Source organism: Hordeum vulgare, chromosome 1H (assembly GCF_904849725.1).
Source record: "Hordeum vulgare subsp. vulgare chromosome 1H, MorexV3_pseudomolecules_assembly, whole genome shotgun sequence".
Classification (NCBI taxonomy): Eukaryota; Viridiplantae; Streptophyta; class Magnoliopsida; order Poales; family Poaceae; genus Hordeum; species Hordeum vulgare.
Genome location: NC_058518.1, coordinates 260,450,346 through 260,522,434, shown reverse-complemented (window position 1 = coordinate 260,522,434; position 72,089 = coordinate 260,450,346). Strand labels below are relative to the sequence as shown.

Sequence of the window (72,089 nt, the reverse complement as noted above, 5' to 3'; positions counted from 1 at the left end):
GATTCCGCTAGGATTGGCAAACTAGAGGATGTTATAACCAACTTGGGTTCCGCTTTTGCCGCTGTGCAGAATACTCCAAATTTTTCCCACAACAAAATCACCAAGTCTATTTTTGTTCCTAAAAGTAGTGGTGAATCTTCTAGCAAGAAAGATGAAAACCTTAAGATGATAAGTGATCACGCTACTTATGGTTTGAGCACCAAAGACGACGATACGTGATTCTATCGCTTCTATGCCTAGCTAAGGGCGTTAAACAATAGCGCTTGTTGGGAGGCAACCCAACGACTTTATATTTTTATTTCTGTTTTGTTGCGTCTAAACCATCACAATTCTGTTATGATTGTTTTTTTTGTGTTTGATCCAAGCAAAACCTTTGTGACTAGTCTTGGTAATGGTTGTTTGATCCTGCTGGAAAATCACAGAAACTTTTCGCTCACGAGATGATTTTTCATTTTTATTCAGAAATAGATTTTGAGTTTATTCTTTTTGCTGCTGATTGATATGCTTTTTTACCAGGCCATCGTAATTTTTTATATTTTGTGAGGTACCATAAGTATACGAAGTATACAGATTGCTACAGACTGGTCTGTTTTTGACAGATTCTATTTTTGTTGAGTTGGTTGCTTGTTTTGATGAAACTATGATTAGTATCGGGGGGTACTAGCCATGGAAAAGTGAGAATACAGTAGCTCAACACCAATATAGATGGAATTTAAGTTTGTTACAGCACCAAAAGAAGTGGTAGTTTGTTTTCTTGTACTAATGTTATCACAAGTTTCTGTTTAAGTTTTGTGTTGTGAAGTTTTCAAGTTCTGGGTGATGTTCTCATGGACAAAGAGATAAGGAGTGGAAAGAGCTCAAGCTTGGGGATGCTCAAGGCATACCAAGCCAAATTCAAGGACACCAAAAATCCTAAGCTTGGGGATTCCCCGGGAAGGCATCCCCTCTTTCGTTTTCAATCCATCGGTAACATTACTTGGAGCTATATTTTTATTCACCACATGATATGTGTTTTGCTTGGAGCGTCTTGTATCGTAGGAGTATTTTCTTTTTGTTGTGTCACAATCATCCTTGCTGCACACCTTTTTGAGAGAGAGAGACATGCACTCATCATGATTTTTGCTAGAATGCTCTTAGTGCTTCACTTATATCTTTTGAGCTAGATACTTTTGCTCTGTGTGCTTCACTTATATCTTTTAGAGCACGGCGGTGTGTGATTTGGTAGTTGGATTATGCTATGAAAGTAGTCCCAAATGTGATAGGTACCCAAAGAGGATGCAAAAAACCTCCATCTTCATGTGCATTGAGTAGAAAGAGAAGTTTGGATTCCTCTCAATTAGTTTTGAGACGTGGATTCGGTAATATTGAGAGTTATGTTAGTAGGGTGTTGTGAATCTACAGATACTTGTGTTAGAGTTAGTGATTCCCGTAGCATGCACGTATGGTGAACTGCTATGTTAGGAAGCCGTAGCATAATTGATCTATTGATTGTCATCCTTTGTGTTGAGGTCGGGATCGCGCGATAGTTTACACCTACCAACCCTTCCCCTCGGAGTATGCGTTTAGCACTTTGTTTCGATTACTAATAAAAAATTTCGCAACAAGTATGTGAGTTCTTCATGACTAATGTGAGCCCATGGTATAGATGCACTTTCACCTTCCACCATTGCTAGCCTCTATAGTGCCGCGCAATTCTCACCGGTACACAAACCCACCAAATTCCTCCTCAAAACAGCCACCATATCTACCTACTATGGCATTTTTATAGCCATTTCGAGATATATTGCCATGCAACTCCCACCGTTCCATCTCATGACTTGTGCCGTCACTCTCATATTGCCATTGCATGATCGTAAGATACTAGCGAGATGTTTCAACGTCATACGCCATGCTAGATCGTTGCACATCCTGGTACACTGTCGGAGGCATTTCCAATGGAGTCATCATTGTGATCTTTGTGCTGTGAGTTAATAAAAGTGTGATGATCATCATTATTAGAGCATTGTCCCATGTGAGGAAATAAAAAAAGGAGGCCAAAGAGCCCAAAAACAAAAAGAAAAAGAAAAAAAAAGAAAAAAAAGAGGCCTAAGACCCCAAATGAAAAAAAACAAAAAGAGAGAAGGGATGCTACTATATTTTTCCACACTTGTGCTTCATAATAGCACCATGTTCTTCATGATTGGGAGCTTCTTGCTTTGTCACTACCATATGCTAGTGGGAATCCCCATTATATAACTTGGCTTGTATATTCCAATGATGGGCTTCCTCAAAATTGCCCTAGGTCTTCGTGAGCAAGCAAGTTGGATGCACACCCACTAGTTTTCCTTTTGTGCTTTCACATACTTATAGCTCTAGTGCATCTCTTGTATGGAAATCCCTACTCATTCACATTGATATCTATTAATGGGCATCTCCATAGCCTATTGATACGCCGAGTCAGTGTGACCATCTCCTTCTTTTTGTCTCACAACCACCACCACACTCTATTCCACCTATAGTGCTATATTCATGGCTCGCGCTCATGTATTGCGTGATAGTTATAAAAAGTTTGAGAAAGTAAGAGTGCGAAAACAATTACTTGGCCAATACCGGGGTTGTGCATGATTTACATTAGTTGTGTGAGGATGATGGAGCATAGCCAGACTATATGATTTTGTAGGGATAACTTTCTTTGGCCTTGTTATTTTGAAAGTTCATGATTACTTTGCTAGTTTGCTTGAAGTATTACTGTTTTCATGTCAATAGCAAACTATTGTTTTGAATCTTACGGATCTGAACATTCATGTCACATGAAAGAAGTTGCAAAGGACAACTATGCTAGGTAGCATTCCACATAAAAAATTCATTCTTTATCACTTCCCTACTCGAGGACGAGTAGGAGTTAAGCTTGGGGATGCTTGATACGTCTCCAACGTATCTATAATTTTTGATGGTTTCATGCTATTATCTTGTCAAACTTTGGATGTTTTGCATGCCTTTTATATATATTTTTGGAACTAACTTATTAACTCAGTGCCAAGTGCCAGTTCCTGTTTTTTCCATGTTTTTGACCCCTTTCAGAGGAGATTTTGAAACGGAGTCCAAACGGAAGAAAATCCCCGAAAATATTTTTTCTGGAACGGAAGAAAATCGGGGAGCTTGGGAGCCAAGGCAGGGGAGTCCCAGGGCCCCCCACAAGCCCCCACCCCGCGGCCAGGGGGGAGGCCGCGCCATCCAGGCTTGTCGGCCCCCTAAGCGTCCCCTGACCTAGGGGTTGCGCCAATAAATTCCCTAAAAATCCCAAAAAAATCAGGAGATCATCGCAATCACTTTTCCGCCGGCGCAAGCTTCTGTCTCCGCAAGATCCGATCTGGGGCACGTTCTGGTGCCCTGCCAGAGGGGAGATTCAGACACGGAGGGCTTGTCCATAAACACCATGACCTCTCCGATGATGCGTGAGTAGTTCACCATAGACCTACGGGTCCATAGCTAGTAACTAGATGACCTCTTCTCTCTCTTGGATCTTCAATACAAAGTTCTCCATGATCTTCATGGAGATCTATCCGATGTAATCTTCTTTTGTGGTGTGTTTGTCGAGATCCGATGAATTGTGGATTTATGATCAGATTATCTATGAATCTTATTTGAGTTTCTTCTGATCTCTCTTATGCATGATTTCATATCCTTGTAATTCTCTTCGAGTTGTGGGTTTTGTTTGGCCAACTAGATCTATGATTCTTGCAATGGGAGAAGTGCTTGGTTTTGGGTTCATACCGTGCGGTGACCTCACTCAGTGACAGAAGGAGTAGCGAGGCACGCATCATGTTGTTGCCATCAAGGGTAAAAAATATGGGGTTTTCATCATTGGTTTGAGATTATCCCTCTACATCATGTCATCTTGCTTAAGGCGTTACTCTGTTTGTCATGAACTCAATACACTAGATGCATACTGGATAGCGGTCGATGTGTGGAGTAATAGTAGTAGATGCAGAAAGTATCGGTCTACTTGTCTCGGATGTGGTGCCTATATGTATGATCATTGCCTTAGATATCGTCATGACTTTGCGCTGTTCTATCAATTGCTCGACAGTAATTTGTTCACCCACCGTGATATTTGCTATTATGAGAGAAGCCTCTAGTGAACACTATGGCCCCCAGGGTCTACTCCACACCATATTTTCAGCCTTACACTTTTTACTTCGTTGCACTTTCCGTCGTCAGATCTCACTTTGCAAACAATCTTGAAGGGATTGACAACCCCTTTGAAGCGTTGGGTGCAAGCTTGTTTGTGTTTGCGCAGGTACTTTGGACTTGACGAGGCCCTCCTTCTGGATCGATACCTTGGTTCTCAAACTGAGGGAAATACTTACTGCTCCTGTGCTGCATCACCCTTTCCTCCTCAAGGGAAAAACCGACGCAAACCAGAGAAGTAACAAGAAGAATTCCTAGGCGCCAGGGAAGGAATTTTGTTGCCGCAGCACACACCTCGCGGTAGGGCGGTGGCAAGGCTGAGGCCTGTCGGATCCCACCTCTCTCTCTCTCTCTCTCTCTCGATCTCCTCTCTCTATCTCTCCCTCTCCCTCTCCCTCTCTCTCCCTCTCTCTCCCTCTCTCTCTCCCTCTCCCTCTCCCTCTCTCTCTCTCCCTCTCTCTCCCTCTCTCTCTCTCTATCTATCTATCTATCTATCTATCTATCTATCTATCTCTCAGACTCACCCACACACTCACTCTATCACTCTATTTGCGCGCGTGCATGCAGTTCACACCGCTGACTCACTAGATCTATGGAACTATAGAAGGTTTCGGAGTAATTCTTTTCAAGGTCCAATTCCAGCTACTCTTTCCAATCTTGGCCAATTGGCAAGCCTGTAAGTACCCATTGCCGGCAATAAGAGCTAAATGTCATTCTTAAATGTGAAGGTTGCAGCAAACAAAATTAATTAATCTAATTTTTTGGTGCAGACAAATTGGTGATATATTAAATGGGAGCTCTTCTTCACTTGCATTCATCTATAATCTCACATCTTTGAACACCTTGTATGTCATTCAGTTAATAGCTACAAGCCTACAACATGTAATTTTTTGCGGGATTTTGAGGAACTTTAGGATATCTGATAAGCTTTTATCAATAGACTTTTCGAAATTCATGAGTTTAAATTTATTCTAAGCATTTTATTCCAACGATAAACTACACCCAAGTGACTTTCTTACAAAACACTGCATCACTATAGATTATACACTAGCTGATGACATGTTCTCTTTCTGGATTTTTATTTTTATTATTATTATTATTATTATTATTATTATTATTATTATTATTATTATTATTATTATTATTATTATTATTATTATAGGGATTAGAGTTTCAATAATATCACATGACAACTACCACAAACCTTGTTGAATCTGAACTCACTCGCCTTCTTGTATGGACTATCTTGACTTGCAAAGTGTATTTGTACAAAAGAAAGACTTTCATCATTTTGCTAATCTTTATAAATTTTGTTGTGACTATATTTCTTGGGAATAATATCCTTTCAGGAAACCTTCCAAGCTCAATAGGATCATTGCTTAAAAATTTGTATGTAGTATGGTTCAATTTATTTACACAATAAAAGCAAGGCGGTGCTTATGTAATTTCTAGCTTACAGATAGTTTAGCCATTCAAAAAACTTATGCCTAAATGCTTGTGCTGCTGTTGCTATATATAACTTGTCTTACTTCATGTCCAACCATATGGCGGTGCTGTCAGTTTTAATCTCGATCATCGGCTTGACTGTGTACATATTGATTTTATCCAATCCAATAGCATGGGCCCGTTATTGTGCATGAACCCTGATGCATAATGGTTGAACAAACTGACGAAACTTTCTCAGATGTCTGGTCTTGTTGTACTAATGTTCTTTACACTTTTCTGGACTATAATATTATTCAATACTAATAGTAACACAGTCTTTCTGCTCCTTGTCTGGTTCAAAAGGTTGTGTCCTATGAATTTACAATCTTAACATGCATTCCTGGAGTCATTATGTACAAAGGAGTTAAAGTGCAGGTATTCTTTTACTTTCAAAGAAAGCTACAAGTTGGCGATTGTTGCCAGAGAATGTTTTTCTTTGTTTGCAATAGTCACTACTTATTCAACTTCTAGATCTTCTTGGAATTATTAAAGCTGTTAAAGATGGAAAGGGTAGAGGGAGGCAGGTAATATGTCCAACTTTTGCTCCATTTTTGTAGTGCAATTAATATTCATGACACATGGTCTCAACAAACATGTTACAATATATCATACATGAATAGTTACATTATTTACAAGGTCTCGTTGCATTGTTAGTTTAACATTTATGTGAACATTTAGAACCCATTTTTTGTGCGAATTATCTCAGCACACGCCTATTATAGAAATCATTTATGGCAGCAGTATGTAGAAAAATGCATTGCCACTCTCTCCTGATAATTTTTTTATATTTAGGGGGGAAATGGGTATAGTGCACTATATAAATCATGCTAATTGTCATTGTAGCAATTAATATTGCGCTTTGACTTTCAAGCTCATAATGTACATTATTATTACATATGGCTGGGAACTTACTTGGATATTCTTTTACATCTTGTGAGATCATAATAATAAATTTCCTTTGTGTCGTACCTTTTCAAAGCGAGTTAATTTGTGGATTATTAAGTTTGCTACATGCTTTGCTTACCATCTTCCGAAATAATTTCAGCCAAAATTCATGCTTTTCAATACTCTAGAAGACTAAATATTATTATACCACAAAAGGGTTTGCCCCTATGTTATAACTTGTGCACACTTTTTTATTATTCACGACACTCTATGCACACTATGCTCTAAGAATTTCCTGAATTATCCCTTGTTCTTATCTTTAATGATTGTTATGATTTTCAGGTTGAAAGGACATGGATGTAGCCTAGTGGGGGGTGAATAGGCGCTTTAAAATAATTACGGTTTACACTTGAACAAATGCGGAATAAAACTAACATTTAATTTGTCAAGCACAAAACCTACAACAACTAGGCTCACCTATGTGCACCAACAACTTATGCTAAGCAAGATAAACAACTAAGTGATAGCAAGATATATGACAATAAACAATATGGCTATCACAAAGTAAAGTGCATAAGTAAAGGGTTCGGGTAAGAGATAACCGAGGCATGCGGAGACGATGATGTATCCCGAAGTTCACACCCTTGCGGATGCTAATCTCCGTTGGAGCGGTGTGGAGGTACAATGCTCCCCAAGATGCCATAAGGCCACCGTAATCTCCTCACGCCCTCGCACAATGCAAGATGTCGTGATTCCACTAAGGGACCCTTGAGGGTGGTCACCGAACCCGTACAAATGGCAAACCTTGGGGGCGGTCACCGGTACCCGTACAAATTGCTCGGGGCAATCTCCACAACCTAATTGGAGACCCCGACGCTTGCCCGGAGCTTTACACCACAATGATTGAGCTCCGAGACACCACCAAGCTTCTAGGACGCCAAAGCATCCACGAAGAACAATATCTAGGGTACTAAGTACCAAAGGTAATAAGCTTCTCAAACTTCACTTCCACGTATCACCGTGGAGAACTTAAACCGATGCAACTCATGCAATGGCAAGAACACACAAAGTGGTCAAGTCCCTCACACTCAAATCCCTCCACAACAACAAAAGTTATGGAGAAATATGAGAGGAAGAACAAGGAGCTCACAAAGAACTCCAAGATCTAGATCCAAGGGGTTCCCCTCACATAGAGTAGAAAGTGATTGGTGGAGATGTGGATCTAGATCTCCTCTCTCTTTTCCCTCAAGAACTAGCAAGAATCATTGGAGGGATTGAGAGTTAGCAAGCTCTAAGAAGGTCAACAATGGGGGAAGAACACGAGCTCAACGGATCGATAAGGCCAAGGGGGAAGAAGACCCCCTTTTTATAGTGGGGGAAGGAATGAGACCTTTACCCCCCACTTACAGCCCGAGCCCAGCGGTACTACCGCTGGCTGCGACGGTACTACCGATGACCCTCCAGCGGTACTATTGTTGAGTCCATGGTAGCGCAAAGATACTAACGGGCCAACCACCGCCAAGAAAGTCTTTGCAAAAAGTCCGACGTAGTACACCCGGAAGGATGACGGTACTAAAGTCCTAGAGCGGTACTACCGCTGACCAGGGGCGGTACTACCGGTGGGCCAGCGGTACTACCGCCAGCTCTAGCGGCACTACCTCTAGGGCAAGCGGTACTATCGCTAGCACTAGCAGTACTACCGCTAGGGCCAGCGGTACTACCGCTAGGTCCACCAGTACTACCGGTCGCCAGTGAAACAACCATAACTTTCGCATACGAGCTCCGAATGGAGCAAACCCAAGCTTGTTGGATTCAGGACGACAAGAGCTATCCAAACAAATTGACCATAAGCTCTGAATCGAGAAAACTCAAGCTTGTTGGAAATCTTAAGACCATGCAGATATGAAAATGCCAATGATATAGAGATGTGAGACCTCTATGAATGAAGAACCGGCAAAAACTCCAACATCGAAAACATCATAGTAGATGCATATGGACTTTGTTTTCGATGAACTCGAGCTTGTCATGAAGATGACCATAAGCTCTAAAACTCACAAATAGAAACACCAAATAAGAACCAAGAAGTATGATGCAAGGATGGAAATGGTTTGAGCTCTCAACGAACGATACGATCAAGCTACTCACTTGAGAGCCCCCCTTGACAGAACTTCAATCTATCCTAAAATATAAAACCTATCAAGGGCAAACCTATACCTTGCACCTCGTCCTCTTGAGCTAGATGATGATGATCTTGGCTTCCTCAAGATGGACCACCTTTCTTGATTGCGTTGGCTTGATGAAGACTAGTTGATTGCTCCCCCATACTCACTATGGGTGAGCCAGTCTTCAACATATCTTCACAAGTCCATTGCCACCACAATGGATGGCAAGCTTCAAGCATGATATATTCGTGCTGATCCACTTGAACTTGCATACCGCAATCTTGATGACGATCACCACTTGACGTCATCCTTCATGGGTTGTATGAGATCTTCCTTTTGACGCAAGCCCATGGAAACAACCTAACCCCCACATAAAACTCTCACAAAAACCATGGGTTAGTACACAAACACGTAATGGACAATGCTTACCATACCATGGGATCACTTGATCCCTCTCGGTACATCTTGTACGCTTTGTGTGTTGATCATCTTGATTTACTCTTTGTCTGAGATCTTGATCAACCTTGTGTCTCTATGACCATTCTTTGCATAATCCCTTGAATACCATCTTGGTCATCATATAAACTCCTTGAACCCAACAGATGAACTTCAAGAAGTGTCTATGGACAAATCCTATAAATATAACTTAAGGCAGCCATTAGTCCATAGGAATTGTCATCAATTACCAAAACCACATATGGATATATATGCTCTAACACAGGTCATCAGCACAGCTAGGACATGTAATGGTATTCTGATTGTTCTTGACGCCATAAAACCCATAACTCACAAACGCCTCATTGAGAAGGAGCTTGAGGGATTTGGCATCCGATAAGTCTCTATGTTGATACCATCTTGAGCACTTGTTGTCCTTCTCTTCCGCACTGAAATTGTTTGTCAGCAACCTAAATGGTTTTGTTTAGCTTTGTTCTTGTGACTTCTGCAGTCAGGTTTAATATTCATTGAAATACATGTTTTTGTTCGAACTACATTTGAATTGTAGATCTGAAGTTTCATGTGCATACATCAACTGCTACAGAATTTTGTACGATAGTGAGGTTCGTTTTAGTTTTCTTTTTGAGAATGGTTAAGCTCAGTTCATATGCATCATTTGATGATATTTGTCACTCATTATTATTTTTCAAATAATGTTCATCATCTCCTTGTCGTCCCTTAACGTCGGGCTTGCAGCTTGTCGTGCCCACCCTGTTGTCTCTCCCACCCTACCGACTGATCGCACTTGGCCAAGACGAGGACGAAACCCCGGCCAATGTAGGAACGGGAGCAACGGTTTGTTCAGCGCGGATCCATGATAGTAGACTGATGCTTCCTCTATTCAATCAATATTTTTTAGTTTAGCGAATTTTTAAGGAGCCATTTGCATTCCCAATTGTAATATGTGGGAGATGGGTTTTTTAGTTCAGCTGATAAAAAGATAAATGCAATAATTTTCAAACTACATGATGCATGTTTCGTAGAAGATATAAGGGAGAAGTAATTGTACTTAAATTCAGACTTCTTACATCTTTGTCCCCCCATCTCCATCGTCCTCGACACCCACTAAATGGAATTGCTGATCCCCGTGAGGCCATAAGGTTCCCCTGTTACTCTAAAAAACTTAAAAAACTTCTATCCCTAATAAAAAATTCATTTGATTAGAGGTGGGTTGCACGTGCACTGTTGTTACTAGTCTAACACGTTATCACCCACGTTGCTCTGGATGATCGAGCCAATGGACGCCGAAGAACCTCCCCTCCGTGGAGGCGATGCAGCCTAGGCCTCTGGCCCATCGGTGTCATCTCCCAGTGCCCCGTCCTCTCTCTTGGCGACCTCGTCGCCGCCGCGGGGTCATCAAAAGGCGTCCGACGCCACGAGTGCACAGGAGATGTTGGCCCCGACTCTACTCCTCTCGTGACGGCACCACGCCGCCCCGCCCCACGCCGTGCGTAGCGCCCCGTGCCCGACCACCTAGCGCGCTCTTCGCTGAGCCAAGAGGCGGCCTCCGGTGCGTTCGTTCCCGCCCTCGCAGGGCTGGCCGCGCCGCGTCAAGCACCCCCGCCGCCCGGCCGCGCCCGCGCCACACCCGTGGCCGTGCCCCGCTCCCCGCGCGGTCCGCCTGGCCGCGCTCCGCTCGGCCACCCATCGTCGGTCCCCTGCGCCAAGCCGTGGTCATGCTCCCGCGCGCCGCCCAGCACCACGCCCGGGCGTGCCTGCACCGCGCTAGTGGGCGCCCTGCGTGCCCGTAGCCATAGCGCATGTGGTCGTCCGGCCTCGACTGGCCGCCGCACGGCTGTGCCCGTGGCTTCTCGCGGCTCCGAGCGCGGCGAGGCGACGAGGTCCCCAGCCTGGGGAGAGGCTGCCCCGACGCAAAACATTTTCCCTCGTACGGGGGAAATCCCAACCAGAGGAATGGATTGATGATTCCTATCCCCGTACTAGTGAAACTAGTAAGATGCTCGTGCATTGCTACGGATAAAAAAACAAATGAGTCAAATAATTGTTCTTATTTGAAAGTGTATATCCAACATGATGTATATTCATTAATACTTCCTCAGTTCCTTTATATAAGATGTACTTGTTTTTTTATAAAAATTCATAATATAAGGTGCATTTTTTTTAATTTCTCATCATTCTAAATCTTCATAGGACAAGCGCACCAGAACAACAACCACCACCGATGAAGCGATGCGTAGATCGAAAGGATCCAACCTGAAGACACATAAACATAGACGAACAAAGAACAGATCCGAGTAGATCCACCAAAGGCAAACACCGAGACACCCCTCCAAATGCTCTCTAAAGAGACGCGCCATCAGAACAAGGGTTAGGCAGGAAGCATCTTATTCTATCTTCAGCGAACCGCTGTCATCTCGCCTTCCTAAGCAGGACACATTCACAAACAAAATGAAAAGAAACATCTAAAGCGGAGCCCTCCCGCGAGAAAGTGCCAGGATCTACCGTCGTCCCATGGCCATCGGAGAATAGGCGAACCTCCAACGGTGCCGGCAGGAGACAAAGGAACCCTAGCTTTTCTAGAGGGCGTGGCGACTCTGCGTGTGTGTAGCATTGCATCTACTTTCCCTATAGGCGCAACCACCTTACGTCACTCGAATATATTTCCTCGCATCATATGTTATATTAGGTTTGTCCTAATTCCAACTTGGTAATGAAGTTCACACAAATCAACATCAATGATATCAGATCAATATCATCACGTGCATTAAGAAATAAGTTCTTACAATATAGTTTTATTTGGCATCGAGGAAGAGGGCCGTTCTGGCTTTACAAAGCATATGCTCCCGAATGAACAGTAAATTTAAAATAAATATTTTTTTTGTGGATGTCTATGTTAGTCTAACAAGCGTGCTTGACAGTTCTCATGCAAAAAAGGATACGGAGCTTTGTCGGAAAAAAAACAAAATTGAGCATACCATTTGGAGGTAACATTATATGTTTGATTTTATTTTCCTCAAACGTCAACATGCTTAATCTTTTCTCCTAAAAATTTGCAGATAGCATTTGGGTGTGACAATGAGGACATCCAGCTTTTTAAAAAATGGTTGACATTTGAATGAAACATATCTGATGGGCAGGAGCATCTGCTCTCAAGAGACGAGTTGAATTTCTGGATGATATTATTTTTCTAATAACTTACTCAAACTTAAACAAGTTTGGCTTGAGACAAAACCAATATGACTTATATTCTGCAAAGGATAATACCAAATATAACTTTACAAGCTTGATACTCCTTGCTTTTTTATATACTTTGGAATTTCTTTCTGAAGGTAATCTCAACTATTGTTATTTGGCGACACCAAATATAACTTCAGTTTTCTCTCTGCTCTTTCTTTACTTGGTTTTCTAAAAGTATGCCCTTTTGTGTATCTTCTTTAAACTCCTTTTTTGCCAGCTCTTGTATGGAATGGGCCTGCATAAATAAATGATGGTGTGCAAGTGCATTCAACTATCGATCTATCATCTTTCTAGAAATACTACTCACATACCCGTCTCAAGTAAAATGTATCAGACATGGTACACCATTCCATTGTTACAAATTAAGAAGACATCATCCTGAAAAAATAGTATTTACCAATTGTTCTATAACCGGTATAGTATACAGTAATTGACACAAGCCTACAAATACGACCACATAATGTTAACATGCAAATTATATTAGAGAAAACACCATATTTTCATAACCATAGCTAGGAAGTGTAATCACTACTAAAAAATTTAGCTCAGAACCATAATGCAGCAAGCCAGACAACCGTGTAATCCTGAAGCTGACCATCTGCACAAATTACCAGCGAACATAATTAATTGTAGGAATATAAGTGTAAGCATGTTATACACTCGAAAGCACGTCTATGTTGGTACATTTGCTGGGCTGCATGAAAAGGTTTCATGCTCAATCGTAGTTGACATGCAAGGTAACGAGAACACATATTAAAGTTTGCTTCTATTCTAGCATTGGACCGGCCCTTGTAGGTGGAATTCACTACCAGACAAATAAAGTGTACACTGATATTATCCCCAACTACAACATCCATTTTAGCAACAACAAAAAACAATGAATGACAACTTACCATTTCAACAAAATATTAAGTCTGATTTCAAACGGCTCAAATTATTAAGTGATATGCACTCCTGGCATGCTTCCTCTTGACGGTGTTGAAGTCCATTGGGTGCTCAATCGCATCATTGTAGTCCGGCAACTCTGGCCATCAAAACAACTTTGCAATCATCAACACTCAATACTACCCATGTTTACTATTAGCATCTCTAACGAACACTCAATACTACCCATGTTTACTATTAGCATCTCCAACGAGCCTGAAACAAGAACAAATACACCTATGTCCTCCAAATCCATCGGCTCAGCAAAAGCTCCGTACGTATCCTCCTGCAGAATCAAATGGTAGTAGAAGAAATTAATCGAGCTCATCAAATCATGAACATAATTCCACTTCACATAAATTGAACAGGATGTGAAAGCATGCACTTCTACAGTTTGTCAAGAATCACATCCAGCGCCAGTCAGCCGGGAACACGTATTGCCCTTGGCTCCTTGTCGTCCCTAAACCCACCGAAAAATAGAACAGGAGGAGAACGACAAAATAAAAAAACTGAGAAATTGAACCTTTCACCAGGAGCCGACTCACACGCGATCCAGGAGTGACCTGCACAGCTTCATCGGTCGCATGGAGCTTTGGCATCTTGTTGGCAGAAATCACAGTCATGGTGAACTGTGCACCTCGCTGGAAGCGAAACGCAAAGCCAACCTTCAAAATTTCATGATCTAACTTGTAGCCGATGCCATAGAAGTAACGCAACACAGTGCTGCTGGCTTTGCTTTCGACGATTGTACGCACAAGAATTGATATTTGCTCTGCACCGGCACCTCTCATGGCGCCACCAACATGTCTTATGGTCCTATACTTACAAACATTACCAGCTACAGATTAGTGTAAAAATCATGAGGAAGAGTAAATTTCAGCAGCTTTACACAATCAGTTACCAGGATGGTGTAGGCTGAGCTAAGTCACACAACAAACGAACCTCTGATGGGACAGCTCCTGTACGACTGAAAGATGTCAGCAGATATAATATAACAATTGCTTATTGCTAAAAAATGAACAGTTGCTTATAATCCTGAGAACAGAAAGACAAAAACTAACCTAGCATTGGCACACTTTTAAGACAGAGCTCATGCACCCTCACACGTTCCTTTGGGACACCAGAGAGGCCCTGGAGAAGAACCTCCAGAGCTTCAACATGCTGGATAGTACGTATCCTCCTGCAGAATCAAATGGTAGTAGAAGAAATTAATCGAGCTCATCAAATCATGAACATAATTCCACTTCACTTAAATTGTACAGGATGTGAAAGCCTTCTATAGTTTGTCAAGAATCGCATCCAGCGCCTGCCAGTCGGAATCACGCATTGTCCTTGGCTCCTTGCCATCCCTAAACCCACCGGAAAAATAGAACAGGAGGAGAACGGTAAAATAAAAAAACTGAGAAATTGAACCTTACACCAGGAGCCGACTCACACGCGATGCACTGGCAGCATCGCTCCTCAGAACAACCTGAAAAAAGAGCAGAACCTACTCCGGATTTCCATCGCAGAACCTACTCCGGATTACCACCGGCAACCTCCTCCGGCTAGTTGCTCCTCCCACGGTCCCACCGCCTCCTTCCATCCGTTGCCAGCAGCCGGTGCCCCTCCTTTCATTGCGCTACCATCCGTCCCTTGCCACTCGTCGGCCCTTCCATGGGAGAGAAGAACGTGAGGTGTGGCAGTTCATGCAGTCATGCTACAGGGAGAAGATGGGGTGTGGAGCGAGGGTAGAGAGATAGCATTACCCAGGATGTTGCTCGTCCCTACCATTGACGTGTCGCTCCTAATCTCATCCCTCCCTGCGTGGAGATCTGGACTCGATGAAGAAGAGATGGGATGCAAATGAACTCCTCCTAAACTCGATGAAGAAGAGATGAGATGCGAACGAGCAGATCCGCCACTCCAATAGAGGTTGGCTGCAGCTTGATGCCGCTCGTGGGAGGGAGGTGGTCGGCGGCGGTGATTTCTCTGTAGAGAGACGAGGAAACGAGCGAGGGATTTGGGGAAGGGGAATGGGACGTGGGACGTGCGTACGTGGGTTGTTTTTTTTACTTTTTTTTCTTTCGTGCGGCAACGGGTGGTGGATATCCGATTTTTCAGGCGCGAGAACTACATATGTATCGGTTTTCTCTGTGAACGGTTTTTTTTCTATATTTAATTGAATGGTTTATGGAGGGATGAAAAAAATCGATGGAACTGCTAGCGAGAAACTGCTAGCGAGGGGGAATCTTTCGTGGTCGAACCATCACGACGACGGCAGATTCTCCTTTAATAGTAGAGATGAAGGGCAATTTTATCTCTTCACAAATTTGCACTTTAGCCCTTGCGGCTTTGTCTATTTTGAATAGGCCAAAACTTGTGTTAATTGTGATTTTACGGTTAATTCTGGCAACAATTTTATTCCTGTTTTAGACCGTTCAATCTGGTACATATATTTGAGTACCATTTTTTTTTAGTACCAATATATTCCTGATCCTAAATTGGTGTTATATATTTCCACAATTAACACGTGTCGAGATTAATTACATCTATTTGCAATTGAGATCTTTAATCTCTTGCAAAGATAAATTCATTACTTCTGCAGTAATGTTTTTCTGTTGAGTATGATGTATTTCGGGATATTCCTATGATGTATCTATTTTCATGTTAAACAAATATCAAGATTAATACATCTATTTGCAATTGAGATTTTCAGTTTCTTGCAAATACAAATGTAAAATTTAAATTGATTTCTTCAAATTGATGCTTGGGATCACAAGGTAGTGCGTAGATCTATTGCTTCCTAGATTATCACCACTACTACTAAAGCCTACATTTCTTGTTTTAACATTATGATTGTTTTACAAAGTGCTCTCCTACACATTTTACTAAGTCATGACATAAGGCATTACGAGTGAGTATGTACCGATTTCATCAGATTATACTCCCTAGTGCTGCGAGATCTACTCCATTCTGGAAATTATCTTCAAGATGTCATACTTAGCAATTTGAGATTCACACAAATGGTTTCAAGCTAACTTCTTGGGCACAACCCATCCTCGCATTCCTTGTGAATGGCGAGCTCCCCCCCCCCCCCCCATGAAGTCATGGCCCAGCAAGTGTAGCGTCAGGCTTTTGCCTACACCATCATCAATCGCGAGCTCGTCAAGCGCAGCGTGTTCAACGTCTTCCAGCGCTGCGTTGAGGCGGACAAAGGGCGCAAAATACTTAAGGATATCCACCATGGTGAGTGCAGTCACCACACCGCCTCGCGGGCCCTGGTGGCCAAGGTGTTCTGCCACAACTTTTACTAGCCGACTATCGTGGAGGACGCCAAGGACCTGGTGGACAAGTGCAACGGCTGCTTGTTACGATGATTCTCGACTTCACTTTGAAATTCCTTGAACTTTTCAAACATTATACACTTGTGTTTCATCAAGTAAATATTCACATATCTACTCAAATCATGAGTGGGGGTAAGAAAGTAATGATATCCACCGCGTGTTTCAACACTCATTGGTCTGCACACATCAGTATGTATGATTTCAAACAAGTCACTTGCCTTCTCCATTGCCCCGGAAAATGGGGTTTTCATCGTCTTGCCCATGAGGCGTCGTTCGCATGTATCAAGCGATTCAAAATCGCGTGATTCCAAAAGTCCATCGGCATGGAGCTTCTTCATGAGGTTTACTCCAATATGACCTAAGCGGAAGTGATACAAGAAAGTGGTACTATCATTATTAACTTTGCAACTTTTGGCATCAATGTTATGAACATGTGTATCACTACGATCGAGATTCAACAAAAATAAACCATTCACATTGGGTGCATGACCATAAAATATATTACTTATATAAATATAATAACCTTTATTCTCTGATTTAAATGAATAACCGTCTCGCAATAAAAAAGATCCAGATATAATGTTCATGCTTAACGTAGGCACAAAATAACAATTATTTAGGTTTAAAACTAATTCCTATGGTAATCGAAGAGCGAGTGTGCCGACGACGATCACATCAACCTTGGAACCATTTCCGACGCACATCGTCACCTCGTCCTTTGTCGACCTCAGTTTATTCTGTAGTTCCTCCTTCGAGTTACAAATGTGAGCAACCGAACCGGTATCAAATACCGAGACACTACTAGAGAGCTAGTAAGGTACACATCAATAACATGTATATCAAATATACCTTTGTTGACGTTGTCAGCCTTCTTCTCATTCGGGTACTTGGGGCAATTACGCCTCGAGTGGCTAGTCCCCTTGTAGTAGAAGCACTAAGTCTCACTCTTGGGTCCAACCTTGGGTTTCTTCACGGGAGCGGCAACTGGCTTGCCATTCTTCTTGAAGTTTCCCTTCTTTCTCTTGCCTTTCTTGAAACTAGTGGTTTTATTCACCATCAAAACTTGATGTTCCTTTTTGATTTCTACTTCCATGTAGTTCAGTATCACGAATAGCTCAAACATTGACTTGTTCATCCATTGCATATTATAGCTCATCACAAAGCCCTTGTAGCTAGATGGTAGTGACTGGAGAACTTTGTCAGTGACCCTCTCACGCGGAAGCTCAACTCTCAACTGATTCAAGCAGTTGTAGTACCTAGACATTCTGAGTATGTGCTCACTAACAGAACTATTCTCCTCCATCTTGCAAGCGAAGAACTTAACGGAGGTCTCATACCTCTCAATTCGGGCATTAGCTTGGAATATTAATTCCAACTCGTGAAACATCTCATATGCTCCATGGCACTCAAAACGCTTTTGAAGTCCCGATTCTAAGCCGTACAACATGGCGCACTGAACTATTGAGTAGTCCACATAACACGCTTGCCAGATGTTCGCAACATCTGCAGACGACGCTGGCGGGGGTGGCGCACCTAGTGGTGCATCAAGGACATAAGTTTTTTGCGGAGCCATGAGGATAATCTTTAGATTACTAACCCAGTCTGCATAGTTACTTCCATCATCCTTTTGTTTAGCTTTCTCTAGGAACACCTTAAAATTCAGGGGAGGTACTGCGCGAGCCATTGATCTGCAACATAATTTGCAAACACAATTTTAGACTGTGTTCATCATAATTAGTTTAGTTAATCAAATTACTAATTAACTCCCACTTAAATCAACATCCCTCATGTTGTCTAAGTGTGACATGATCCAAATCCACCAATGCAAGTCCGATCATCACGTGAAATGAGGTGGTTTCAATGGTGAACATCCCCATGTTGATCATATCTACTATATGACTCATGTTCGGCGTTTCGGTCTTGTGTGTTCCAAGGTCATATCTATACATGCTAGGCCCCTCAAGTTTAACCCAAGTATTCCGCATGTGTAAAACTAGATTACACCCATTGCATGCGAACGAAGAGTCTATCACACCCGATCATCACGAGGTTCTTCGAAACGATGAACTTTCGCAACATTGCATACTTGGGGAGAACATAATTTTATCTTGAAATTTTAGTGAGGGATCATCTTATAATGCTACCGCCGTCCTAAGCAAAATAACATGCATAAAAGGATAAACATCACATGCAAATCATATAAGTGACATGATATGGCCATCATCATCATGTTCTTTTGATCTCCATCTCCAAAGCACCGACATGATCTCCATCGTCACCGGCATGACACGATGATCTCCATCATCGTGTCTTCATGTGGCTGTCACGCCAACTATTGCTTCTATAACTATTGCTAACTCATAGCGATAAAGTAAATCGAATGGCACAAAAATAAGTTAAAGACAACCCTATAGCTCATGCCGGTTGACGTACTCATCGACATGCAAGTCGTGATAACTACTACAAAACATGGTCATCTCATACATCACATATATCAAATCACGTCTTGGCCATATCACATCACATCATGCCCTGCAAAAAGAAGTTAGACGTCTTGTACTTTGTTATTGCAAGTTTTACGTGGATGCTATGGGCAACTATCAAGAACCATTCTCACCTACGCAAAGCCACGAGACTCATAATCAAGTTGCCTTTTAACCTTCTACAAGGATCACCTCTGTCAAATCCAGTTCAACTAAAGTGGGAGAGACATACACCCGCCAGCCACCTTTATGCAAACAAGTCGCAGGTCAGTTGGTGGAATTGGTCTCTTGCACAAGGACAAGTAAGGTTGGTCCGGGACGCTTCATCCCAAAATACCGGCAAATCAAAATAAGACTAAGGAGGTAAGCAATCTGAACATCAACACCCACAATCACTTTGTGTTCTACTCGTGCATACTATCTACGCATAGACCTAGCTCATGGTGCCACTTTTGGGGAACATTAAATGGGAACAAAAAAAATCCTACGCACACGCAAGATCTATTCATGGAGATTCATAGCTATGAGAGGGGGAGTGTATCCACATACCCTTGTAGATATCTAAGCGTAAACGTATATCATACGGTTGATGTAGTCATACGTCTTCAATTCAATCGTGATCTCTCCTGGTCTAGTGCCGAACAGACGACATCTCCGCGTTCAGCACACGTGCAGCTCGATGACAATTCCGCCTCCTCGATCCAGCGAGCGAGGGTGAAGTAGTAGATGGTATCTCCAGTAGCATGATGGCTGGAAGCTCTCGTGGTGGAGCTACTTCACCACGACTTCAGCAAGCGCTGCGGAACCTGGACGAAGGAGGAAACGGGAGGGAGAGAGGGCAGTCGCCAAGGGGTGGAGGATTAGTGTGTGGCAGCCCTCCCACCCCTCCTCTATTTATAGGAGCAAGGGGGAGGGGCGCCGTCCCTAGATCCCTCCTCCAAGGAGGTGGGCGGCGGCCTAGGGGAGGAGCAGCCCCCAAGTTAGGTGGGCATGCCCCCCCCTTAGGGTTTCCCCTAAACCCTAGGCGCATGGGCCCTTGGCAGGGGGCGGCGCGAGCCCACCAGGGGATGTTGCACACCCTCTCACAGCCCATCAGGACCTCTAGAGCAGGTGGACCTTCCCGGTGGACACCCGGAACCCCTTCCGGCACTCCCGATAAAATTGTCTGAAACCCGGAACCAATCCGGAAACCGAATATGAGCTTCCCGTATATAAATATTTACCTCCGGACCATTCCGGAGCTCCTCGTCACATCCAGAATCGCATCCGTGACTCCGAACAACATTCGGTCACCAACATACATATCCCAATAATGCTATATCATCATCGAACATTAAGCGTGCGACCCTATGGGTTCGAGAATCATGAAAACATGACTGATACACCTCTGTGGTCAATAACCAATAGTGAGACCTGGATTACCATATTGGTTCGTACATATTCCACGAAGATAATTATCGGTCGAACTACGATGTCAAGGACTCAATCAATCATGTATGGAGTTCCCTTTGTCCATCGGTATGTGATGTCTATGCACGCTTCTATTCATGTATACTATGTTGGGCCTCCAAGCGCAGAGGTTTGTAGGACAGCAGCAATTTCCCTCAAGTGGATGACCTAAGGTTTATCGAACTCAGGGAAGTTGAGGTTGAAGATGGTCTCTCTCCAGCAACCCTACAATTAAGATACAAGAAGTCTCTTGTGTCCCCAACACACTAAATACAATTGTCAGTTGTATAGGTGCACTAATTTGGCGAAGAGATGTTAAAATACAAGTGATATGGATGGTAAAACAAGGTATTGTAAATCTGAAATAAAAATGGTAGCAAGGACGAACTGATGATTGTTGATGGAGAAGGGGATGCACGGGAGCATCCCCGAGCTTAGACGCTTGAGTCTCCTTGAATATTTCTTGGGGGTGCATGGGGGCATCCCCAAGCTTGAGCGCTTGACACTCCTGGATCTTCTTTCATCATCTTCCATCGTATACTTGAAAAATCCCTTCATACGAAACTCATCATAAGCTGATTAGAGTGGTTAGTACCCATAATAAAATAAGTTTTCTCCATTGGAAATAGATATTTTCATGAAGAGATACTGTTTCTCAAGATTGCCAAAAAGTTTTTCAAAGAAAAAGCAAGCTTAAGATTTGCAAAACGATGAAAATGCAAAACGTGGCAGAATCTGTGAAAAACAGACCAGCACGTAGTAAATAATTGTTTCAGGGCACTTCTGCAACTCAAATAAAAAAAACTCAGAACACGCGCGAAAAAGCCAATTTTATATAGCATACTTTAAAAAATCAGATAAAAAAGATGATTTGGTGATTTTTGGTGAAATTGTCCGTCAAGCACACAAAATCTATTTCTAGACAACATGTCACAAGTTTTGAACTTTCTTGTAACCGGAGGCTAAAACTTGGCACAAAGCTTCAAAATATAGATACAATGATGTTGCTATAGTAGTAACACACATCAAGACCACTGAAAACTGAAAGTAAAAACTCAAAGTAAAGATAACAAGGGTTGTCTCTCTAGAGCTCTTTCTTTATAGCCATAAAGATATGCTTAAGATTTTAATGATGCTGTGGTAGGAATAAGAGTTGTAGAACAAAAGAGAGCATCAAGAAGAAAATACCAAACACATTTAAGTCTAACATGCTTCCTATGCATAGGAATATTGCAATAGAATAACTCATTAAAGCACAAAGCAATAAGCATAGGAAGGCAAAACAAGTAAAGCTTCAAAACCTTCAACATAAAGAGAAGGAACTTGATATTATTGAAATATCTATAAGAATATGTTCCCTTCTCATAATAATTTTTAGTGGGATCATGAATAAACTCAACAATATAAGTATCACATAAATCATTCTTACCAAGATCGACATGGACTTCATGAAGAGGATAAAACTTGGAGTAAAAGAGAGACTGAATCTCTTCCCAATCCCATAAGTGAGAATCATCTAGTAGCCTATACCATTCCAATGCTTTTCCTTTCAGTAACAAGGAAAATAATTTCCTCATGACTCCATCTCTTGTCAAACCTGAAATCTTAAACAACTCACAAAGTTCTGTAAGTTTCAACAAATGAATACTAGGATTGACTATTCCATCTCCTACATAACAATCATTCCTAATTATTTCAATTATCCCAAGTGGTATTTTGAATGGGATACATTCTGTAGGTGGAGGACACTTATCTACCACGGGTGTGGTAAAGTGGTCTTCCCCAAGCAGCGAACTAAGTGTGCAGTTTTCCATTAGCCTAACTAGTGAAAATATACCTTCAAGCACTCACCTCCCCCGCAACGGCATTAGAAATAGCTTGATGTCTACGCACGCTTCTATTCTTGTAGACTATATTGGGCCTCCAAGCGTAGAGGTTTGTAGGACAGCAGCAATTTCCCTCAAGTGGATGACATAAGGTTTATCGAACTCAGGGAAGTAGAGGTTGAAGGTGGTCTCTCTCAAGCAACCCTGCAATTAAGATACAAGAAGTCTCTTGTGTCCCCAACACACTATGGATTTCCCAATGTCACCGCGGCCATCAAAAGAGAGTACCACAATCACCACAACGTATCTCAAGGATAGTCAAAGACAAGCACCAAGGGACTCTCAATCTTCAATCAATTCACAAAAGAGGAAATCACTGATGAAAATATTCTTATAATCCATGTCCATAGACCGCTGTCACCATGGTCTCGGGGATTATACTAGATAAGATCAAGTGAGTACATATCCAATACACAAAAGAAGGGGAAACATCTTGGGATCACCCTAGATTAACACAGCCTATGATCACAATAAAGATCACATCATGGGAGAGAGAATTAAACACATAGCTACTGTAGAAGACCTCAGTCCCGAGGAGGAACTACTCCCGCTTCATGGAGGGAGGAAGCAACATCGATGGAGATGAATCCGAGGGCACTTCCCCGTCACGGCACGGTGCCGACACAGGAATTCTGGTCCCCCAAAACTTGTTGGTGATGGCGGCGGTGATCGGAATTGCTTCTGGAGAAAAGGGTTCCGAAATCAGTGTTTCCTCCACGGGGGTAAAAATAGGGGCCAAGGAAGGGCACTAGAGGAGGTAGACCCCACCCAGGCGACCTGTGGCTACTACCAGCGGTAGGCCGCGCAGGGAGGCCGCCTGGGCAGGCCCTGGCTCCCCTATGGCCCACCTTTGGTGCTCGGGAAGCTTCCATCATGGTGATTTTTTGTATATATTTCCCGGGATTTTTAGGACTCGGTAAATTGGGGTAAAAGTTCGTGCAAAAAAACATCAGCACGCAGAAACTTGCACTGGGTGCACTGAGTTAGTAGGTTAGTCAAAATATGTGTAAAAAGGTATGAAAGTGTAGCAAAACATATAACAATGTCACCCAAAAGAGCATGGAACAAGCAGAAAGTATAGATACGTTTGGGACGTAACAACATCCCCAAGCTTAATTCCTGCTCGTCCTCGAGTAGGTAAATGATAACACAAATAATTTCTATGGTGACATGCTAACACACATATAAGAACTTTATAGTAAAGCAAGTAAGATATGCAATTCAAGTCAAGACAATAACAAACAAGAGTCTATATCTAGTATTGAAACTAGCAAGTAAGAACATAAAGGTGCAAGAGCTCTCGCTGTCCGTGACTCGAATGTCTCCAAATGGTGTTTGCGTGCAAGAAGTGGGAGATGGGTTTAGAGCATATAAATATTATATAGTTTAATTGAGAACTCAATCTACTAAAACTTCACACTTGGTCTCCTTCGGAATCTTATTTTGACTCATCCGCAGATCACTAGTCAAGCACAAGTCAAAATGATCCTCTCCCTTTAGACTTTGAGCACTCATGCAATGGATGAGCGCAAGCAAGATATGTTGGCACTTAGGATGGCAAAGATAAAAATGATGGGGAAGGAAGACAAAAAAGGTGTGAAAGGCTCACATCAATGAGGACAACCATAGGCGAGAGAAAGCCAAATGATAGATATGATGTGAGGAGTAGGGATTGCCATGCTACGGATGCACATATGAGCTATGGTAAGCTCTCCAATGGAACTAGTGGGGGTGCATCCAACTTGCTTGCTCATGAAGACCTAGAGCTCATTTGAGGAGGCTCATCATTGGAATATACAAGCCAAGTTCTATAGTGTAAGGGTAGCCACATAGTTATGCATGAATAATAATCTCTATGGAGTACAAATATAACAATGGAGTACGGGTGTGGATCTTTCAAACTGAATAGTAGTGTTGCCCCCTTCTCTATTTTTTCTTTCTTTCTTTTTTATTTTAGTGGCCTCTTTGGCTCTTTCTTTTTATCTATCATTGTCCTCTTTGGGATCTTTTCATCTGTCCTCTTTGGGATCTTTTAATTTGTCCTTTTGGAATTTTTTCCTCACTTAAGGGCAACACTCTATGTTTTACAAGAATAAAAAGAAGAAGATCTTCACACTTTATAAGAAGTACTCAACATAAAGACAAATGAAAATTATCATGATGTATGCAAATGTATGCCTCTGCCAGTGTAGCAGGATATGCAATTATACTAGCGCGTCATGTAGCAATAATAAGGGGAAGGCCCAACTAGCATGTGGTGCCTCGATCAAGCAAAAGCATGTATGACATGAAGATCAAGTCATGAGATGGTGGATGTGTCATGGTACTGTATCTTGGAAAGGATATGGAAATGCCTTAATAGGTAGGTATGGTGGTTGTTCTGAGGAAGGATATAATGAGGCTTATGATGACACAGCGTATCATGCCAAGGGTTTGGATGCACCGGTGAAGTATGCACCAACTCTCAAGATGAGAAAGGGCAATGCACGGTACCGAAGAGGCTAGAAAAATATGGATGGTGGAAGTGCAACCAATCGAATACTCGCATTAGTCCGAAGAACTCATGCACTTATTATCGGCAACTCTCTATCTAGTCAGGAGATTCACAAAGAGACAAGTACCCCAAGGAGGAGTGCTTGGGGTTTTGGTTATCCTTGCGCATCCTCAACCCATGATAATGTGAGGGTACTCTATATATTCCAACCCCATGAGAGGTTAGCGATCCATCTAGTAGCTAGAGTTCTCAACTAATTTTTTGTAGTTTTTGAAACTACACGCGGATTTCCCAAAATACAACACCTATCACTAATAGGCTCAAGCTCTTGACACAAAGAGTCCAAACGTTACTCAAATCAATACCTCAAAACTATTGCAAGTTACTACTATACTTAAATAGCAACCTCAATTACCTACTCATGCAAGACACACAACTCAGTGCAACAAGCCAACTATATAAACAAGATAAGCATGATAACTCAAGAGAGTTCCAAAAGCATCTAAATAAAAGCCCTTAAAAAGATAAAGCATGAAATTTAAGAGCTAAACGTGATAGCAGCTATGAAAAGATAAAGAACGCATGAAAAGATAAGCATGAAAATCTATGTCGTATTCTAGGGAGGAGTGGAGCGTGTTTCTCTCCCAAAGAAAGAAGGCTAGGGTCCAACTTGTTATGAACATCAAACAAAACTAAAACAAACTAAAAAGTAAAGAGCGGTACGCTCCAAGCATAGCACATAACATATGAAGTGATAAAAATATAGCATGGAGAAGGACGAACTCATGATTGTTGATGGAGAAGGGGATGCACGGGAGCATCCCCGAGCTTAGACGCTTGAGTCTGCTTGAATATTTCTTGGGGGTTCATGGTGGCATCCCCAAGCTTGAGCGCTTGACACTCCTGGATCTTCTTTCATCATCTTCCAACGCATACTTGAAAACTCCCTTCATACGAAACTCATCATAAGCTGATTAGAGTGGTTAGTACCCATAATAAAATAAGTTTTCTCCATTGGAAATAAATATTTTCATGAAGAGATACTGTTTCTCAAGATTGCCAAAAAGTTTTTGCAAAGAAAAAGCAAGCTTAAGATTTGCAAAACGATGAAAACGCAAAACATGGCAGAATCTGTGAAAAACAGACCAGCAGGTAGTAAATAATTGTTTCAGGGCACTTCTGCAACTCAATTAAAAAAACTCAGAACACGCGCCAAAAAGCCAATGTTATATAGCATACTTTAAAAAATCAGATAAAAAAGATGATCTGGTGATTTTTGGTGAATTTGTCCGTCAAGCACGCAAAATCTATTTCTAGACAACATGTCACAAGTTTTGAACTTTCTTGCAACCGGAGGCTAAAACTTGGCACAGAGCTTAAAACTAAAGATACAATGATGTTGCTACAGTAGTAACACACATCAAGACCACTGAAAACTGAAAGTAAAAACTCAAAGTAAAGATAACAAGGGTTGTCTCCCTAGAGCTCTTTCTTTATAGCCATAAAGATAGGCTTAATATTTTAAAGATGTTGTGGTAGGAATAAGAGTTGTAGAACAAAAGAGAGCATCAAGAAGAAAATACCAAACACATTTAAGTCTAACATGCTTCCTATGCATAGGAATATTGCAATAGAATAATTCATTAAAGCACAAAGCAATAAGCATAGGAAGGCAAAACAAGTAAAGCTTCAAAACCTTCAACATAAAGAGAAGGAACTTGATATTATTGAAATATCTATAAGAATATGTTCCCTTCTCATAATAATTTTCAGTGGGATCATGAATAAACTCAACAATATAAGTATCACATAAAGCATTCTTACCAAGATCGACATGGACTTCATGAAGAGGATAAAACTTGGAGTAAAAGAGAGACTGAATCTCTTCCCAATCCCATAGGTGAGAATCATCTAGTAGCCTATACCATTCCAATGCTTTTCCTTTCAGTAACAAGGAAAATAATTTCCTCATGACTCCATCTCTTGTGAAACCTGAAATCTTAAACAACTCACAAAGTTCTGTAAGTTTCAACAAATGAATACTAGGATTGACTATTCCATCTCCTACATAACAATCATTACTAATTATTTCAATTATCCCAAGTGGTATTTTGAATGGGATACATTCAGTAGGTGGAGGGCACTTATCTACCACTTGTGTGGTAAAGTGGTCTTCCCCAAGCAACGAACTAAGTGTGCAGTTTTCCATAAGCCTAACTAGTGAAAATAAAAACAAGAAACAAAAAAATTAATTGCAGATCTGAAGATATACCTGTTGGGGAACGTCGCGTGGGAAACAAAAAATTTCCTACGCGCACGAAGACCTATCATGGTGATGTCCATCTACGAGAGGGGATTTCCGATCTGCGTACCCTGGCAGATCGCATAGCGGAAGCGTTAGTGAACGCGGTTCATGTAGTGGAACGTCCTCACGTCCCTCGATCCGCCCTGCGAACCGTCCCGCAATCCGTCCCACGGTCTAGTGCCGAACGGACGGCACCTCCGCGTTCAACACACGTACAACTCGATGATGATCTCAGCCTTCTTGATCCAGCAAGAGAGACGGAGAGGTAGATGAGTTCTCCGGCAGCGTGATGGCGCTCCGGAGGTTTGTGGTGATCTGATCTCGGCAGGGCTCCGCCCGAGCTCCGCAGAAACGCGATCTAGAGGAAAAATCGTGGAGGTATGTGGTCGGGCTGCCGTGGCAAAAGTTGTCTCAAATCAGCCCTAAAACCCCACTATATATAGGAGGGAGAGGGGGGCCTTGCCTTGAGGCTCAAGGAGCCCCAAGGGGGTCAGCCGAGCCAAGGGGGGGAGTCCTCCCCTTCCAAACCGAATCCAACTAGGTTTGGAAGGTGGAGTCCTTCTCTCCTTTCCCACCTCCCCTTTTTTTTCTTTCTCTTTGATTTCTTATCCTTTGGCGCATAGGGCCTTCTTGGGCTGTCCCACCAGCCCACCAAGGGATGGTGCACCACCCCCAAGGCCTATGGGCTTCCCCGGGTGGGTTGCCCCCCCCCCCCCGGTGAACACCCGGAACCCATTCGTCATTCCCGGCACATTCCCGGTAACTCCGAAAACCTTCTGGTAATCAAATGAGGTCCTATATATCAATCTTCATTTCCGGACCATTCCGGAAACCCTCGTGACGTCCGTGATCTCATCCGGGACTCTGAACAACATTCGGTAACCAACCATATAACTCAAATACGCATAAAACAACGTCGAACCTTAAGCGTGCAGACCCTGCTGGTTCGAGAACTATGCAGACATGACCCGAGTGACTCCTCGGTCAATATCCAATAGCGGGACCTGGATGCCCATATTGGATCCCACATATTCTATGAAGATCTTATCGTTTGAACCTCGGTGCCAAGGATTCATATAATCCATATGTCATTCCCTTTGTCCTTCGGTATGTTACTTGCCCGAGATTCGATCGTCAATATCCGCATACCTATTTCAATCTCGTTTACCGGCAAGTCTCTTTACTCGTTCCGTAATACAAGATCCCGCAACTTACACTAAGTCACATTGCTTGCAAGGCTTGTGTGTGATGTTGTATTACCGAGTGGGCCCCGAGATACCTCTTCGTCACACGGAGTGACAAATCCTAGTCTTGATCCATACTAACTCAACGAACACCTTCGGATATACCTGTAGAGCATCTTCATAGTCACCCAGTTACGTTGCGACGTTTGATACACACAAAGCATTCCTCCGGTGTCAGTGAGTTATATGATCTCATGGTCATAGGAACAAATACTTGACACGCAGAAAACAGTAGCAAAAAAATGACACGATCAACATGCTACGTCTATTAGTTTGGCTCTAGTCCATCACGTGATTCTCCTAATGATGTGATCCAGTTATCAAGCAACAACACCTTGTTCATAATCAGAAGACCCTGACTATCTTTGATCAACTGGCTAGCCAACTAGAGGCTTGCTAGGGATAGTGTTTTGTCTATGTATCCACACATGTATATAAGTCTTCATTCAATACAATTATAGCATGGATAATAAATGATTATCTTGATACAGGAATTATAATAATAACTATATTTATTATTGCCTCTAGGGCATAATTCTAATAGTCTCCCACTTGCACTAGAGTCAATAATCTAGCCCTCACATCATCATGCGAATTACATTGTAATAAATCTAACACCCATACAATTCTGGTGTTGATCATGCTTTGCCCGTGGAAGAGGTTTAGTCAGCGGGTCTGCTACATTCAGATCCGTGTGCACCTTGCATATATTTACGTCCTCCCCTTCGACGTAGTCGCGGATGAGGTTGAAGCGTCGCTTGATGTGTCTGGACTTCTTGTGAAACCGTGGTTCCTTTGCTAAGGCAATGGCACCTGTGTTGTCATAGAACAAGGTTATTGGATTCAGTGCGCTTGGCACCACTCCAAGATCCCTCATGAACTGCTTCATCCAGACACCCTCCTTAGCCGCCTCCGAGGCAGCCATGTACTCCGCTTCACATGTAGAATCTGCTACGACACTTTGCTTGGAACTGCACCAGCTTACCGCACCCCCATTAAGAATAAATATGTATCCGGTCTGTGACTTAGAGTTGTCCGGATCTGTGTCAAAGCTTGCATCGACGTAACCCTTTACGGCGAGCTCTTCGTCACCTCCATACACGAGAAACATCTCCTTAGTCCTTTTCAGGTACTTCAGGATATTCTTGACCGCCGTCCAGTGATCCACTCCTAGATTACTCTGGAACCTGCCTGCCATACTTATGGCCAGGCTAACGTCCGGTCTAGTGCACAACATTGCGTACATGATAGATCCTATGGCTGAAGCATAGGGGACGGTGCTCATATGCTCTCTATCTTTATCAGTTGCTGGGCACTGAGTCTTACTCAATCTCGTACCTTGTAAAACCGGCAAGAACCCTTTCTTGGACTGTTCCATTTTGAACCTCTTCAAAACTTTATCAAGGTATGTGCTTTGTGAAAGTCCTATCAGGCGTTTTGATCTATCCCTGTAGATCTTAGTGCCTAGAATGTAAGCAGCTTCTCCTAGGTCCTTCATAGAGAAACTTTTATTCAAGTAATCCTTTATGCTCTCAAAAAACTCTACGTTGTTTCCAATCAGCAATATGTCATCCACATATAATATTAGAAACGCCACAGAGCTCCCACTCACTTTCTTGTAAATACAAGATTCTCCAACCACTTGTATAAACCCAATTGCTTTGATCACCTCATCAAAGCGTTTGTTCCAACTCCGAGATGCTTGCACCAGTCCATAAATGGATCGCTGGAGCTTGCACACCTTGTTAGCATTCTTAGGATCGACAAAACCTTCGGGTTGCATCATATACAACTCTTCCTTAAGGAAACCGTTAAGGAACGCCGTTTTGACATCCATCTGCTAGATTTCATAATCGAAAAATGCAGCTATTGCTAACATGATTCTGACGGACTTAAGCATCGCTATGGGTGAGAATGTCTCATCGTAGTCAACTCCTTGAACTTGTGAAAAACCCTTTGCCACAAGTCGAGCTTTATAAACGGTCACATTGCCGTCGGCGTCCGTCTTCTTCTTAAAGATCCATTTGTTCTTAATAGCCTTGCGGCCCTCAGGTAGTACTTCCAAAGTCCACACTTTGTTTTCATACATGGATCCTATCTCGGACTTCATGGCCTCCAGCCATTTGTTGGAATCTGGGCCCACCATTGCTTCTTCATAATTTGCAGGTTCATTGTTGTCTAACAACATGATTGACAAAACGGGATTACCGTACCACTCTGGAGCAGCACGTGGTCTCGTCGACCTGCGTGGTTCGACAGGAACTTGAACCGGAGTTTCATGATCATCATCATTAACTTCCTCCTCAACTAGCCTCGCAACGACAGAGGTTTCCCCTTGCCATGCGCCACCATCTAGAGGGATGAGAGGTTCGACAACCTCATCAAGTTCTATCTTCCTCCCACTCAATTCTCTCGAGAAAAACTCCTTCTCGAGAAAAGCTCCGTTTTTAGCAACAAACACTTTGCCCTCGGATTTGAGATAGAAGGTGTACCCAACTGTCTCTTTTGGGTAACCCATGAAGATGCACTTTTCCGCTTTGGGTTCCAGCTTTTCAGGCTGAAGCTTTTTGACATAAGCATCACATCCCCAAACTTTAAGAAACGACAACTTTGGCCTTTTGCCATACCACAGTTCGTATGGTGTCGTCTCAACGGATTTTGATGGTCCCTATTTAAAGTGAATGCAGCTGTGTCTAATGCATAACCCCAAAACGATAACGGCAAATCGGTAAGAGACATCATAGATCGCACCATCTCTAATAAAGTACGATTACGACGTTCGGACACACCATTACGCTGTGGTGTTCCAGGCGGTGTTAACTGTGAAGCAATTCCACATTGTCTTAAGTGAGCACCAAACTCGAAACTCAGATATTCACCCCCACGACCAGACTGTAGGAACTTGATCTTCTTGTTACGATGATTTTCAACTTCACTCTGAAATTGCTTGAACTTTTCAAATGTTTCAGACTTGTGCTTCATTAAGTAGACATAACCATATCTACTCAAATCATTAGTGAAGGTGAGAAAATAACGATATCCGTCGCGTGCCTCTACGCTCATCGGACCGCACATATCGGTATGTATGATTTCCAACAAGTCACTGGCACGCTCCATTGTTCCGGAGAACGGAGTTTTAGTCATCTTGCCCATGAGGCATGGTTCGCACGTGTCAAGTGAATCAAAGTCAAGTGACTCCAAAAGTCCATCGGCATGCAGTTTCTTCATGCTCTTTACACCAATATGACCTAAGCGGCAGTGCCACAAAAATATGGCGCTATCATTGTTAACTCTAACTCTTTTGGTCTCAATGTTATGTATATGTGTATCACTATCAAGATTCAATATGAACAATCCTCTCACATTGGGTGCATGACAAAAAAAGATGTTACTCATAGAAATAGAACAACCATTATTCACTGACTTAAAAGAGTAACCGTCTTGCAATAAACAAGATCCAGATATAATGTTCATGCTCAACGCAGGCACTAAATAACAATTATTCAAGTTCATAACTAATCCTGATGGTAACTGAAATGAAACTGTGCCGACGGCGATTGCATCAACCTTGGAACCATTTCCTACGTGCATCGTCACTTCATCTTTCGCCAGCCTTCGCCTATTCCGCAGTTCCTGTTTCGAGTTGCAAATATGAGCAACAGAACCGGTATCGAATACCCAGGCACTACTACGAGAGCCGGTTAAGTACACATCAATAACATGTATATCAAATATACCTGATTTTTCTTTGGCCGCCTTCTTATCAGCCAGATACTTGGGGCAGTTGCGCTTCCAGTGACCCATACCCTTGCAATAGTAGCACTCTGTTTCAGGCTTAGGTCCAGCTTTGGGTTTCTTCGTCGGATTGGCAACAGGCTTGCCGCTCTTCTTTGAATTACCTTTCTTGCCTTTGCCGTTTCTCTTGAAACTAGTGGTCTTATTCACCATCAACACTTTATGCTCTTTACGGAGTTCAGACTCTGCGACTTTCAGCATCGCAAACAACTCGCCGGGTGACTTGTTCATCCCTTGCATGTTGTAGTTCAACACAAAGCCTTTATAGCTTGGCGGCAGTGATTGAAGGATTCTGTCAGTGATAGCCTCTTGCGGGAGTTCAATCCCCAGCTCAGCTAGACGGTTTGAGTACCCAGACATTTTGAGCACATGTTCAGTGACAGACGAATTCTCCTCCATCTTGCAAGCATAGAATTTATCGGAGGTCTCATACTTCTCGATCCGGGCGTTCTTCTGAAAGATGAACTTCAACTCCTGGAACATCTCATATGCTCCATGACGCTCAAAGCGACGTTGAAGTCCCGGTTCTAAGCCATACAAGACTGCACATTGAACTACTGAGTAGTCCTCCTTACGTGTTAACCAAGCGTTCTTAACATCCTGGTCAGCCATAGCGGGTGGTTCATCTCCTAGCACAGCATTAAGGACATAATACTTCTTCCCAGCTTGTAGGATTAACTTAAGATTACGAGCCCAGTCTACAAAGTTGCTTCGATCATCTTTCAACTTAGCTTTCTCTAGGAACGTATTAAAATTCAGGGTGACTGTCGCGTGAGCCATGATCTACAACACAAATATATTCAAAGTGGACTTAGACTATGTTCAAGATAATTAGAGTTTAACTTAATCAAATTACTTGCTAAACTCCCACTCAAAAAGTACATCTCTCTAGTCATTTGAGTGGTTCATGACCCACTTACACTAGCTCAAGTCCGATCATCACGTGAGTTGAGTATAGTTTCAGTGGTAAGCATCCCTATGCTAATCATATCATATATATGATTCATGATTGACCTTTCGGTCTCATGTGTTCCGAGGCCATGTCTGCACATGCTAGGCTCGTCAAGCTTAACCCGAGTGTTCCGCGTGTGCAACTGTTTTGCACCCGTTGTATGTGAACGTTGAGTCTATCACACCCGATCATCAAGTGGTGTCTCGAAACGACGAACTGTAGCAACGGTGCACAGTCGGGGAGAACACAATTTCGTCTTGAAATTTTAGTGAGAGATCACCTCATAATGCTACCGTCGTTCTAAGCAAAATAAGGTCCATAAAAGGATTAACATCACATGCAATTCATAAGTGACATGATATGGCCATCATCACGTGCTCCTTGATCTCCATCACCAAAGCACCGGCACGATCTTCTTGTCACCGGCGCCACACCATGATCTCCATCAACGTGTCGCCATCGGGGTTGTCGTGCTACTCATGCTATTACTACTAAAGCTACATCCTAGCAAAATAGTAAACGCATCTGCAAGCACAAACGTTAGTTTAAAGACAACCCTATGGCTCCTGCCGGTTGCCGTACCATCGATGTGCAAGTCGATATTATCTATTACAACATGATCATCTCATACATCCAATATATCACATCACATCGTTGGCCATATCACATCACAAGCATACCCTGCAAAAACAAGTTAGACGTCCTCTAATTTTGTTGTTGCATGTTTTACGTGGTGACCATGGGTATCTAGTAGGATCGCATCTTACTTACGCAAACACCACAACGGAGATATATGAATTGCTATTTAACCTTATACAAGTACCTCCTCGGTCAAATCCAATTCAACTAAAGTTGGAGAAACCGACACTTGCCAGTCATCTTTGAGCAACGGGGTTACTCGTAGCGATTAAACCAGTCTCTCGTAAGCATACGAGTAATGTCGGTCCAAGCTGCTTCAATCCAACAATACTGCGGAATCAAGAAAAGACTAAGGAGGGCAGCAAAACGCACATCACCGCCCACAAAAACTATCGTGTTCTACTCGAGAAGACATCTACGCATAAACCTAGCTCATGATGCCACTGTTGGGGAACGTCGCATGGGAAACAAAAATTTTCCTACGCGCACGAAGACCTATCATGGTGATGTCCATCTACGAGAGGGGATTTCCGATCTATGTACCCTTGTAGATCGCACAACAGAAGCGTTAGTGAACGCGGTTGATGTAGTGGAACGTCCTCACGTCCCTCGATCCGCCCCGCGAACCGTCTCGCGATCCGTCCCACGATCTAGTGCCGAACGGACGGCACCTCCGCGTTCAGCACACGTACAGCTCGACGATGATCTCGGCCTTCTTGATCCAGCAAGAGAGACGGAGAGGTAGATGAGTTCTCCGGCAGCGTGACGGTGCTCCGGAGGTTAGTGGTGATCTCATCTCGGCAGGGCTCCGCCCGAGCTCCGCAGAAACGCGATCTAGAGGAAAAACCGTGGAGGTATGTGGTCGGGCTGCCGTGGCAAAAGTTGTCTCAAATCAGCCCTAAAACCCCACTATATATAGGAGGGAGAGGGGGGGCCTTGCCTTGAGGCTCAAGGAGCCCCAAGGGGGTCGGCCGAGCCAAAGGGGGGAGTCCTCCCCTTCCAAACCGAATCCAACTAGGTTTGGAAGGTGGAGTCCTTCTCTCCTTTCCCACCTCCCCTTTTTTCTTTCTCTTTGATTTCTTATCCTTTGGCGCATAGGGCCTTCTTGGGCTGTCCCACCAGCCCACCAAGGGCTGGTGCACCACCCCCAAGGCCTATGGGCTTCCCCGGGGTGGGTTGCCCCCCCCCCCCGGTGAACACCCGGAACCCATTCGTCATTCCCGGCACATTCCCGGTAACTCTGAAAACCTTCCAGTAATCAAATGAGGTCATCCTATATATCAATCTTCGTTTCCGGACCATTCCAGAAACCCTCGTGACGTCCGTGATCTCATCCGGGACTCCGAACAACATTCGGTAACCAACCATATAACTCAAATACGCATAAAACAACGTCGAACCTTAAGTGTGCACACCCTCCGGGTTCGAGAACTATCGAGACATGACCCGAGTGACTCCTCGGTCAATATCCAATAGCGGGACCTGGATGCCCATATTGGATCCCACATATTCTACGAAGATCTTATCGTTTGAACCACAGTGCCAAGGATTCATATAATCCCGTATGTCATTCCCTTTGTCCTTCGGTATGTTACTTGCCCGAGATTCGATCGTCAGTATCCGCATACCTATTTCAATCTCGTTTACCGGCAAGTCTCTTTACTCGTTCCGTAATACAAGATCCCGCAACTTACACTAAGTCACATTGCTTGCAAGGCTTGTGTGTGATGTTGTATTACCGAGTGGGCCTCGAGATACCTCTCCGTCACACAGAGTGACAAATCCCAGTCTTGATCCATACTAACTCAACGAACACCTTCGGATATACCTGTAGAGCATCTTTATAGTCACCCAGTTACGTTGCGACGTTTGATACACACAAAGCATTCCTCCGATGTCAGTGAGTTATATGATCTCATGGTCATAGGAACAAATACTTGACACGCAGAAAACAGTAGCAACAAAATGACACGATCAACATGCTACGTCTATTAGTTTGGGTCTAGTCCATCACGTGATTCTCCTAATGATGTGATCCAGTTATCAAGCAACAACACCTTGTTCATAATCAGAAGACCCTGACTATCTTTGATCAACTGGCTAGCCAACTAGAGGCTTGCTAGGGACAGTGTTTTGTCTATGTATCCACACATGTATATAAGTCTTCATTCAATACAATTATAGCATGGATAATAAACGATTATCTTGATACAGGAATTATAATAATAACTACATTTATTATTGCCTCTAGGGCATAATTCCAACAATACCTTCAAGCACTCACCTCCCCCGCAACGGCGCTAGAAATAGCTTGATGTCTACGCATGCTTCTATTCTTGTAGACTATATTGGGCCTCCAAGCGCAGAGGTTTGTAGGACAACAGCAATTTCCCTCAAGTGGATGACATAAGGTTTATCGAACTCAGGGAAGTAGAGGATAAAGATGGTCTCTCTCAAGCAACCCTGCAATTAAGATACAAGAAGTCTCGTGTGTCCCCAACACACTAAATACAATTGTCAGTTGTATAGGTGCACTAGTTTGGCGAAGAGATGTTAAAAGACAAGTGATATGGATGGTAAAACAAGCTATTGTAAATCTGAAATAAAAATGGCAGCAAGGTAGCAAGTGACAAAAGTGAGCATAAATGGTGTAACAATGGTGAGAAACAAGGCATAGGCTTCATACTTTCACTAGTGGCAACTCCCAACAACATTAACATAGTGTAATCACATGATATTTCAACTAAAACATGCAATGGTGACGTACTCGGAGGTCATTCCTTTTTGATCAAGAGAGGACGAGAATTATGTAGGGCTACAAAAGCACACCTCAGAGTTCATAGTTCTCACCTATGGATTTCCCAATGTCACCGCGGCCATCCAAAGAGAGTACCACAATCACCACAACGTATCTCAAGGATAGTCAAAGACAAGCACCAAGAGACTCTTAATCTTCAATCAATTCACAAAAGAGGAAATCACTCATGAAAATATTCTTATAATCCATGTCCAATAGACCGCTGTCACCATGGTCTCGGGGATTATACTAAATAAGATCAAGTGAGTACATATCCAATATACAGAAGAAGGGGAAACATCTTGGGATCACCCTAGATTAACATAGCCTATGATCACAATCAAGATCACATCATGGGAGAGAGAATTAACCACATAGCTACTGTAGAAGACCTCAGTCCCGAGGAGGAACTACTCCCGCTTCATGGAGGGAGGAAGCAACGTCGATGGAGATGAATCCGAGGGCACTTCCCCGTCACGGCACGGTGCCGACACAGGAATTCTGGTCCCCCGAAACTTGTTGGTGATGGCGGCGGTGATCGGAATTTCTTCTGGAGAAAAGGGTTCCGAAATCAGCGTTTCCTCCACGGGGGTAAAAATAGGGGCCAAGGAAGGGCACTAGAGGAGGTGGGCCCCACCCAGGCGACCTGTGGGCGCTACCAGCGGTAGGCCGCGCAGGGAGGCCGCCTGGGCAGGCCCTGGCTCCCCTATGGCCCACCTTTGGTGCTCGGGAAGCTTCCGTCACGCTGATTTATATATATATATTTCCCGGGATTTTTAGGACTCGGTAAATTGGGGTAAAAGTTCGTGCAACAAAACATCAGCAGACAGAAACTTGCACTGGGTGCACTGAGTTAGTAGGTTAGTCCAAATATGTGTAAAAAGGTATGAAAGTGTAGCAAAACATATAACAATGTCACCCAAAAGAGCATGGAACAAGCAGAAATTATAGATACGTTTGGGACGTAACAACATCCCCAAGCTTAATTCCTGCTCGTCCTCGAGTAGGTAAATGATAACACAAATAATTTCTATGGTGACATGCTAACACACATATAAGAACTTTAAAGTAAAGCAAGTAAGATATGCAATTCAAGTCAAGACAATAACAAACAAGAGTCTATATCTAGTATTGAAACTAGCAAGTAAGAACATAAAGGTGCAAGATCTCTCGCTGTCCGTGACTTGAATGTCTCCAAATGGTGTTTGCGTGCAAGAAGTGGGAGATGGGTTTAGAGCATAGAAATATTATATAGTTTAATTGAGAACTCAATCTACTAAAACTTCACACTTGGACTCCTCCAGAATCTTATTTCGACTCATCCCCAGACCACTAGTCAGGCACAAGTCAAAATGATCCTCGCCCTTTAGACTTTGAGCACTCATGCAATGGATGAGCCCAAGCAAGATATGTTGGCACTTAGGATGGCAAAGAGAAAAATGATGGGGAAGGAAGACAAAAAAGGTGTGAAAGGCTCACATCAATGAGGACAACCATAGGCGAGAGAAAGCCAAATGATAGATATGATGTGAGGAGTAGGGATTGCCATGCTACGGATGCACATATGAGGTAAGGTAAGCTCTCCAATGGAACTAGTGGGGTGCATCCAACTTGCTTTCTCATGAAGACCTAGAGCTCATTTGAGGAGGCTCATCATTGGAATATACAAGCCAAGTTCTATAGTGTAAGGGTCCCCACATAGTTATGCATGAATAATAATCTCTATAGAGTACAAATAAAACAATGGAGTACGTGTGTGGATCTTTCAAACTGAATAGTAGTATTGCCCCCTTCTCTCTTTTTTCTTTCTTTCTTTTTTATTTTAGTGGCCTCTTTGGCTCTTTCTTTTTATCTATCATTGTCCTCTTTGGGATCTTTTCATTTGTCCTCTTTGGGATCTTTTAATTTGTCCTTTTGGAATTTTTTCCTCACTTAAGGACAACACTCTATGTTTTACAAGAATAAAAAGAAGAAGATCTTCACACTTTATAAGAAGTAGTCCATAAAGACAAATGAAAATTATCATGATGTATGCAAATGTATGCCTCTGCCAGTGTAGCAGGATATGCAATTATACTAGCGCGTCATGTAGCAATAATAAGGGCAAGCCCCAACTAGCATGCGGTGCCTCGATCAAGCAAAAGCATGTATGACATGAAGATCAAGTCCTGAGATGGTGGATGTTGCATGGTACTGTATCTTGGAAAGGATATGGAAATGCCTTAATAGGTAGGTATGGTGGTTGTTCTGAGGAAGGATATAATGAAGCTTATGATGACACAGCGTATCATGCCAAGGGTTTGGATGCACCGGTGAAGTATGCACCAACTCTCAAGATGAGAAAGGGCAATGCACGGTACCGAAGAGGCTAGCAAAATATGGATGGTGGAAGTGCAACCAATCGAATACTCGCATTAGTCCGAAGAACTCATGCACTTATTATCGGTAACTCTCTATCTAGTCAGGAGATTCACAAAGAGACAAGTACCCCAAGGAGGAGTGCTTGGGGTTTTGGTTATCCTTGCGCATCCTCGACCCATGATAATGTGAGGGTACTCTATATATTCCAACCCCATGAGAGGTTAGCGATCCATCTAATAGCTAGAGTTCTCAACTAATTTTTTGTAGTTTTTGAAACTACACACGGATTTACCAAAATACGACACCTATCACTAATAGGCTCAAGCTCTTGACACAAAGAGTCCAAACATTACTCAAATCAATACCTCAAAACTATTGCAAGTTACTACTATACTTAAATAGAAACCTCAGTTACCTACTCATGCAAGACACACAACTCAGTGCAACAAGCCAACTATATAAACAAGATAAGCATGATAACTCAAGAGAGTTCCAAAAGCATCTAAATAAAAGCCCTTAAAAGATAAAGCATGAAATTTAAGAGCTAAACGTGATAGCAGCTATGAAAAGATAAAGAACACATGAAAAGATAAGCATGAAAATCTATGTTGTATTCTAGGGTGGAGTGGAGCGTGTTTCTCTCCCAAAGAAATAAGGCTAGGGTCCAACTTGTTATGAACAGCAAGCAAAACTAAAACAAACTAAAAAGTAAAGAGCGGTACGCTCCAAGCATAGCACATAACATATGAAGTGATAAAAATATAGCATGGAGAAGGACGAACTGATGATTGTTGATGGAGAAGGGGATGCACGGGAGCATCCCCGAGCTTAGACGCTTGAGTCTCCTTGAATATTTCTTGGGGGTGCATGGGGGCATCCCCAAGCTTGAGCGCTTGACACTCCTGGATCTTCTTTCATCATCTTCCATCGCATACTTGAAAACTCCCTTCATACGAAACTCATCATAACCTGATTAGAGTGGTTAGTACCCATAATAAAATAAGTTTTCTCCATTGGAAATAAAGATTTTCATGAAGATATACTGTTTCTCAAGATTGCCAAAAAATTTTTGCAAAGAAAAAGCAAGCTTAAGATTTGCAGAACGATGAAAACGCAAAACGTGGCAGAATGTGTGAAAAACAGACCAGCAGGTAGTAAATAATTGTTTCAGGGCACTTCTGCAACTCAAATAAAAAAACTCAGAACGCGCGCCAAAAAGCCAATTTTATATCGCATACTTTAAAAAAATCAGATAAAAAAGATGATCTGGTGATTTTTTGTTAATTTGTCCGTCAAGCACGCAAAATCTATTTCTAGACAACATGTCACAAGTTTTGAACTTTCTTGCAACCGGAGGCTAAAACTTGGCACAAAGCTTAAAAATAAAGATACAATGATGTTGCTACAGTAGTAACACACATCAAGACCACTGAAAACTGAAAGTAAAAACTCAAAGTAAAGATAACAAGGGTTGTCTCCCTAGAGCTCTTTCTTTATAGCCATAAAGATAGGCTTAAGATTTTAATGATGTTGTGGTAGGAATAAGAGTTGTAGAACAAAAGAGAGCATCAAGAAGAAAATACCAAACACATTTAAGTCTAACATGCTTCCTATGCATAGGAATATTGCAATAGAATAATTCATTAAAGCACAAAGCAATAAGCATAGGAAGGCAAAACAAGTAAAGCTTCAAAACCTTCAACATAAAGAGAAGGAACTTGATATTATTGAAATATCTATAAGAATATGTTCCCTTCTCATAATAATTTTTAGTGGGATCATGAATAAACTCAACAATATAAGTATCACATAAAGCATTTTTACCATGATCGACATGGACTTCATGAAGAGGATAAAACTTGGAGTAAAAGAGAGACCGAATCTCTTCCCAATCCCATAGGTGAGAATCATCTAGGAGCCTATACCATTCCAATGCTTTTCCTTTCAGTAACAAGGAAAATAATTTCCTCATGACTCCATCTCTTGTGAAACCTGAAATCTTAAACAACTCACAAAGTTCTGTAAGTTTCAACAAATGAATACTAGGATTGACTATTCCATCTCCTACATAACAATCATTCCTAATTATTTCAATTATCCCAAGTGGTGTTTTGAATGGGATACAATCAGTAGGTGGAGGACACTTATCTACCACGGGTGTGGTAAAGTGGTCTTCCCCAAGCAGCGAACTAAGTGTGCAGTTTTCCATAAGCCTAACTAGTGAAAATAAAAACAAGAAACAAAAAAATTAATTGCAAGATCTGAAGATCTACCTTCAAGCACTCACCTCCCCCGCAACGGCGCTAGATATAGCTTGATTCCTACGCACGCTTCTATTCTTGTAGACTATATTGGGCCTCCAAGCGCAGAGGTTTGTAGGACAGCAGCAATTTCCCTCAAGTGGATGACATAAGGTTTATCGAACTCAGGGAAGTAGAGGTTGAAGATGGTCTCTCTCAAGCAACCCTACAATTAAGATACAAGAAGTCTCTTGTGTCCCCAACACACTAAATACAATTGTCAGTTGTATAGGTGCACTAGTTTGGCGAAGAGATGTTAAAAGACAAGTGATATGGATGGTAAAACAAGCTATTGTAAATCTGAAATAAAAATGGCAGCAAGGTAGCAAGTGACAATAGTGAGCATAAATGGTGTAACAATGGTGAGAAACAAGGCCTAGGCTTCATACTTTCACTAGTGGCAACTCACAACAACATTAACATACTCTAATCACATGATATTTCAACTAAAACATGCAATGGTGACGTACTCGGAGGTCATTCCTTTGTGATCAAGAGAGGACGAGAATTATGTAGGGCTACAAAAGCACACCTCAGAGTTCGTAGTTCTCGTCTATGGATTTCCAATGTCACCGCGGCCATCCAAAGAGAGTACCACAATCACCACAATGTATCTCACGGATAGTCATGGACAAGCACCAAGAGAATCTCAATCTTCAATCAATTCACAAAAGAGGAAATCACTGATGAAAATATTCTTCTAGTCCATGTCCAATAGACCGCTGTCGCCATGGTCTTGGGGATTATACTAGATAAGATCAAGTGAGTACATATCCAATACATAGAAGAAGGGGAACATCATGGGATCACCCAAGATTAACATAGCCTATGATCACAATCAGCATCACATCATGGGAGAGAGAATTAACTATATAGCTACTGTAGAAGACCTCGGCCCAAGGAGGAACTAATCCCGCTTCATGGAGGGAGGAAGCAACGTCGATGGAGATGAATCCGGGGGCACTTCCCGTCCCGGCAGGGTGCCGGCACGGGAATTCTGGTCCCCCGAAACTTGTTAGCGATGGCGGCGGAGATCGAAATTGCTTCTAGAGAAAAGGGTTCCGAAATCACCGTTTCCTCCACGGGGGTTAAAATATGGTCCAAGGTAGGGCACCAGAGGAGGTGGACCCCACCCACGCGACCTGTGGGCGCGGCCACGGGGTAGGCCGTGAAAGGAGGCCGCCTGGGCAAGCCCTGGCTCCCCTCTGGCCCGCCTTTGGTGCTCGGGAACCTTTCGTCACACTGATTTTTTATATATTTTTCTCTGATTTTTGGGACTCGGTAAATTGGGGTAAAAGTCTGTGCAAAAAAAAACATCAGCAGACAGAAATTGGCACTGGGTGCACTGAGTTAGTAGGTTAGTCCAAATATGTGTAAAAAGGTATGAAAGTGTAGCAAAACATATAACAATGTCACCCAAAAGAGCATGGAACAAGCAGAAATTATAGATACGTATAGGATGTATCAACATCCCCAAGCTTAGTTCCCGCTCGTCCTCGAGTAGGTAGATGATAACACAAATAGTTTCTGTGGTGACATGCTAACACACATATAAGAACTTTAGAGTAAAGCAAGTAAAATATGCAATTCAAATCAAGACAATAAAAAGCAAGAATCTATATCTAGTATTGAAACTTGAATGCCCAACACACTAGCAAAGTAAGAACACAAAGGTGCAAGAGCTCTCGTTGTCCGTGACTTGAATGCCTCCAAATGGTGTTTGTATGCAAGAAGTGGGAGATGAGTTTAGAGCATAAAAATATTATATAGTTTAATTGAGAACTCAATCTACTAAGACTTCATACTTGGTCTCCTTCGGAATCTTAATTTGACTCATCCCTAGACCACTAGTCAGGCACAAGTCAAAATGATCCTCTCCCTTTTGACTTTGAGCACTCATGCAATGGATGAGCACAATCAAGATATGTTGGCACTTAGGTTGGCAAAAAGAATAATGATGGGTAAGGAATAAAAAATGTGTGAAAGGCTCACATCAATTAGGACAACCATAGGCGAGAGAAAGCCAAATGATAGATATGATGTGAGGAGTAGGGATTTCCATGCAACAGATTCACATATGAGCTAAGGTAAGCTCTCCAATGGAACTAGTGGGGGTGCATCCAACTTGCTTGCTCATTAAGACCTAGAGATCATTTGAGGAGGCTCATCATTGGAATATACAAGCCAAGTTCTATAGTGTAAGGGTCCCCACATAGTTATTCATGCATGATAATCTCTATGGAGTACAAATATAGCAATGGAGTACGAGTGTGGATCTTTCAAAAGGAATAGTAGTGTTGCCCCCTTCTCTTTTTTTGTTCTTTTTTCTTTCTTTCTATTTTATTTTTGTGGCCTCTTTGGCTCTTTATTTTTATCTCTCATTGTCCTCTTTGGGATCTTTTCATTTGTCCTCTTCGGGATCTTTTACTTTGTCCTTTTTGGGATCCTTTCCTCACTTAAGGGCAACACTCTATGTTTTAAAAGAATAAAAAGATCTTCACACTTTATAAGAAGTACTCAACATAAAGACAAATGGAAACTATCATGATGATGCAACTGTATGCCTCTGCCAGTGTAGTAGGATATGCAATGATACTAGCGCGTCATGTAGCAATAATAAGGGCAATGCCCAACTAGCATGCGGCTCCTCGATCAAGCAAAAGCATGTATTACATGAAGATCAAGTCATGAGATGGTGGATGTTGATTGAGAAGGGGATGCACGGGGGCATCCCCAAGCGTAGCATGGAGAAGGATGAACTGATGATTTCAAGGCGGCGACCGAACCTTTACAAAAAAGGTTGGGGCAATTTCCATAGCTTAATTGGAGGCTCCCAACAAGACCATGAAGCTTCACCACAATGGAGTATGGCTTCGAGGTTACCTCTTCCGTCTAGGGTGCTCAAACACCCAAGAGTAACAAGCTCGCGAGGGGTTAATGGGGGGACATCTTTTCTCTTGGTGGAAATGTGGGGAAGGGCCTTCTCCTCCAAACCCAAGAGAATCAACAAGAGTTGATTGCTAGGGAGGGAGATCGGGCAAGTTTGAGCTTGTGGAGCAATAATGGAGCTGGACAGGAAAAGGTGTGGTCTCCTCAGGGAAGAAGAGCGCTATTTATAGTGGGGGAATTTGGCCGTTACCAGCCCCTTACTAGCCCAACCAAGCGGTAGTACCATGCACCAGGCCAATACTACCGCTGGGGCGGTATTACCGCTCCCCCTGGGTGGTACTTCCGCTCAGCCAAGACGAAGGGGGGTAGGAAGCCAGAGAAAAAAAAGAGAGGAAGTGGGTGCGAAAGTAGGGGCGACAGTACCGCTAGAGCGGTACTTCCGCTCAGAAAAATAAAAAGGCCCCCCGATACCACAGAATAAAAAAAGCGGAAGAAGGCCCAGCACTGGTGGGCGGCAGTACCGAAGGAGCGGTACTACAGCTCAGCGGGGCGGTCCTAGCGCTGGAGCGGTACTACCGCTCACCAGGGTTGTACTACCGCTTGTGAACTTCCTGGGCACTTAAAATAGGGCAACTCCTTTGCTCCGGAAAAGGGGTGGGGAGAAGAAATGAGAGTTAGTGTTCCACCCATCTTTTCCAAACGCCACCCCTCTTGATAGTACGTGATTAACTATAACTCGAGTCCACCAACCTAAATCACTAGCTAAGCACCGTCTTCACTTTTACTTCCGGAGGGGAATAAAACCATCTCGTGCCACCTGATAATTCTTTGAAAGTATATCCCACATGATTAGTCCGCAAATGGTATCGTCCTCGACAACCAAAATTACCTAGGAGAAATTATGCTCTTACAATCTCTCCCTTTTTGGTGGGTTGATGACAATACAAGATTTGCCAAATAATGAACTAAGAATTCTTAGGCAAACCCGAATCCTACAAAATATAGACGGGCTCCCCCTAGATGTGTGCTCTATTTAAATATGTTTTTGGAATGCAAAGAGCACACATTAGGATCAACACTCCCCATATATTTTATAGACAAGGATATAAACTTGCTAGAACAGAATATGGTAAAAATTAGTAAGCAAGCATACCACAAAGGTGAATACATAACAGGATAGATGGGATTGCATATGTCTTACACCAGACATAAGTTCACACACAAGTCTTGGACAAACGCAAAACCAAAGCAAGCAATAAACGAGTTCACGAGATAGAGAAAGCAAATGCAAATAATTACACTCGTGACTCGGGAAGGGCAAATCCATCTTAAAACTAAGAAAATTTCTCCCCCTTTGGCATCAAGACACCAAAAGGATGAGATAGGAGAAGCTCAGTAGTCCTCATCGTCATCTCCCTCAGACTCACCTGAAGAGCAGAGTCCTCCTCAGTAGACATCTCCTCCTCAACATCCACCTCCTCCTCAAACTCCATCCACTGGAATTTGGCCTTTATCCTGTCCTCCTCATCAGTGATGGAATTTGGCCTTTATCCAGTCCTCCTCATCAGTGATCCTGTCCTCTGAACCGTTGTGAACATCAACACCAATCTTCCGCATGATCATCTTATCATGGTTGCACGCCTTCTTGGCATCGACATGTGCCTTGTACTAACCCTTTGCCTACAAGCAGAAAAGATCCTTCATCTTCTTCCTGAGCTTGGAGGCCCAAGAAGCTTCAGTCTTAGACCTGCGAACAAAGTCATAGTCGGGCTCAGGCTCTTCATCTGAGTTAGTAAGAGCAATATCAGGAGAAACACGTGCAACGCCTAATTCTCCTTCACACGGAGCTTGAGCACACCATAAGTGACATGTGATCAGTCACCATCTGCTCAGTAGGAAAGCTAGCAACCCAGGTGTCCTCAATCGGCTTGAACAAATACGGAGCATATATGGGCACCTTCTTCTTGTCAAACACAGCAGACCTCAACTCCATCCACATAATGTGGGAAACATCCAAGGTGGACTCGCGGTGACATTCCTTCTCGCAGAAAAGAAGGAGGTTGACAAGATATGAGTGTTGGGGAACGTAGTAGTAATTCAAAAAAAGTCCTACGTGTCACCAAGATCAATCTAGGAGATGCTAGAAAGGAGGGAGAGGGAGAGCATATTCATACCATGGAACATCGCTAAGCGGAAGCGTTACAATGAACGCGGTTGATGGAGTCATACTCGCGGCGATTCAAATAGCGGAAGATCCAATCCAAGCACCGAACGAATGGGGCCTCCACGTTCAACACACATACAGCCCGGGGACGTCTCCTCCAACTTAATCCAGCAAGGAGGGATGATAAGTTGAGAGAGAGCTCCGGCAGCATGACAGCGTGGTGGCGGTGGAGCTTGTGATTTTCCGGAAGGGCTTCGCCAAGCGTCGCAGAGGAGGAGAAGTGGAGGGGTAGGGCTGCGCCAAGGGGGAGGGTTCAGGGGTCTCGCAGCCCTCTCACCCCTCCTGTACTTATAGGGGGAGGGAATAGGGGGCCAACCAACCTAGATCCCTCTAGAGGGGGCGGCAACGACCAAGGGGGGAGGCTTGCCTCCCAAGTTGGTGGGAGGAGCCTCCCACGCCCTAGGGTTTCAGCCCTAGGCGCTTTGGTCCCCTTGGGTGGTGCGCACGAGCGCACCAGGGAGTTGGTTCCCTCCCACTTTTGGACCATGTGTCCCTCCGGGATAGGTGGCCCTTCCCGGTGGACCCCCGGTACCCTTTCGGTGGTCCCGGTACAATACCGATAAACCCCGAAACCTTTCCGGTGACCGAAACTGGACTTCCCATATATAAATCTTCACCTCCGGACTATTCCGAAACTCCTCGTAACGTCCGAGATCTCATCCGGGACTCCGAACAACTTTCATTAACCACATACAATTTCCCATTACAACTCTAGCATCACCGAACCTTAAGTGTGTAGACCCTACGGGTTCGGGAACCATGTAGACATGACTGAGACACCTCTCCGGTAAATAACCAATAGCGGGATTTGGATACCCATATTGTCTCCCACATGTTCCATGATGACCTCATCGGATGAACCATGATGTCGGGGATTCAATTAATCTCGTATACAATGCCCTTTGTCCATCGGTATGCTACTTGCCCGAGATTCGATCGTCGGTATCCCCATACCTTGTTCAATCTCGTTACCGACAAGTCTCTTTACTCGTCCCGTAACACATGATCCCATGACTAACTCCTTAGTCACATTGGGCTCATTATGATGATGTATTACCGAGTGGGCCTAGAGATACCTCTCCGTCACACGGAGTGACAAATCCCAGCCTCGATTCGTACCAACCCAATAGACACTTTTGGAGATACATGTAGTGCACCTTTATAGTCACCCAGTTACATTGTGATGTTTGATACACCCAAAGCATTCCTACAGTATCCGGGAGTTGCACAATCTCATGGTCTAAGGAAATGATACTTGACATTAGAAAAGCTCTAGCATACGAACTACACGATCTTGTGTTATGCTTATGATTGGATCTTGTCCATCACATCATTCTCCTAATGATGTGATCCCATTATCAACGACATCCAATGTCCATGGTGAGGAAACCATGACCATCTATTGATCAACGAGCTAGTCAACTAGAGGCTCACCAGGGACATGGTGTTGTCTATTTATTCACACATGTATTACGGTTTCTGGTTAATACAATTATAGCATGAACAATAGACAATTATCATGAACAAGGAAATATAATAATACCATTTTATTATTGCCTCTAAGGCATATTTCCAACAGTCTCCCACTTGCACTAGAGTCAATAATCTAGTTCACATCACTATGTGATTGTAATGAATTTATCACCCATGGGGTTTGATCATATCTTGCTTGTGAGAGAGGTTTTTAGTCAACGGGTTTGAACCTTTTCTGATCCTTGTGTGCTTTACAAATCTCTATGTCATCTTGTAGATGCTGCTACCATGCGCCATTTGGAACTATTCCGAATAACTGCTCCACTATATGAATCTAGTTTACTACTCAGAGTCATCCGGATTAGTGTCAAAGCTTGCATCAACGTTACCCTTTACGAAGAACTCTTTTATCGCCTCCATAATCGAGAAAATGTCCTCATTCCACTAGTTACTAAGGATGACTTTGACCGTTGTCCAGTGATCCATTCCTGGATCACTCTTGTACCCCTTGACTGACTCATGGCAAGGCACACTTCAGGTGCGGTACACAACATAGCATAATATAGAGCCTATGGTTAATGCATAGGGGACGACCTTCGTCCTTTGTCTCTCTTCTGCCGTGGTTGGGTTTTGAGTCTTACTCAATACTCACACCTTATAACACAGCCAAGAACTCCTGCTTTGCCGATCTATTTTGAACTCCTTCAAAATATTGTCACGGTATGTATTCATTTGAAAGTACTATTAAGCGTTTTGATCTATCTTTATAGATCTTGATGCTCAATGTTCAAGTATCTCAATCCAGGTTTTCCTTTGAAAAACACTTTTAACCCTATATGCTTTCCAAAAATTCTACATCATTTCCGATCAACTCATCAGAAATTCTATAGTGCTCCCACTCACTTCTTTGGAAATACAAGTTTCTCATAAACTTTGTGTAAAACCAAAATCTTTGATCATCTGATCGAGGAAACAATATTTTGACATCCTATCTTCAAGATTTCATAAATGATGCAGCAACTGCTAACGTAATTCCAACAGACTTTCAGCATCGCTACGAGTGAGAAAGTCTCATCGTAGTCAACTCTTTGAACTTTGTTGGAAACATCTTTGTGACAAGTCGAGCTTTCTTAATGGTGACTTTTCACCATCATTATCTGTCTTCCTTTTAAAGATCCATATGTGGTTAACAGCCTTTATGACCATCAAGTAGTTCTTCCAAAGTCTACACTTTGTTTTCATACATGGATTCTCTCTCGGATTTCATGGCCTCCAGCCATTTGTCGGAATCCGGGCCCACCATCGCTTCTCCATAGCTCGTAGGTTCATTGTTGTCTAGAAACATGACCTCCAAGACAAGATTACCGTACCACTCTAGAGTAGTACGTGTCCTTGTCGACCTACGAGGTTTGGTAGTAACTTGATCTGAAGCTTCATGATCATTATCATTAGCTTCCACTTCAATTAGTGTAGGCGCAACACGAACAACTTCATGTGCCTTGCTACACACTGGTTGAAGTGATGGTTTAATAACCTCATCAAGTTTCCACCATCCTACCACCCAATTCTTTCGAGATAAACTTTTCCTCGAGAAAGGACCCTCTAGAAACAAATACTTTGCTTCCGGATCTGAGATAGGAGGTATACCCAACTGTTTTGGGTGTCCTATGAAGATGCATTTATCCACTCTGGGTTCGAGCTTATCAGGCTGAAACCTTTTCACATAAGCATCGCAACCCCAAAGTTTTAAGAAACGACAGCTTAGGTTTCTCCAAACCATAGTTCATGTGGTGTCATCTCAATGGAATTACGTGGTGCCCTAATTAAAGTGAATGTGGTTGTCTCTAATGCCTAACCCAGAAACGATAGTGGTAATTTGATAAGAGACATCATAATATGCACCACATCCAATAGGGCGCGGCTATGACATACGGACACACCATCACACTATGGTGTTCCAGGTGGCATTAGTTGTGCAATGATTTCCACAATGTCTTAATTGTGTACCAAACTCGCAATAAAGATATTCATCTCTATGATCATATCGTAGACATTTTATCCTCTTGTCACGACGATCTTCAACTTGACTCTGAAATTACTTGAACCTTTCAATAATTCAAACTTGTGTTTTATCAAGTAAATATACTAGTATCTACTCAAATCATCTGTGAAGTAAGAACATAACGATATCCATTGTGTGCCTCAGCACTCATTGGACTGCACACATCAAAATGTATTACTTCCAACAAGTTACTTTCTTGTTCCATCTCACTGGAAAACGAGGTCGTCAGTCATATTGCCCATGTGGTATGATTTGCATGTCTCAAGTGATTCAAAATCAAGTGAGTCCAAACGATCCATCTGCATGGAGTTTCTTCATGCGTTTGTACCAATAGACATGGTTCGCATCTCTCAAACTTTTCAAAAACGATTGAGTTCAAAGATCCATCAGCATGGAGCTAAGCGTTTTATACCAATATGACTCAAGTAGCAGTGCCACAAGTAAGTGGTACTATCATTACTACTTCATATCTTTTGGCATCAATATTATGAACATGTGTATCACTGCAATTGAGATTCCATAAACCATTCATTTCAGGTGCAAGACCATTGAAGGTATTATTCAAATAAACAGAGTAATCATTATTCTCTTTAAATGAATAACCATATTGCGATAAACACAATCTAATCATCTCTATGCTCAACGCAAACACCAAATAACAATTATTCAGGTTCAACACTAATCCCGATGGTAGAGGGAGCGTGCGATGTTCGATCACATCAACCTTGGAAACACTTCCAACACATATCGTCACCTCGCCTTTAGCCAGTCACCATTTATTACATAGCTTTTATTTCGAGTTACTAACACTTAGCAACCGAACCGGTATCTAATACCCTGGTGCTACTAGGAGTACTAGTAAAGTACACATCAATATCATGTATATCCAATATACTTTTGTCGACTTTGCCAGCCTTCTCATCTACCAAGTATCTAGGGTAGTTCCTCTTCAGTGACTCTTCCCCTCATTACAGAGGTACTTAGTCTTGGGTTTGGGTTCAACCTTGGGTCTCTTCACTAGAGCAGCAACTAGCATGCCATTTCATGAAGTATCCCTTCTTGCCTTTGCCCTTCTTGAAACTAGTGGTTTTACTAACCATCAACAATTGGTGCTCCCTTTTGATTTCTACTTTCGGGGTGTCAAACTTCGCGAATAGCTCAAGGATCATCATATCTATATGTGATATGTTATAGTTCATCACGAAGCTCTAGTAGCTTGGTGGCAGTGACTTTGGAGAACCATCACCATCTTATCTAGAAGATCAACTCCCACTCGATTCAAGCGATTGTAGCACTCACACACTCTGAGCACATGCTTAATGATTGAGCTTTTCTCCCTTACTTTGTAGGCAAAGAATCTTTTCGGGCATCTCATACCTCTTAACAAGGGCACGAGCCTGAAATCGCAATTTCATCCCTTGGGACATCTCGTATGTCCCGCGACGTTCGAAACGTATTTAGCGCCTCAATTCTAAGCCTTTAAGCATTATGCGCTAAACTATCATGTAGTCATCAAAAACGTGTATATCAGATGTTCGCAACATCTTTAGACGATGCTCGGGGTTTTGCACACCGAGCGGTGTATTAAGGACATAACCCTTCTTTGCAGCAATGAGGACAGTCCTTAGTTTACAAACCTAGTCCGCATAATTGCTACTATCACCTTTCAACTAAATTTTCTCTAGGAACATATTAAAGACAGTAGAGCTATAGCGCAAGCTACAACATAATTGGCAAAGGCTTTTTGACTATGTTCATGATAATGAGTTCAATTTATCATATTACTTAATAACTCCCACTCAGATGGACATCCCTCTTGTCATCTAAGTGATTCATGATCCATATCGACTAGGTCGTGTCTGATCATCACATGAGATGGACTAGTCATCAATGGTGAACATCTCCATGTTGATCGCAACAACTATACGACTCATGTTCGACCTTTCGGTCTCTCGTGTTCCGAGGCCATGTATGTACATGCTAGGCTCATCAAGTCAACCAAAGTGTTTCGCGTGTGTAAATCTGACATGCACCCGTTGTATGCGAACATTAGAATCTATCACACCCGATCATCACGTGGTGCTTCGAAACAACAATCCTTCGCAACGGTGCAAACTTAGGGCGAACACATTTCTTGAAATTTTAGTGAGGGGTCATCTTATTTATGCTACCGCCGTTCTAAGCAAATAAGATGTAAAAACATGATAAACATCACATGCAAATCATAAAGTGACATGATATGGCCAATATCATATTGCGCCTTTGATCTCCATCTTCGGGGCGCGGCATAATCACCATCGTCACCGGTATGACACCATGATCTCCATCATCGTGTCTTCATGAAGTTGTCTCGCCAACTATTACTTCTATTACTATGGCTAACGGTTAGCAACAAAGTGAAGTAATTATATGGTGTTTATGATTGACATGGAGATCATACAATAAATTTAAGACAACTCCTATGGCTCCTGCCGGTTGTCATACTCATTGACATGCAATTCATGATTCCTATTACAAGAACATGATCGATCTCACACATCACATATATTTCATCACATCCTTTCGGCCATATCACATCACATAGCATACCCTGCGAAAACAAGTTAGACGTCCTCTAATTGTTGTTGCAAGTTTTACGTGGCTGCTATGGGTTTCTAGCAAGAACATTTCTCACCTACGTTACAACCACAACGGTGATATGCCAATTGCTATTTACCCTTCATAAGGACTCTCTTCATCGAATACGATACGACTAAAGTGGGAGAGACAGACACCCGCTAGCCACCTTATGCAACAATTGCATGTCAGTCGGTGGAATCAGTCTCACGTAAGCGTACGTGTAAAGTCGGTCCAGGCCGCTTCATCCCACAATGCCGCCGAATCAAGATAGGACTAGTAACGGTAAGAAAATTGACCAAATCATCGCCCACAACTTACTTGTGTTCTACTCGTGCATAGTATATGCACATAGACCTAGCTCATGATGCCACTATTGGGGAACATAGTAGTAATTCAAAAAAAAATACTACGTGTCACCAAGTTCAATCTAGGAGATGCTAGCAACGAGAGAGAGGGAGACCATCTTCATACCATTGAAGATCGCCAAGCGGAAGCGTTACAATGGACGCGATTGATGGAGTCGTACTCGCGGCGATTCAAATCACGGAAGATCTGATCCAAGCACCGAACGAACGGCGCCTCCGCGTTCAACTCATGTACAGCCCTGGGATGTCTCCTCCTTCTTGATCCAGCAAGGGGGAGGATAAGTTGAAGGAGAGCTCCGACAACACGACACCATGGTGGCGGTGGAGCTTGTGGTTTTCCGGCACGGCTTCGCCAAGCGCCGCGGAGGAGGAGAAGTAGAGGGGTAGGGCTGCGCCAAGGGGGAGGGTTCAGGGTCTCGCAGCCCTGTCACCCCTCCTCTATTTATAGGGGGAAGGGAGAGGGGGCGGCCACCCTCGATCCTACTAGAGGGGGCAGAGGCGGCCAAGGGGGGAGGCTTGCCTCCCAAGTTGGTGGGAGGAGCCTCCCACGCCCTAGGGTTTCAGCCCTATGCGCCTTGGGACCCTTGGGTGTTGTGCACCAGCCCACCAGGGAGCTGGTTCCCTCCCAATTTCGGCCCATGTGGCCCTCCGAGATAGGTGTCCCTTTCCGGTGGACCCCTGGTACCCTTTCAGTGGTCCCAATACAATACCGATAAACCCCGAAACCTTTCCAATGACCGAAACTGGACTTCCCATATATAAATCTTCACCTCCGGGCTATTCCGGAACTCCTCATGACGTCCGGGACTCCGAACAACTTTTGGTAACCACATACAATTTCCCATTACAACTCTAGCGTCACTGAACCTTAAGTGTGTAGACCCTACGGGTTCGGGAACCATGCAAACATGACTGAGACACCTCCCCGGTCAATAACCAATAGCGGGATCTGGATACCCATATTGTCTCCCACATGTTCCACGATGATCTCATCAGATGAACCACGATGCTGGGGATTCAATTAATCCCGTATACAATTCCCTTTGTCCATCGGTATGCTACTTGCCCGAGATTCGGTCGTCGGTATCCCCATACCTTGTTCAATCTCGTTACCGACAAGTCTATTTACTTGTTCCATAACACATGATCCCGTGACTAACTCCTTAGTAACATTGAGCTCATTATGATGATGTATTACCGAGTGGGCCGAGAGATACCTCTCCGTCACACGGAGTGACAAATCCCAGTCTCGATTCGTACCAACCCAACAGACACTTTCGGAGATACTTGTAGTGCATCTTTATAGGCACCCAGTTACGCTGTGACATTTGATACACCCAAACCATTCCTACGGTATCCGGGAGTTGCACAATCTCATGGTCTAAGGAAATGATACTTGACATTAGAAAACCTCTAGCATACGAACTACACGATCTTGTGCTATGCTTAGGATCGGGTCTTGTCCATCACATAATTCTCGAAATGATGTGATCCCGTTATCAATGACATCCAATGTCCATGGTCAGGAAACCATGACCATCTATTGATCAACGAGCTAGTCAACTAGAGGCTCACTAGGGACATGGTGTGGTATATTTATTCACACGTGTATTACAATTTTCGGTTAATACAATTATAGCATGAACAATAGACAATTATCATGAACAAGGAAATATAATAATAACCATTTTATTATTGCCTCTAGGGCATATTTCCAACAATGAGTGCACCTGGTCCTTGTTCCCAACATGAGGAAACAATGAGTTGCGAAAGATCATGTGCATGATGTCCAGGAAAGGCATAATCTCGGTACGGCCCCGCTTGGCAGTCTTCAAAATCCACGAATAACGAATGAGCTTGGACTTATGAATAGCAGGAATACCCTCACTGTGAGGCCTCAGGCCAGTAGGCTCATCCAGACCCTTGTGAGCAATGCCCATAGAAGTCATAAACATCGCCCAATCAGAATGCAACACACGGCCATAAGTCATCCAGGTCAAGCGTCTTTCCTCACAGTCATGGAAGTGAATAGTGGCATAAAATTGGGCCACGACCTCGCTGTCAAAGTCCTTGTTGAAGCCGACAATAGGACCAAGACCCCACTTCTCATAGAGAGCATAAGCATCAGCAAAATAAGCAGTGTGGGGATTAGAGACCATGTGTCCCATATCAATGCTCTTGACGTCCACAAATAGATTGGTCCTGCTCTTGATGATATTGGAATAGATAAGTGACCGAGTCTTGTTCTAAAACGGATGCCCTACAAGAGCATCATCCTGAGGCACAGAATAGGGATGCTGCTTGCGCATCACAGCAAACTCTTCTTGAGGCAACTCTTGGGGCGCTTCTTCTTACTGATTGTCCTCCCCACATGCTGCTTTTGTGGCTGAGCACTGGAACTAGCAACCACTTCCTCACATGCATGTGGGCACTTGGAGCCATGCTTGGGGTTCATGCGACGATTCATAGGACCAGAGCCAGAACCTGGAACTCACAAGAAGAATGGCAAAAACATGTGTAAACAAACTGCAAGAGTCAAATAGGAAACCAAAACAGAGATGGGTAGATGGAGGAAAGAAAAAAGGTGCACGTGTCGGGGCGGTAGTACAGTGGTGCAGGAGCGGTACTTCCGCTGCAGCAGGAGTACCGTTGAGTAAGAGCGGTACTTCTGTCTAAGCGGTAGTACCGTCCCACGGGCTGTAGTACCGTCATGGAGAAGATAACTGCAGACAATGGAGGCGGCAGTGCCGGATCTCTCCATCCCACACATCTCTACTACAAGTACCAAACTAATTGCAACACAAAGTCATCCATACATCCTACGCATGCCATAGGAAAACAAATTGAAAACGGAATCCACACGCATTGACCTAGATCAAGATCCAACGAAATACCATGAGAGGGAGATGTGGATCGAGGGCAGTGTCGGGGTCTATGGCACGTGGGAGATGGGAGGAGAGATCCCTCCGGACGAAAAAGGGGAGGGCGGCACAGATAGAAGGATCCGGGGCCGGTCTTCAGTGATGTTCTTGGTCGCCACAGAGAGGGGGAGTCATGAGGAGAGGGAGGGAATAGGTATGGGTGATTTAGAACTCCCCCTGCCCCGGTCTTAACTCCCCACGAAAATCCCCGAAGCGGTAGTACCGCCATAAAGCACGGTAGTACCGCTGGAGCGGTAGTACTGGCCTGGGAGCGGTAGTACCGCTGGTGACCCAAGCCACAATCACCATTAAAGAGAGAAGGCACAAAAATGGGTTCAATTTGACTATGCAGAGAAGAGAGAGGTACAAACTCAAGGAATGTACTCCACTTTTAAAAGAATGCGAAACGAGAAATAAATTGCATTGTGGAGTGACCGTTCATGCAGTTAATGAAAAGAACTTGTGTGGAAGAGGGGCGGTGGCCGAGGCCACCTATGTTTGAGTCGATTTGTATGGCACCGCGAAGATTTTAACCTTGGGACCATGACCAAAATTCGTCTTTGAAGCACACATATCACCATCAGTGACTAGTGTGAAAAACTTGATTGATTTATGCATAATAGGGGGAGGGCGAGTTCATTGAGAGAGCTACACTCCCCTAAATTCATGCGTGCATCTAAACAAAATAGAATGAATAGAGTGGTGGGGTGTGACTAACTTCAATCCACATTGCTCAAATCAATGATATTTAGCTCATGCCTTAACTCACGAAATCTTGCTTCATTTAAAGGCTTCGTGAAGATATCTGCAAGTTGATCATCAGTGTTGAGGTAAATGAGGTCAATGTCCCTGCGCTTGATATGCTCATGGATGAAGTGGTGATGAATACTAATGTGCTTAGTCTTGCAATGTTGAATCAAGTTATCGGAGATGGAGATAGCACTGATATTATCACAGTAAAGAGGCACTTTGTCACAAGTGACACCGTAATCCTTTAAAATTTGCCTCATCCACAGCAACTAAGCATACCAACTTGCAGCACCAACATATTCAGCCTCGATGGACGAGAGAGAAACGCAATCTTATTTTTTGGAAGACCAACTTACCAGAGAGCGGCCAAGGAATTGGCAACCTCCGAAAGTAGACTTCCTATCCACACGGTCTCCCGCCAAATCCGAATCCGAATACCCTGTGAGATCAAATGAAGCCCCTTTGGGATACCATAAGCCAAAGTTTGGGGTATGAGCCAAATATCGAAAGATTCGTTTGACTGCGACATAGTGACTTTCCTTAGGTACGGATTGAAATCGTGCACAAATTCCCACACTCAACATAATATCTGGTCTATATGCACAAAGGTAAAGTAGAGATCCAATCGTGGAGCGATATACCGTTTGATCCACAGCTTTATCATTGGGATCGAGGTCAAGATGGCACTGAGAGGCATGGGATTGTTGGCCTTGGCTGGTTTGAGATCATCCATGTTGAGACTTTTGAGCATGTCTTGAGTATAATTTGCTTGATTGATGAAGGTTCCTTGACTTCGTTGCTTGACTTTGAATCCAAGAAAAAACTTCAACTCTCCCATCATAGACATCTCAAACATTTTAGTAATTAGTGAAGAAAATTCTTCATTAAAATCTTTGTTAGGATAACCAAAGATAACATCATCGACATATAGTTGGCATATGAACAAGTTCCCCTTGACCTTCTTAGTAAAAAGAGTGGGGTCGATTTTCCCAACTTCAAATCCACGGTCATGTAACATCTCGATGAGGTGCTGATACCACGCAGGTGGGGCTTGTTTAAGGCCATAGAATGCCTTATCGAGAACATACACATGATTAGGGAACTTGGGACCCTCGAACCCTACGGGTTGCTTGACGTAAACCAACTCCTTAAGGGGACCATTAAGAAATGCACTCTTCACATCCATTTGGTATAATTTGAAGTTATGATGAGAAGCAAATGCAAGCAAAATGTGAATAGATTCAACGCGAGCGATAGGAGCCAAGGTTTCACCATGGTTGATACCCTCGACTTGGGAGTAGCCTTGTGCTACTTATCTTTCCTTGTTCCGAGTGACGACACTGTTCGCCTCTTGCTTGTTCTTAAATATCCATTTTGTCCCAATGACATTGTGGTTCTCCTTTGGTATTGGCACCAGTCGCCACACTTTGTTGTGCTCTAAGTTGTTGAGTTCTTCATGCTTGGCTTCAACCCAGTTCATGTCTTCGAGAGCCCCTTGTACCTTTAGTGGTTCAATGCAAGAAACAAACGCATGATGGGCACTACAACTTTATAATTGACGATGTGTGGTTACCCCTCTCTATAAGTTGTCGTAGACATTCTCCAGCACATGAGAAATATTTTTGAGCATTTTGGCAGTCTTGGTAGCGCGTCTTTCTTAAATCTCCTCACGGGTATGTTGAGAAGCTTGTATGAGACCTTTACCGCCTTTTTGCATTTGCCCTTGATCTTGAACTTGATTTTGTTCATGCACTTGCTCTTGATCTTGAACTTGTTCTTCATCTTGAGCTTGCTCTTGATCTTCAGCATTCTCAGAGGGGTGAGTAGGATCAAGGACATCATTTGGTGCAGGACCATCTTGATGTTGATCTTCTCCTTGATCGGGATCACGGGGATGAGGGCATGTGGAATGTTCTTCGGAAGCGTGTGGGTCTAGCGTCGATGATGGTTCCATATGAGTGGAACATTGTCCTTCTCTTTCAGCCACAAGGGGTTCCTCAATAGGAAGGATATGTCCCACGCCCATTCTTCTTATGGCTTGGGGAGGAATTTCATCACCTACATTACAAAGACCACTTTTCTCCACTTGGGAGCCATTATTCTGATCAAACTCCATGTTACACGTCTCCTCAATGAGTCATGAGGACTTGTTGAGGACACGGTAAGCATGAGAGTTTGTAGCATAACCAACAAATATGCCCTCTTGAGCTCTAGGTTCAAATTTAGACAATCGAGCACCTTTCTTAAGAATGAAACACTTACAGCCAAACACCCGGAAGTACTTGAGGTTGGGCTTGTTGCCGGTAAGGATTTCATATGGAGTCTTGTTCAAGCGTTTGCGAAGGTAGAGCCGATTGGATGCATGACATGCGGTGTTAATGTGTAAGTGCATCTAGTGCCCCTTAGTGATTTTGGTGGTTTGAAGACTTATAGGTTAAGTATCTAATGTGTTTATAAGTGTACACAGGATCTATAAGTCATTGAGGAGTTTGAGATATTTGAAGAATATCGACCCCTAAAAATATATGTCTTCAGTTGAAGAAATTGGTCTGAAGCTGAAGAAATGAATCACGAGGAATCTGCGATGAAATTGTTATTCCTCGTGAAGACACTGATATTGAGAAGACCGGTGGTTCCTGAAGAAAATCATTCTAAAGAAATTGAAGCGTGGAGATTTACGTTTTCTGTTTTACTTTCTTCGCATTTGATGAATAGGAACACCGTACTGTTAAAGGGGGTCAAAGTAACACTATGGAATGAATTTCCTCATGATGCTCAACCCAAGCCAAATCCTACCAAAAGCCTCAAGTGAGGAATATGAGTGACATGAGGACTCTCACAGTTGAGGGTCCCGATCGTTTCGATAACCACGCCAAGTCACTGGTCTTATCCACTCCAACGGTCATATTATTTAAGGGCATTAGTGTCAAATCATGTCGGGATGCTCCCAGGCTATAAATAGCCGCCCCCCACAACCACTAGCTGGTTGGCTGCTCCGTTAGAAACTGACACTTGTCATAAGAGCAACCTAAATTCCTGAGAGCCTTCGAGAGTAATTCATCAGTGAGGAAATACACCACCCACCGAAACCACAAACCAAACCTAGTGATGGAGCATCACTGAAGAAGTTGTTCCTGTGTGGGACTGAAGCCTTTTACCTTTGAGGACTGTGCATCCTCCAGATGGTTAGGCGTCATGGTCTAGAGCAATCCAGCAGTCAATTGTGGATCACCGGGTGACCGAGTTTGTGAGGGTTTGGAAGTCTGCCCTGAAGACTTACCACGAGTGTTGGGCGAGGACTATGTGTCCTTAGCTCAAGGAGAATACGGTAGGGACTGTGTGTCCCGGGACTGGGTGTCCTTTGGTTTCAATACCAAGCCCCTCCAAACCAGATGTACAACTGTCACAGCAGTTGGAACTGGGTCATCAACGACTGTCGTCTCTGAGAATCGGGTTTTAATTCCTCAACTCTTTACTTTCTCTGTATTATGTGTTGATGACTTTCACTGTGACTGTTTGAAGAATTTGCTGAAGACTTTCTCTGAATTTCCTCAACCCCTAATTCTTCACAATAGTTAATCATCATCTGTATTCTGCGTGCCTGCTTACTGTGCGATCTGTTTTCACATTCTTCACTCTGAAATACTGCTGGTGTGAACGTTTGCACGTATGATCCTTTACTGTTTCCGCTGTAAGTTAGTCATCAGTGAGGAATTCCCTCAAAAGGAATTTCCTCAGTGATGAAATTTTAAAAATCTCCTATTCACCCCCCTCTAGTCGATATAACGCACTTTCAATTGGTATCAGAGCAAGGTACTCCCTTGTTCTGTGTGATTTTGGTTTAACCACCTGGAGTTTTAGTTATGTCGACTGCAAGCATGTTTAAGGTGACTGCAGCATGTCCTACCTACGAGGGAAAGAACTTTCCCTTCTGGAAGAACAAAATGCAAATGCATCTACAAGCTATTGACAATGATCTCTGGTACATTGTGGAAAATGGAGTCCCCATCATCTCTGCCAGTGTCACTGCAGCTGATGTGAAGAAATTCAAGCAACTCGATTCTCAAGCGAAGAACATCATCTGTGGTCATCTGAGCCCTCACCAGTTTGGAAGAGTAAGTGCCTTAGGCTCTGCAACACTGATCTGGGAGAGACTGTGCAAGGTAAATGAAGGAGTATCAACCCAACGTGACTCTCGTGTTGATATTCTTCGCAATCTCTTCAATCGCTTCAAGAGACATGACAATGAAAGTTGCCAAGACACCTTTGATCGCCTCACTGACATATCAAATGAACTGCAAGCACTGGGAGCTAGAGACATCACTGATCACGAAGTTGTGAAGAAACTGCTGAGATCTTTGGATTCTTCATTTGACACTCTAGTTCTGATGATTCAAGAAAGACCAGACTACAAGATGCTAGATCCAGCTGATATCCTTGAAAGGCTAAATACTCATGAATTCCAGCTAGAAGAAAAGAGAGATCTATATGGACAAAGCTATTCCAGACCACGTGCACTGAAGGCTAGAGCAATTTCCTCATCTGAAGAAGACACAGATGACAACAGTTGTGACCCTGAAGAATTTGGTCAGGAGCTTGCAATGCTTGTGAGGAAATTCCAGAGATTTACACGACGAGGCCAGTTCGGTAAATCATCAAGAAGAGACATGAGGAAATCAGAATCTGCATCTGAGGACTACAAGAAACGGACCTGTCACAAGTGCAAGAAATCAGGTCATTACATTGCTGATTGTCCCCGCGGGGGAAAGGAATCAAAGAAGAAGAAATACAAGGATGACAGTTCTGATGACTCGAAGAAAAAGAAGAAATCTTCAAAATCCTCATCTTCAAAGTCCTCTTCACACAAGAAGACTAGCTTCAGAAAGGCTCGGGCACTTATTGGCAAGGAAATGGACTCCGAGGCAGAATCAGAGGAATGTGATGAAGAAGAAGGCTCTGGAGAAGACTCAGAATCCGGACAGGCTAGTCTTGCACTAGCTACCACTTTCTTCAGCAAGTCAATCTTCAATCTTGAAGAAAATGAGTGCACTATCCATACTAATGACTATGCTGATGACATCACTCCAACCTATTGCTTCATGGCAAAAGGTTCAAAGGTATCAAATAATGCCTCCTCCTCTGATTCAAGTGACTGTGAACCTAATGATTATAAGAAACCCAGTTACAGTAAACTTACTATCATTGCCACTAAACAACAAGCTGCTCTGGAAAAGCTTCAAAAACTGCTAGACAAAAGTGATGATCTGTTGAATGATGAAATGAATCTTAATCAAATCCTCGCTGATGACATGAAAAATCTTCAGTCTAGATTTGATAATCTTCAGGATCGTCATGATACACTCCTCACTGATCATGAGAAGCTTTCCTACGAATTCCTTCAAAGAAAGCTTGATCTTGAGAAGCTGAGGATGTCTCATGATGATCTTCGTATGGAAAATGATTCATTACTAGCTCAACAGATTAGCGCTAGTCAAGTTGAATTTATTCCTCCATGTCTGAAACTGCTAATTCCTCACCAGAATCATCAAGTGCTACAAATTCTTCAAGTGCACCTGCTGTGTCTATTTCCTCACTTGAGGAAAACACAAATGTTACTGATGAAAATGCAGGGTTGAAGGAATTGTACGTGACAAGCATGTACAAAAGCCTAAAAGGACACCAAACCCTTTGTGATGTGCTCAAAAAGCGGATCTTGAACAGGAACCCGAGGAAAGAAGGAATTGCCTTTGAGAGGAAATTAAATGCTGATGGATCTTATTGGAAACCTGAGCAGTATCCCGAAACCTCATGGGTTGCTGCTACTGGGCCTCCTTTTGATCCATCTAATCTAACTGGCTTCTCATGTGAATTATCCTATTCCTCGGATGAGTCATTTGATTCCAACTATAAACTGTTCAAAAATCAATCTGGTGAAGTATTTGCTCGATATGTTGGAACTAACTGCAGGAATGGCCCTCCTCTGAGGAAAATCTGGGTTCCCAAAAGTTGTCTTGAAAATCTTCACGTGAATGTCCTCATGACACCACCACTGAAGAATCTGAACCCCAGATCAAATTCCTCAGGAGGACCAAAGTCTTCAGGAGGATCAAAATCCTCAACTGGTCTAAACTATGCTCGTACCCGTGCTTATGCGTCTAACATGCAGGGAAACTTTAAGGAATATGAATATGAGTGTTACTCCTCAAATCATTATGTTCATAAATCCTCAAACCAGTTCTCTGCATACTCATATGAGTACTTTAACCCCCCTAATGTTAAGAGAAGTGCATTAGCTTCAATGCCACCTTTCTCATATGGTGCTCGCAGGATGATGAACGCTTTGCCACCCCTTCAGATGTGGGTGGTGAAGAAATCAAACTAATCATTTCTGCAGGTCAGGTCTCGAGATGAAAATCATCATCTGAAGAATTTGCTGGAGACCTGAGAAACGCTTGATAGGACGCAAGCTAATGATTGATGAAATAGAAATATTTCACACGTCCTTACATTTCTGTTATGATGAAATCACTGAACTGATGAAATTAGTATGATATTCTTCAAAACTGAAGCATATGAGATGGTAAGCTGTACTAATTCATCTACAGGATGACAAACCCAAAAATACTGAGTGGGTTCTCGATAGTGGCTGCACACATCACATGACTGGTGATAAAAGCCTACTGATGAATATGCCACTAACTCCATCACCTCTGAAGCAAATCACATATGCTGACAAAGGTAAAAGCAAGGTATTGGGACTTGGCAAAGTAGCTATCTCCAAGGATAGGCATATGGACAAAGTGATGCTTGTTGAATCCCTTGGTTTTAACCTTATGTCAGTCTCAATGCTTTGTGATCTTGATATGATTGTTATCTTTGGTAGATATAGATGTGTAGTCATCATGGAATCTGACAGATCCAAAGTCTTCGAAGGTGTAAGAAGAGGGGATTTGTACATTGTTGATTTCTCTACAGGTCCTCAACCAGCCACTTGCTTACTAGCAAAAACCTCAGAAGGATGGTTGTGGCACCGAAGACTAGGTCATGCAGGCATGAGGAATTTGCACACGCTTCCGAAGAAGAAGCATGTCATCGGCATCGAATCAGTCAAATTCCTCAAGGATCATCTCTGCGGTGCTTGTGAATCTGGGAAAATGACCAGATCCAAGCATCCCTCCAAAACCATCATGACCACTACACGTCCATTTGAATTGCTTCATATGGATTTATTTGGACCTACTCACTATGCCACACTAACCAATGCAGCATCTCTATATGGCTTTGTCATAGTTGATGATTATTACAGATACACTTGGGTGCATATTATAGTGTATAAAACTGAAGTGCAGGAAATCTTCAAACAATTTTCTTCAAGGGCCTCGACAAACTTCGGCATCAAGATCAAACATATCAGGAGTGATAATGGAACCGAGTTCAAAAACACTGGTCTTGATGATTATCTTGATGAACTTGGTATTACTCACGAATTGTCTGCTCCTTATACTCCTCAGCAGAATGGTGTCGTCGAAAGAAAGAACAGGACTCTGGTTGAAATGGCAAGAACTATGCTTGAAGAATATCAGACTCCTCATCGCTTCTGGCCTGAAGCAATCAACACTACATGTCATATCATCAACAGGGTATATCTTCACAAATTCCTCAAGAAAACCTCATATGAACTCCTCACTGACAAGAAACCCAATGTAAGTTATTTCAAGGTCTTCGGTGCAAAATGCTGGATTAGAGATCCTCATCATAGCTCAAAATTTGCACCTAAGGCACATGAAGGTTTTATGCTCGGTTATGGAAAGGACGCGCACACCTACAGAGTCTTCAACAACTATCACAACAAAGTTGTTGAGACTGTAGATGTGCGGTTCGATGAAACTAATGACTCGCAAAGAGAGAAATTGCCTTCTGATCCAGATAAGCTGTCTCCTCAGGAAGCAATAAAGCTTAAGCTTACTGAAGACATTGTTCCCACTGAGGAAATTGATGAAGAAACAATCCCCATCGCTGATAAAAACCAAGAAGATGCTCCTGAGGAAATTGCAACAGCACCACTTCCTCAGCCCAGACAAAATCCTCAACCAGCTCATCCAAGGATTGCAAATGAAGTAGAACTTGACAAAATCCTCAACGACATCAACGCGCCAGGTCCTCTCACTCGCTCAAAAGCTTCACACTTAGTTAACTTTTGTGGGCATTTTTCCTTTGTATCCATCACAGAACCCTCAAAAGTAGCTGAGGCTTTTCTGGAACCGGAGTGGATCCAAGCCATGTAAGACGAACTTCTTCAATTCAAGCTGAATGACGTATGGGAGCTCGTCAAACGACCAGATCCACGCAAGCATAACACCATCGGCACCAAGTGGATTTTCCGAAACAAGCAAGATGAGGACGGTCAAGTGGTGTGGAACAAGGCACGACTTGTAGCCCAAGGCTACACCCAGGTTGAAGGAATAGATTTCGATGAAACTTTTGCACATGTTGCTAGACTTGAAGCTATTCGAATTCGACTTGCTTATGCTAATTATCATAACATCACCTTATATCAAATGGATGTGAAAAGTGCATTCCTCAATGGTAAGCTTGACGAAGAAGTATATGTTGCTCAGCCCCCATGTTTTGAGGATCCAAAGAATCCAGACAAAGTCTTCAGACTCAAAAAGGCTCTGTATGGCCTCAAGCAAGCCCCTCGGGCATGGTATGATACATTGAAGGAATTCCTCATGAAGAAAGGCTTCAAACCTGGTTCACTCGATCCAACTCTTTTCACAAAATCTTATGATAATGAGCTGTTTGTATGTCAAATATATGTTGATGATATCATATTTGGCTGTACTGACAAAAGATACAGTGATGAATTTGCCTACATGATGAGTGAAGAATATCAGATGTCCATGATGGGGGAGCTGAAATTCTTCTTAGGTCTTCAAATTCGTCAACAAAGCAATGGAATCTTCATTTCACAGGAGAAATACCTCAAGGACGTTCTGAGGAAATTCGACATGCACGAATGCAAAGGTGCCAAGACTCCGATGCCTACCAACGGCCACCTCGGCACTGATGAAAATGGTAAAGATTTCGATCAGCAGGTATACCGTTCTATGATTGGCTCTTTATTGTATCTATGTGCATCTAGGCCAGATATAATGCTTAGTGTTTGCATGTGTGCACGTTTTCAAGCAAAACCGAAGGAATCACACCATAAGGCTGTGAAACATATTCTTCGATACTTAGCTCACACACCAACACTAGGATTATGGTATCCCAAGGGCTCCAATCTTCATCTGGTAGGGTATTCTGATTCTGACTATGCTGGTGACCGTGTGGATCATAAGTCAACCTCTGGCACATGCCATTTCCTCGGAAGATCACTAGTTTGCTGGTCCTCAAAGAAGCAGAACTGCGTATCACTCTCCACTGCCGAAGCTGAGTACATTGCTGCTGGTTCTTGCTGTGCTCAATTGCTATGGATGAAGCAAACCCTCAAGGACTACGGCATCAACATGAAGAATGTGCCTCTCTACTATGACAATGAGAGTGCTATCAAGATTGCCTACAACCCAGTGCAGCACTCGAAGACCATGCACATCCAGATTCGTCATCATTTTCTTCGGGACCATGTCCTCAAGGGCAATATCCTCATCGAACATGTGAAGACTGATGATCAACTGGCTGATATCTTCACTAAGCCCTTGGATGAGAAAAGGTTTTGCAAGTTGCGGTGTGAGCTAAATATCTTAGAGTCTTCAAATGTTTTGTAAAAACATGCACACATCCTAACACTTATGCAAAGTTGATGACTTAGATGTGCAACACATGATGAAACGATTTTCTTCAACCGATGAAGAAAGTCACTCTGAATGTGAAGAAATTAACGAAGAAATTGATTCTCAGGGCCCTACGACAATTGTACGCGGCGTCTGTAATCAACATTCTTATATGGTGGGTAACGCCACCGCCCAATGTGAAATTCCTCAAGTTGATTTTCTTCAAATGATCAATTTCCTCACAATGCATTTTCTTCTAAACAGTTATTCTTCATTGTGATGATCTATTACAAAATCTTCAAAAACACTTGATGACTTTCATCTGCCTAGGTAGACTGTGATTTCTTGTCCTCAACAGCATTCACTTATTGCTATTTCTTCAAGTTGATGTTTCTGCTAAGTGAATGTGATCGGACCCTACTTTCCCTCTATGCTATACTTATCCAGTCTATTCAATTCTTCATATGCGTTCTACTTGAAACTTTGTTCAAAATAGTCACTGCATCCTTGTCAGCTGATGATTTTGTAACGAAAATCCTCAAATCTTCAAAAAATGTTTTCTTTAAAAGAACAGTAACTGAACCCCCACTTCCCACGATCGGATAACCACGATCTCCTCTATCTCCACCGCATCGTACGGGAGCTACACGTGTCCTGCGGAGACGTAGAGGCAAGGGCTATTCGGTCCGAAACTTTCGCGCCAAACAGTAACTTTCGGGCTATAAATAGGTCCTTATTCCCCTCGATATCTTCTTCTTCGACTCATCTCTCTCCTGCCATCACGTTCTCCATCGAACCCTAGCGCCACCGCTGGTTGTCTTGTCGCCGGCAAGGAAGAGCTTCACTGCCTCAACCTTTTCGCCGCCAGGATCACGCCGGAGTCGGAACATCTACGTCCGCCGCCGCCGTAGACGTCCTCTGCTGCCAAGTTAGGGTGCATTGGACACTCGACCGAAGAGCCTCTCCAACACCACCTTCTGTGTTCTTCGCTCGCACCTTCTAGGGTAAATATACCCCATTTTTACAGCAGATTAGGTCTGAAATTTTATCTCTCCCATGTGAAATCTGTTTTTCCTCAAGATACGATGCACACATGATTCCTCAAACACTACCTATCACCGCAATCACTGATGAACTAGCTAAGCATCTAAGATTTTCACGAGATTCCTCAATTGTGCAAATTTTCGGATCTGTACAACTCTGGAACTCAAGAACAGTATGCTTAGGCAAATTCATCAACCACTCGTTATATTCCTCAAACTGTCAAACTTTTTCATTTTCTTCAAATCTGAGAACGCATATGACCTCTCCAAATTCCTCGCAACTATACTCTGTTCACAGGTACACACATGTCAGCTGATGAATCTCTCGGTTCTCATCACATTAACTCATTTGCAGCGTTTCTGGAAGAAACTCTTCAAGGCTCATCAGAATCCTGAAGAGTTCAAAATCATCAGCAAATTCCTCGTCTGAAGAAAATGGAGGAAGAAAGGAAACAGAAGGGAGGAAAGAAACTGGAGCAGAACATAGCTGCTGATATTCCTGATGACATATACTTGGACTATTGTACGCCTGACGAAGAACCTGAGACAATGGCCAAGAGAAAGATTAGGCTGCAGAAAATTGAACGCAGATGGGCGAAGGAATGGAAGGAGTACAGGTTTGTGACTCCAAAATATGCGAAGAAATTCGCTTTGAAGCCTCCTGGCAGAAAGGCCCCACTTGAGGATCATCAAGTAGCACATCCCTCAAGCCTTATGACACTTGATGACTACCCAGATGAAAAAGAAAGGCATCTGGCCAAGCTCAAGAAGCAAGCAGAAACTGTAGTAAAGAAATTTAATGAATCCTCAGCTGCTGCCTCTGGTGCTGCTCATTCCTCAGCAGCAGAAACTTCAGGCTCAGAGATTCCTCAAAAGCAGTCTGCGCCATCAAAGCCAAAGGCTCCAAAGCCTCAAGAGAAGTCTGCACAGGCTTCTGTCACAAAATCCTCAGCTCCAAAACCCTCGGTTCCAAAACCGTCAACACCAAAACCATTAGCGCCAAAACCCTCAGCACCCATCTCATCTACACCAAAATCCTCAGCTCCACCTCCAAAGCCAGTACAGAAGAATGTAGTGAAGCCTACGACAGCCAGCTCCAGCTCCTCACTCCCAGCTGCAACTAGCTCGGAGACAAAGTCTTCAACACCCCTTGTGAAGACTTTGACAACTGCTCAACCTGCACCTCTGCCCAGCCCCAGCAAAATCATCGCAGTCCCGTCTGCATCAGAGGGAAGTGATGATTATGATGATGAAACCCTGGAAGCCATCATCAGGAACAAGCAAGAACGGGTAACACAAGCATCAGGCAGTGCTATTCCTCTGGCATGGACCCCAAGGTCCTCCTCGACTACATCAACATATGGTATGAGGACCCAAACACCCCCATTGATGACTTGAAACTTCCTCCTGGCATCAGCCACATGGTGGCCACCTTCATAAATGAAGCCAAGTGGAAGGAACAGAAGGCCAAGCAGGCAAAGATTGCAAAGGCCAAAAAGGAGAAATTCCTCAGGCAAAATCTCCTCAAGCTGACGCCTGAAGCACTGGTGTCAACCCAGGCAGAGCTGCAAGTCTTGACTGACAAGTGTGACAAACTGCCAGACCGCAAAAGCACCAAGCGCAATTTCATCAAGCTAGCCACTAGTGCTGTTGATGACTACAACAAACGACACCCACAACCAGCACCAACTCCTCAGCCCCCGGTTGAGCAGCCAGAAGATGCATCTCCTGATGAGGAAATTCCTCAAGCTGAGGAACAACACCAAGAGCGCCGTGCTGATGAGCCGGCCATTGAAGAAATCATCACCGAGACCGCTACTGATGAAATTGCAACCCTTGATGCAACTGCTCCTGATCCAGCTGCTTCATCAAAGCAGGCTGATGACTCTGTTCCAGCTGGTTCCTCACTACCAGCTGAAGAATCTGCAGAAAGAACACCTTCACCAAAAGCTTCAAAGGTGAAGAAGTTAATCCCGTCTGCATCAGACGCGAAAAAGACAAGAGCGGCTGAGAAGGAAGCAAAGAAGAGAAAAGCTTCCTCAACAGAAGAAAAGATAGAGGCAAAGCGCCTCAAAGAAACTGAAGAATCTGCCCCTCTGGACCCGGTGCCTCTAAATGTTGCACCTTCATATGAAATGGTCGTCATTGATGACCAAACTACAAGGGCAGATGAGGAAATGAAGGATGTTGCCTCTGAGGAACATACTGATGAGGAGATCCAGATTGATGACAGTCTTAAACCTCATGTTCCTCAGACAAAGACTCCTTAAGCTTCAGCTGCAGCAGCTGATGAATCGGTTCCTGCCACAAAGCCAGCTGAAAAAAACAAGCTGAGGAAAATGCACATTCTGAGCAGGCTCCTCACTCTGAACAGGCTGACCAAACTCCTCAAGCTGAGAAGGAAGCAGAAATTCCTCAGCCTGAAGCTCAGCCAGAGCAAGAAGTACCGGCTGATGAAATTCCTCAACCTGAGGAAACTGCTGAAGAAAATGTTCCCGCCCCTGAAAATGACTACATTGTACTCAACCCAGAGACTGCCCTGGTTGTTTCCCATCACATTCCTCAGCACAATATCAAGCCAGTTCAGCGCCAGCCCTTCTCCAAGCGTCCAAAGTTTCAGAAAGAAAATTTCTTTGAGGAACGCATGTATTTCATCAGAGAGAACCCATATGACAAGCCTCAAATGAGGCATCTGAAGTTTTGGACAAGGACTCAGATGAACTACTACGCCTCTGTGCTCTGTGGATGCAACAAGATATTCCAGCACCGCCACATTCCTCATGATGAGCTGGAGGAAATACCTTGCATGGAACCAGTCCTCAGCGTACTCCACGATGCAGGTTTGCTCCCTATCTGCTCCAACATCTCAGACTGGAATAGTGAGCTCATTCTTCAGTTCTATGCAACTCTGCACATCTCTGGCAACGTTTATGACATCAACACTTGGGTGTTTGATTGGATGACCCAAAACACTCACTACAAGGCTCCTGCTTCTGAACTCCTCAGAGAACTGCCCGTACCAATTCCTTCAGATAGGGAAGTGAAGCTTTATGGTGAGCGTGAGCTGACAAATGGAATGATGTAAGTCCTCATGAAGCCTTTGGCTGCAGGAAAACCCTCAAGAACCACATTCCTTGTCCATGAGCTCAAGTACACACCCCGGTCTGTCTACCGCATTCTCTGCAGTGTGCTCGCGCCAATCAAAGGCCATGATGATGAAGAAGATGTTGTCGACCTCATGAAGAATATCCTCTTCAACATCATTCACGGTATTCCTATGAATATCCATGATTTCTTCTTGAGGACTTTGGCTGACAATGCCATGTGCCCCTTTGATCACAAAATTTATGCCCCGTGGATCATGAGATTCATCAGGACTAGGACAGGCATCAACTTCCACGCTGATTTCCAAAACCACATGGGTTATATGCCACCTATCCGGGTAAACAAGAAGACTTTCGAGCCCATCGAAGGAAAAGGAAAATCTATGATTGACGAAGGCAGCAGGCCCCTTGATGTTCAGTTCAAAGAGCCAAAAGCATATTCTTCATGGGATGATACTGAGACTCGTCCACCCAGCCCTGTTCCTCCTCGCGTGCTAACCACCAGAGAGCTTCTCCTCAGTCTTCATCAGAAGGTGGATCACAACCACAAATGGGTCAAACGCCAGTTTGGTGCCATTTTGAAAACCCTCACTGAAACCCAGAACTCTGTGAAGATTAATCATCACTATCTGCATGAGGTTTTTGATCGCACCTGGGCTACCCTTGCACATCCGAAGACCCAGACTGAGCTTGAAGAATTGAACTTTGAGCAGGACTTTGACTGGTCGTGGCCTCCCAAGAAGAAGTTCAGGCCCATTCCAGTGCCAGACCTTGAAGCCAGCTCCTTCTCTTCGTTCCGCACCGCTGAGTCTGATGAGGAACAACTCGACACGGCAACATGCCCAAGGAAGAAGACTACACCCAAGAAGCGTCAAGGATCTTCATCAACCGCCAAGAAATGAAGTCTTCACGGGCGTTAGTCCTCAGTTTGTCCCTTTTTGTCACTTGATGACAAAGGGGGAGAAACTTGAGAGTTAGTCTTCAAGCGGGATATTTTTGGGGCCTATGAACTATATTTAAGTTACAAACTCTTGTCTCTTCTGAAGTTTTTATGTAATGAGTTGTAACTTAAGCCTGATGGTACTCTGACGCTTTTGAACGTTTTTCTTCGCATGCTTATTCCTCAAGCTTTAATGCACGCATGCTGGAATTCGTCAGATACCATTTGCCATCATGCATCTTCATTTTCTTCATATGATATGTTATATGTATGCATGATTTACAAGATTCAGGGGGAAATCTCCATGATATAAATCATCAATGTGCATCTGCTATAAAAGCAAAATCCTCAAGGTATGCACATCTTCAGGGGGAGTCTCTGTGAATCTTGTCTTCAAATTCCTCAAATGAGTATTTACACTTCATATTTTTGATCCCTGTTGAAGACTTAACCTAATTGTCATCAACCACCAAAAAGGGGGAGATTGTAAGTGCATCTAGTGCCCCTTAGTGATTTTGGTGGTTTGAAGACTTATAGGTTAAGTATCTAATGTGTTTATAAGTGTACACAGGA

At 43.2% G+C, this 72,089-nt stretch overlaps 1 protein-coding gene across 1 annotated transcript; it reads right to left on the bottom strand.

The window, feature by feature from the left end:
* Positions 1 to 12,771: 12,771 nt before the first annotated feature.
* On the bottom strand, positions 12,772 to 55,141 carry LOC123398361. Its single transcript, XM_045092842.1, has 6 exons — positions 54,713 to 55,141; positions 14,733 to 14,833; positions 14,381 to 14,499; positions 14,221 to 14,278; positions 13,289 to 14,135; positions 12,772 to 12,993 (listed from the first exon to the last, which is right to left on the bottom strand). The coding sequence occupies exons 1-5, from the start codon at positions 55,139 to 55,141 to the stop codon at positions 13,724 to 13,726; spliced, it is 1,119 nt and encodes a 372-aa protein (XP_044948777.1). The 3' UTR covers positions 12,772 to 12,993; positions 13,289 to 13,723.
* Between the last annotated feature and the right edge of the window lie 16,948 nt (positions 55,142 to 72,089).

Bases quoted from the DNA above. Each gene is read 5' to 3' on its own strand.
- LOC123398361 (XM_045092842.1), bottom strand. From the start codon at position 55,141: ATGGTCTCTAATCCCCACACTGCTTATTTTGCTGATGCTTATGCTCTC. The intron at 14,834-54,712 runs GTGCACTCATTG...AATCCGGAGTAG, and splicing joins ATGTTGGGAACAAGGACCAG to GTTCTGCGATGGAAATCCGG. The intron at 14,136-14,220 runs GTAACTGATTGT...TTGTAAGTATAG, and splicing joins GCTCAGCCTACACCATCCTG to GACCATAAGACATGTTGGTG.